This window comes from Formica exsecta, unplaced genomic scaffold (assembly GCF_003651465.1).
Source record: "Formica exsecta isolate Colony F162 unplaced genomic scaffold, ASM365146v1 scaffold115, whole genome shotgun sequence".
In the NCBI taxonomy this organism is placed as follows: domain Eukaryota; kingdom Metazoa; phylum Arthropoda; class Insecta; order Hymenoptera; family Formicidae; genus Formica; species Formica exsecta.
In genome coordinates, this window is record NW_021848490.1 from 2,961,650 (window position 1) to 3,017,943 (window position 56,294).

The following is a 56,294-nucleotide window of genomic DNA, read 5'->3' on the forward strand; positions in this document are numbered from 1 at the left end:
CTCTTGGAATCTATACGAATTTCCTCTATTGCATAACACAACCAATCATTCGTGGATAATAAAAGCAGTCTCCCAGCTGGAGAAGCCGCGATACGTGATCTTTGCGCTGCAGACTGGCAGAAAAAATGCTGTGTTTAAAAGATATTACCATATTCGACGACTGCAAATTGACCAAAACTCGTTAAACTCGATCTAAACTCGGAATTTTATCCCTACGATGATTTGAATTTTGATTTCGATAAAAATAGGTTCGCCTTCTGTTCGATATGTAATCTCGTTTTCGCAAATCTTATTACGGATGCGATACAGATGATGTGCTATTAATTACCACAAAATTTCTACATTGCAGTCGTCTCGTGGTTATTGATTGCTCGCGACAGAACGAGTCTGTAAAAAATTCCACCGTGAGAATAGAGTTTGACTGCAAGCAAAATATACCGGCATATACTACCGCCTATTGTCTCTACTTTTGCACGATTGCGTTGTTGAATATTGCCCGTTGACCAACGTAGTCCGTAAAATTATATAGATCAGCAAATATCCCCCCCAATGTCAAAAAAATATAAAGATTGAGATTCTTGATAATCGATAGCAGTCGTACATCATTCTTGCAATCGTATAGTTAATCGGAATATTTTCATCATGGTCGCGTTAATGTTTGTGAATCTGCAAGGATTCATTATCGGGAGAAACTTTATCGTGAAGGAAGTAGCGATGGATTGAGAAATGGATTTGTCCTCTCTCACTACATTTTCGCAAGTCCCGTACCATGGCCTGTGCTTACAAAATCTGAGAGATCTCAAGCTTCATGGCTAATTAAACATCATCACGGACTTCAATGGGAGGATGGAAACGTTTCATACAGCATAGCTGAGCGTTTGATTACAAGAGCTATGATGGATGCGACGGCAGAGGAAGATGGAGCATTTTCAACCGTGTACGTTCAAAGACACGAAAAACGAGAATGGTTGGCTGATATAGAGGAAAGTAGAGTAAAACCGGTTAAGCGGGTCAAACCGGATCATACCTCTGTTTCTTTGTGATAAGTGCGACTATCTTTGGCTAACTCGTGTTATTAGTTGTAGATTGACGCCATCATTATTTTGAGATGAACCGTGCACATGATATTTCTTTTTTTAAAGTAGTTCAAAATTTTCGGGCCAAAAAAGATTGATATTGGGGCAACAATCGAATCGTTATGGATTTTTTCTACATAGAGTATCTGCTTCGGTAAATGCAGCATTGCATTCTATATACAGGGTGAGTCTTTTTAATCTTAACGGACAAATATCTGAAAACTTGTAAGTTTTAGAAGGAAACTTTTTAGACAAAAGTTATTTGGTTCTGAGGGGGAAAGAAGATAGGAATATTAGTTAGACTTTGGGTGGTATTGTTAAGATCATATCAAGGTCAAATTGAATTTTTTAAATTGAAACCTATATTTTTTATTGTATATTCTTATAGCCCTTGTCGAGACCTTTTTAAAACTCTATAATAAAGTATTTTTTCATTAAGTACTTTTTGAGTTATTTTATATTTTAATCTGACATATTTTGATATAAAAAATAAAATATCTTCTAAAATATTTAGTTTTCGATAATCTTACCGTAATATTTTTATGTACAAAATAATGAGACGCTCTGCGCTCTGCGCATTACATGTATACGATTCACGCTTGTGTGTGTATCCCCTCCATTATGGAGTCGTGTTGCTCGCGTCTCAATTCTGACATCAGTGATCGGGACCATTTCCCGATCCCGAGTCCTGTCACGCACAACTCCTGATCCGAAACCGACTCTCGCGTTAAACCAGGCTATGGGCTTCCCGTAGTTAGGCCGGACTTCCCGGTTGCTGGGACGGCGCATCCTGCTACCCCGCGTTAAACCAGGTTACGGGCTTTCCGTGGTTATGCCGGGCTTCCCGGTTGCTGGGACGGCGCATCCTGCTACCCTGTGTTAAACCAGGTCACGGGGTTTTCGTGGTTATGCCGGGCTTCCCGGTTGCTGGGACGGCGCATCCTGCTATCCCGCGTTAAACCAGGTCACGGGCTTCCTGTGGTTGTGCCGGGCTTCCCGGTTGCTGGGACAGCGCATCCTGCTACTTCCGCTAAACCAGGCCGCGGGCTTCCCGTGGTTATGCCAGGTTTCCCGGTTGTTGGGACGGCGGCTAGACTGTAAGACCGTTCTGTGTATATCGCGTCCAGATAGACCGTAAGACCATTCCGTGTATCCTGCGTCCCGATAGACCGTAAGACCGTTCTGTATATACCGCGTCCAGATAGACCGTAAGGCAGTGATGTTATGCCGTGGAATTTTTCCCACACATGCGCGCTCTGAATCCTCATAGACGTATGCTCTTCGATCAAATATAAGATACCGTCAGACCCTAGCAAGAAAAAAGATGTGAAGGAAGTTGCAGGGAGAGAAGGAAGTTTTTATCAAAGAAATTGAATACATTTAATATTAATAATAATAAAAAATTTATTTTTTGTAACTTTTTACGTCTGCAGCCGAGTTATCATGTAAATACTAATATTTGTTGCGAGGGTAAAGGAAACTGCAGAAAACCTTACCAGTATTCGAATGAAAACATTATACAATAGAAGAAAATACATGTAAATATGTTTACTTATACTTAAATAATAATAAACTATATACTTATTAATACAATATATCTATACTTACTTATATATACATATAATTCTTTATCTTAACATATTAATTTTAATATAATAAAAATATTTTAATACATTTTACTTATTATATAATTAATAGATATTACTAATTAATAATGCATTTTGCAGCTTGATTAAATGGAGGCATTTTCAGAAAGTTGCTAGAAGAGAAGAAATTAAATTTGATTAACAACTGGTACAAGTTTGTCTCCATAAAAAAGGAAAATCTTAATGCAAAAATAATAGAAATAAAATGTGTAAAAAAAATATAAATACGTATTTTAAAAATACTTTACATTGCATTAACAAGATGCACTTGTGCATGTCCCGTGAGGGGAACTTGAAAACCCCATCAGACGCGTCCCCAGGTGGCGGATCGGGGAATGCTCGTCGGTGAAAACCGTAGGGTAAGAGAGAAACAAAATACCTCCCGTGGACCAACAAGTTAAACCATGCAATGAATAAAACAAACGGAAATATTACCCCAGGTGGTACACCAGCTAAAAAGCTGGACAATCCACCTTGTACCAAAGTTGGCCCTACGGATTCTGGGGAGGGCTAGTTATTGCGTGATTTGAATATTAATATTCAGAAGCATCCCGCTGTCAGCGGTGACCATGGCCATGGCATACAGCAGAACCAGCTGAGAACGGCTATTGAAGTAATCCTATTCAACCAATGGAAAGCAGCGGAACAGAGGATCGCTTGTCTTGAGGCCACGATTTCACTGCTGCAAAGTCGTCTAAATCAGGCTGGATACAAGGATGTTCCATCATACTCCACTGATGAAGCAGAGTTTGATGGTGATGTGCGAGATAAGAGTGACGTCAACAAGGAAACGGAATACATAGTAATTAAATCTAAGAGAGCATTAAAGAAAAGGAAAGCCTCCAACATTCCTGAAATATTTCCTCAAATTTTACCTGGTACAATAAGTCAAACTAATCAACAACGTCGAAATCGTGAGATGAGGGAACAAGCTCCCCAATTTATGTTATTGGGATCGAATATCATGATCTCGAACAAGCAATTGGACCCACTAATACGAAGGTTAAAATCACCAACCAACCGCATCCGGAGCAGTTCAAAATCAACTTTATCGACCATGTGGAATATAGGAGACTCGAACTTATTCAGTGAGAGGAAAATAGAATGGTACACGTTCTCAGACAAGCAAAATAGACCAATACGAGTCATGGCAAGAGCTATTCATGCTGAGACTGATCCGGAATCTATTAAAAATGACTTAAAAAGAATGAATCTTAAAATTCTCAATGTAGTAAACATACTTGGATACCGATACTCCACAGATGAAGATGGAAAACGTAAAAGAACCAGTAATGATAAAATGCCCCTAAGACTCTTTGAACTTGCCTTTGATAAGAACGAGGATGTTGGTAACATTTATGCGTTAAATGTACTATGTAACCAAAAAGTGAGTATAGAACCTGTACGAAGAAATGATCAGAAAATAGTGTAAAGCATGTCAAGGATATAATCATGTTAAAAGTAACTGCTACGAAACTGCACATTGCGTTAAATGTGCAGGTTATCACTACACAAAAGATTGTACAAAGGATCGCTCCACCGAGCCGAAATGTGTCAATTGTGGGCAAGGACACACTGCAAACTACAGAGGCTGTATGGTTGCTGTAGAACTACAAAGACTACGAGATAAGGCTAGAAAAAACAAACAGAGGGAGATAAACTCACAAAAAGGTCAATCAAGGAACTTCAAGCGGCACAACAATCCCGCCAAGCAGAAAAATCTACATCTAAAACAAAACCCACAACTGCAAATGTATCTTATGCAAACAAAGCTGCTAAAGGGACAATTCATGAGGATATGACTCAACTAGAATAGACAGCATACAATAACATGGCAACCTTTATGGCAAGATTTGACCAATTCATGGCTTCACAAGGAAAACTTAATGACATGATTATGACTACGTATCAACAAATCGCGAGCAACAGGACTGTACTAAAAAAGAAATAAAATGGCAGGCTCCATTCGAATAGCTGCATGGAACGCTAATGGCCTTGAACAGCGTAACCTGGAATTAGCGTTGTTTCTAGATAGTCAGAAAATAGACATCTGTTTAATAGCTGAAACACACTTCACCAAGGAGACGGTAATGCGTTTGAGAGGTTATAAAGTCTATCATACGCCACATCCATCCAACAAATGCAGAGGAGGCTCAGCAGTGATAGTCAAGGAAAATATTAAACGCCATGAAGAATTAAAGTTCTCCTCCGAAATAATACAAGCAACAACTATAAGGATCCACATTAAGAAGCTCCAGTGTAATATAACCGCAGTATATAGCCCTCCAAGACATAACATTATGGTGGAAGATTATATTGAATTTCTGCAATCTTTGGGCAATTGGTTTGTGGCTGGCGGTGATTACAATAGCAAGCACACGTGCTGGGGTTCGAGATTAACAACCACCAAAGGAAGAAGACTTCTAAAAGCGGTTCAAACATTATCATGTAACGTCCTAACAGAAGGAACTCCAGCATACTAGCCTACTGACCCAAGCAAATGCCCGGACGTTATTGATATGTTTATATTCAAAGGGTTGTCAACCAGTTTTACAAAGGTAGAGGGGTCATTAGATCTCAGTAGCGATCATACGCCTATAGTGCTTACCTTGAGCGAGACTGTAATAACTAAACCACCAGCATTGGCGCTCACCAACAGGATGACTGACTGAAATGGTTTTAGTAAATATTTAGAAAACTCAATTGTTCTTAACGTCCCGCTTAAAACTAAAGAGCAACTGGAAAACAATGTAAAGCTGTCCACAGAACAATTGCAGTAGGCTGCTAAAAAATGTACGCCAGAACTGAAACAGCGAGTCCCAGGGAAAAACTACTCCCTGGAAACAAAACAGATGATTTTGGACAAAAGAAGTGCACGGAGAAAATGGCAGCAGACAAGACATCCTGCCGACAAAACTGTCTTCAATAATCTCAGCCAACAGCTAAAAAGATTATTGAATGACATAAAAATGAAGGTATTACAAATTATCTTGAGAACCTTACTGATGATAAAGATACCAATTATTCGTTATGGAAAGCAACCAAACGCATTAGACGTCCTATCATCAATGCTCCACCAATCAAGAAAACCAATAATACTTGGGTAAGAAGCAATCAGGAAAAAGCTGACGTGCACGCGGATCATCTGGAAAAAGTGTTTCAGTCGCATCCGCGACAAACAGCGGAAGAAAATCTCACCCCTGAAGACTGCGGTGATGATATTCCCATAACCCCAGCTTCACCTAAGGATGTTTGGGAAACTATCAAGCTCTTAAACTAAAAAAAGCACCTGGCCTTGATCTGATCACAGCGCAGATGCTGAAAGAACTACCATTCTGCTGAATAATGAAACTGACTCACCTATTCAATGCTTCGTTCAGACTGCGATTTGTCCCGAAGAAGTGGAAAACCGCTGAAGTCATTACAATACCTAAGCCTGGAAAACCGCCTGAGGAAGCTGCGTCTTACAGACCAATCTCTCTGCTGCCGATCATCTCTAAAGTTTACGAAAAACTTCAACTGAAGCATTTCAAATCTATAATAAAAGAAAAACAGACTATCCCTGTTCATCAGTTCGGTTTTCGTGATAAACATTCCACAACTGACCAAGTGCACCGAATAACCTGGAACATTGAAAAAGCTTTAGAAGAGAAAAAGGTTTGTTCAGCCATCTTCTTGGATGTTGCTCAGGCCTTTGACAAAGTATGGCATAAAGGACTTGAGTTCAAGCTTCGTAAGTACCTTCCAAAAGCATATAGTTTATTGCTAAAATTTTATATCTCAGACCGATACTTTCGTGTTCGCTACGTGGATGCATGTTCTAGCTTTAGGAAAATTACAGCCGGTGTTCCACAAGGTGGTGTACTGGGTCCGACCCTGTATCTGCTCTACACCGCTGATATCCCAAAATATCAAGGTACAAAGATAGCCACTTTCGCTGATGAAACTTCAATATTAGCGATCGGAATTAACACACGATATGCTACTGATAAACTACAACGCGCCGTCGATAAGATCATGGACTGGGCTAAACGGTGGCGAATCAAGCTAAATGAAAGCAAATCACAGCACATTAATTTCACCAATAGACAGGAGCTTCCACTTCCAATTACCATCAACCAACAGCGCATTCCGTACGTTAACACAGCGAAATGTCTTGGCATAACACTCGATGCTAAGCTTCGCTGGAAGGAGCACATCCTGATCAAGGTAAAGCAACTGAAAATTATCAAAAGAAAGTTATACTGGATGATAGGGCGGCAATCCAAACTGTCTATTTACAACATACTCATGTTATATAAACAAATTATGAAACCTGTCTGGACCTATGGCATACAGCTCTGAAGCTGTAGCAAAGCGTCGAATATCAATAAGATTTAGATCTTCCAAAATAAAGTACTACGAGACATTGTCGATGCCCGCTGGTACATGTGAAACACACATATTAGAAAAGATACCAACATTACTACCGTTGAAGAAGAAATAACCAAGGCAGCCAGGAATCACGAACTACGCCTAGCAAGTCATCGAAATATTGAAGCTGCACGTCTACTAAATACTAGAGGACAGCTGAGAAGACTCAAGAGGACCAAGTCTACTGACTTGTTCCAGTAAAGAAACAATGAATATAGTCCAACCACGTTACATTAAGTGGAATTGAGTTAAGACTTTTGCTTGTTTATTGCTGAGATTACGAGTATACTAAATCTCTTAAACTTTCAAAGGAAAATCATAAAACGGCCAAGTATGACTGGATTGATTGTAGCATGCCTACCCAGGCAGATTTAAAAAAAAAAAAAACTTGTGCATGTAAAATCACAGAATAAAATCACAGATAGAATATTAAAAAAAAAACATAACACAATATTAATAAAACTAAAAAAACATAAGAAGAGTATAAACAAGAAAGAAAAATATTGCACAGCATTTATTGTACTATGTGGATATTGTTGAAAAAAACTAAAAAAATTGCAATAAACAATATTCCAAAAATAAAAATACAATAACAAAATTAAAAAATGAAAAATAATAAAAATATAATATAAATAATTAAATCAGACTAGAAATTATTAGTTAACATTTGAATAAAAAGAGAGTGCGGATGCTCAAAAATATTAAAAGCACAATAGTAAAATACGTTACGAAAGCAAAAGAAAAAATTTTCAAAGAAGTTGTAAATGTAGTACTTGTTAAAATGTTACAAAAATGTGAAACAAATGAAGTTAAATTATTAACATTATAAAAGAAAAGTTACAATAAAAAGTATGAGTAAAAGTCTATTTTTTCTATTCTTTATATTTGAAATAAGAAGGAAATAAATTTTTATGAATGTGCAATTCCAAGTGTGTTGAATCCACTTGGAAAGTGCGACAATCAATATTATTAGTTTGAAAACTAGAACGTACTTTACGAACCGCGTCTAAACAGGACACATCAATCCGATTTCTCTTTTTATTCTTCACATCTGTAACAATGGAAAATATTCTCTCTGCTTCGGCATTAGAATGTGAAAGTGACAAAATTTTATATACTAAATTTTCTAAATTTGGAGAAAACGGTTCATTATTAAAGTTTTTTTTTCAAAAATATTCTTCCACATGTCATCAATTTCTAAAGAAGTCAAGAAAGTTTTATCCGCGTCATCAATTATAATACAATAGGCAATTGTCGCCAAACGCGATTGTATAAAAAGATAAACATTTCGATTTAATTTCCATTACAAATTTTAAAGATTCTGATTCTAATAACGATTCGCGTTCTGGATCAACATATATAAAAGCTAAAGGCAAAAAATTTTGCTCGTTAATAATATCTGTACAAATATTTTTTAACGCGTTAGGTAGCAAGAAATTAGATCCCATCTGCTTTATTAAATTCTCACTACTCTTAGCTAATGTGTGAATTAAAATTTTTCTATTTTGAAATAAAGCGTTAAATTCATTAAAAGAACGCAAAGAATATTTTAAAAATAACATATAAGCTTTAATTTTATTATCATTTAAAGTCTCAAAAATTGTTTTCGCCGACTTATTATTATTTTCTAAAATTTCCAAATGGAAGTAATGTTTTAAGACTTCCCAGTTCTCCACAAGTCGTGTAACACATTTCTACAATACAAGCTATCTTGTATTTGATAATTTTAAAATTTTACGTAATTCTACTTTAAAATAGGTCTGGAATTCACACAGGTTAGCACATCTTTTTGCACTGCTAGAAAAATAAGTTACAACAGAATGTAAAAGATTTTCACAAGCATCCGGGAATTTTGAACAAGCTTTACAATAATAGCTGAGAAATGGCATATACATTTTAATACAATAAGGGTCGGTACCTCTTTCTTCAATCTACTTGCAAAAGAATCTCGAACTCCTGTTATCACAGAAGCATTATCACAAACCATTCCTACAATATTAGTTATTGATATACCTTTATTTTTCAAACAATTTTGAAAAGCAGAATATAATTTTTCTGCAGAACAATCTCTTGCATCTAAAAAAACTAATTCCGATAGTTGAGTAATACATTTTTTATTTTGTAATGAAACGTACTTTACTAAAATACAAAGCAACTTATCATTGCTGATAGTTGTGCTTTCATCTATTAAAATGGAAATGTTCTGATTTTTTAAATTTTGAATAAGTTTCTTATTTTCACGTTTTCCTAAGATGTTTTTTATAATTTGTGTACACTTATTTCTTGACAGTTTCAGATCTTTACCTATCTGTGGATCAGAACAAGTTTCTTTCAATAAAGGGATCATGTGATCTACAATTTGAAAAGCAATATTGTGTTCCGCGAAAAAAGCAGCTAATTTTATCTCAGCTTTTTTAACTTTATTAACATGATCCTTATCTTTAACATTGAGCGTAGGCAATGAAGCAGATGGTGTCACAGTATTACGGTTATTATTACTAACATTCTTAATATGCGACTTTGTTTTAGAATATCTTATTAAATCTGATTTGCCACATAAAAGAACTTTGTTACATGCCGTGCAGAGAGCTTTTTCATTATCTTCATGTAACATTAACCAATCTTTGAAAATATCAATATTTAAAGAAGACTGAAATACTTTCCTATTTGATTTCCCCTTTTTTTCTTGAATGCTACTTGTGGAGGGTTATGGATCATCCATCTTCATCGTTTTCTTGTGTAAGGCACTAGTATAAAGCACTTTTAAGTCACATAACACTACGCGTTATTATTAACATTATGAAAAAAACGCAATAAAACTACAGGGCTCTTTATGTGTCTAATATCACAGTGTGCAATTGCAACGTGTCCAATTGTACTGTACGCAAGTGAAGGCTTCTCAGGATAAGCCGCCGAGAGCACTGGCGCCCAGTCTTTCTCAGGATAAGACGTACAGGCAGTGCCAGGAAGTTGGAACCACCAAACGGTCACGCGACACCCCGTAGTAATTAAGACCTGTCGCTTCTTTGTACACACCGCGACCGCGTTTACTTGTGTAACCTAGACATCGTCTGCATGAGCGTCGCTCGCTTCTCAGGCCTTGCATGCGCCTGCTTACATCACGCCGCTCCTGCGAGCCTTAACGCGCACCGCTCTTGCACGTCCGCCTTGTAAATAGCTTTAATTGTTCAATCGGAATAAACGATTTTATTATACCAAGGAAGAGTGAGTTCGAGTTTCTCCCTTTTCCCGAATCCTGGCACCGGCGAGCCTGATCCGCGGCATCGGGAAAGGTGAACCGTTACAATATGTTGTCAAGGATATGACTCTGAGTAACTTTTCCTTGTAACTTAATCGGCGGTCATTGTCTATTAAAAAGTTATAAACAAAAAAGTTTGGGAAATTTGCCATTTTAGAGATTTTTTAATAGCAAAAGGCGCTTGTGCGCGTGCACTTGGCGCTTTTTTTCACTTTTTTTAAAAAAAGGTAATTTTTTAGCAGTTATATCATTTTTGTTATGTTATATATTATCTTATTTCTGCTTACGAACAGTCAGAGAAAATGAATATATCTATTATATTTCTGAATTATAAAAAGCAACCCTTTTATTTTTTGTTTGATACAATATCTATTAGTATATTATTTTGTTTAAGAAAATACTATAATTAAAATTAAAATATATTATTATACGCTAGTGCTATGCTATAAATGGTCTGACTAATCCATCTTGTACCTTAATTATATATTAAAAACGAAAGATGTAAAAAGGAATCCAGTATATTCAAATGCATTTGTTAAAGGATTGTCATCATATAGTTATTTGTGATGCATCATATGCAGTTACAGGTATAAATAATATTGGTGAAACACAGTCTGTAAGATTAATGTGTATAAGTCTTTTAAATTTCTATTTCTATTCTATTTCTATTTCTATCTATTTTTTTAATAATTCATAAATTTTTATAATAAATTTATAATTACGGTAAATATGCATAAAAGGTCACACCTCATCGATTTAATCGCCGCTTAGATATGTTGTAGGGGGGGAGTGTTCTGAGTAATTCACCACAAGAATCAAGTGGCGGTCGACATTGATTTAGGAGATATAACAAATTAAAGTTTGACAATTTTAATGCTTTTCCTGAGGTATTATAAACTGATATTAGAAACAGTGTTTATGTACGTTGTAGTAGTCTGTTTATGACCTTCTAAGATATTTTGTCAACAATGGTGGATGAAACAAAGTCTATCATTGTATTGTACCACATGGGTTTGCAACTTTCTAGGCGAAGCGAGTTTCACCCCATATCACTCCTGCTTTCAATACGAAACAAGGTCTATTATTGTACTGTTCCACATAGGTTTGCAAATTTCTAGGCGAAGGTCTATGACATTTACGCGTGGGCGCGAGAAGGGTGAAGCCTCTCCCCTTGCACTCCCTCCCCAATAAAATTCTAACTTAACCCAAACCTATCTTCTGTTTTAAAAGTAAAGTTGGGTTGGGTTAGAATAGAATTTTTTCGGGGTGGGGATGCAGGGGGAGCCTGTCCCTCACCCACTCATTCAATATTTTTCAAAACATGACTCAGAAATTCATGTAATCGCATGTAAAGCTGTTAACGAACTGCGAGAAAGGTGAAACCAATTATTGACAAAATATCTGACCATGTACCTATCCCGTAAATGTAAACAAATACTTTTTCCATGTCTATCCTACAACAAATACAATGTACACAAACTTAACTTTTCCTAATATTACTTTGTAATACCTGATTAAAATTGTCAAACTTTAATTTGTTATATCTCCTAAACCAATGGCGACCGTCACTTGATTCTTGCGGGGAATTACTCAGAACATTCCCCCCTACACCATATCTAAATAGCGATATTATCGGTAAGGTTTGATCTTTTATGCATATTTACCATAAATACATTTATTTTTCAATGGAACTGGAAAAATTTTTCAAGCTGTTAAGATTTAAGACAAAGCCTGCGGCAACATGTTTATTGCAAATCAACATATTGTAAACAATACTTGTCTCGATGCTAAAAAGAACAAAATAATCAATAATATAATAGTTTTAATAATAAATTTCATCTGTCAAATATACATATATACCAAATAGCATTTCGACAGATAAAAAAGTAGGAAAAATACAATGTAACAGATCTATTATATTCATTAACGATACTGAAACATACTCCATCTATTTCAAGCAATGTATTAGCGTCGAAACAAGAATTGACTACAATATGTTGATTTGCAATAAACATGATGCCACAGGTTTTGTAAAAATCTTATCAACAGCTTGAAAAATTCTTCTAATTCCATTGAAAAATAAACGTATATTTATAAATTGTTCATAAGACATGCATTAACCTTACAGACTGCGTTTCACCAATGTTATTTATATTTATCTGTAGCTATATATGATGCATGACGAATAACTATATGATGACACTCTGACAAATGCACTCAAATATACTAGATTCTTGTGTGTGTACGCCTATATTACTGCTCGCAGTTATCCATACTGGTTACCATACCATTATATATTAATAACATTATATAGCGTAGCACTCTTTCTTTAAATTTTAAATTTATGAAAAAGTAAAGCTGCAGAATTCTTCGTAATACTTCTGGATAGTTGAATCAGGTAAAGAATACATACACACACACATATCTTATAATAAGTATGTTATAGAATACACACGTCACTTCTTTATAAACATATGTATTGCGATGTTTTGTTTTGTTTTTACACGTAGCATAAATTACTTTTGTAATGTTTTATTTTTATCTGATCCAATTATCCACAAGTATTACGAAGAATTTTGCAGCTTCACTTTTTTATATATGAAAGCGTGCGAACACTGCATTCTGGCATTCTGCAAACTTAACCTATACCTGTCAAAAGCAAGTATGGATGCGAGCAGTAACATCACGAAACGCCGTTAGCGCAATCTTTCGTCAAAAACGCCAAACGTATAAAAATACACTGCCATTGTTACATGTGTGTTGTGTACGTGTATATATACGTGTAGCACAAGCCCACTATATTCTATTGTATGTATTGTGTACATATATAACGGTAAAGGGGACGACAACGGTGATGATGACGGTGACGTTTCTTAAATGAAAATTTCCACATTTCAACATTGCTTCGTAATATCTCTGCTTTATAGAACATGCAGAGCAAAAATAAAGACACTTTCCTTATATAAATTAAACCCAAGCTATTGATCAAGCCTATCAAGAATTCGATCGGTTCAGCCGTTATTCAGATCTGATAATCTAAGGTACTTTCAACTATCCGATTCCCATATAGATACCCGGGGTACCTCGCTGTTGCTATGCGCGATCTTTGCTTCGCGTGACTTGGCACGAGACACTACCGTGTCTCTTTAAAAGGAAAGAAAGAAATAATGGAAAGAAGAAGAGGAGAAAAAGAAGGGAATTGCTGCGTGTTGTATCACTAATCTTTTTGGCTTTTGATATACTATTTGTTGACGCCACAAATGCGAACGCAGGTGAACAGCAGAGGCTGGCTACGCGGCGGATGCTGGTTTGTAAATATGCCATGGAGAATTCGTAGGCAGATAACGGCCGAAAAATTTGAGTAAATATACTTACAGTGGACAATCAAGCTTTGGAACATCTTCATTAAGGCGCAAATCAATTTCTGATCGATAGCGTGATTGCATGGCGCGAATAAGAATCCTTGAAGCTATATATGTTAAATCAGAACATACATGGAAAAAGAGTGGGATAAATATACCGGTACAATTACGGATAAAATCGTGCGTACTGTAGTACAATAAAACACTGCTCACTTACTCTTCACTTATTTTACTTTCTTGATGAAAGTATCTGCTTATATACTCGGTTTTGTTTATGCCCTCCGTTAGATCGTAAGAATATTTAACAAATAGAAATTTTTGTTAGGTCTTCTCACGACTTTCTTACACCCACTGTTGAATGATTAAAAAAAAATGTAATAAATCAGAATGTTGTTGGATTTGTCTACAAATAGAAGAGCGTTTTCCAAAATAAGAAATTCTAGGGTTCTCGGAATCGGCGGTGGCATTCGTTATAAAAGGGGTTAACTTTTACTGTCTATCTGAGTTTATGATAATGTATGTGTGTGTTGTGTTTGCTAGCCTAATCCTAGTGCACGTGCGGTTTCGTGTGATTACATGCGTTTTTTTTTGGTAGCTGCCTTTCGTTTCATTGCTTTTTTACGATTTATAAAGCTGCTTGCAGTAAGAAAGTATCAGTTTTTCCTAGACTCTGCTATCACTTGGTTGGCATTAAAATATAAAATTTAAGTGCAACCGGATGCTGCAGTCTCCGACATTATACTATTTTAAGATATCCAGGTGTTTTAGGCTTATATTTTCTTGAGTGGTTGTACTCGCCATTGCTTAATGCATTTTTGATGTTTATAGTTTTTTCAAAAATCGTGAGCTTGAATCTTAAACAAGAAAAGAATCGTGGAGTCCACTAGACAACAGCTATTACAAATCGATCAAGTAATAGACAAATAGATATAAAGTTTCTAAGCTCCATCGATCATTATAATCAGAACATTTCTCTCTAATTGACGAAAAGTATAAAATAATTGCATTCTACGCAGTTTACAGAAATAATTACGTGGAAAATATAGCTAAGTATTTATTGGAACATTTGAGAAGTTTAATGACTGTTTATACTAATGTTAAAAGCACTCGCAATTTTTTTAAGCAATGTGGTTATAAGAAGATGAAAGGCATAGAATATAAGAAACAAAAGTACGGGTTTGCTTTTGATTGTATGAGACGGTAAGATAATTGATGCGATAAGAAAAATTATGGTTAATAACAGTCTAATAGCAGACGAGCTATTAGACGAGGTTGTTATGTTAAATATCAAGCAGACACACACACACACACACACACACACGCACGCACGCACGCATGCACACACGCACACACACATGTATGTATATATATATCGAATCTAAAAAATAACAGATTGATAAAATAAGCATTACACAAATGCATGTCTAATCTCCAGATTTACATCTTAACCATTACGCATTGATAATCGTGACATATAAGTCTAACGGTGGATCGTAACAAAACGACTCGTTGTTACGGACTATCAGTTGATGAATAACTACTATTCGATTTGCCATGAAAGTAAGAAGTTAATGTTTTACTACAAAGATATTTTACGATGTATTACTAGAGTAAAAAAACAATCTTTATTTATATACAGGGTGTTTCATTTTAATCGCCCTAGGCAAATATCTCGAAAAATATGAAAGATATGGAAAAACGTTTCAGACAAAAGTTGTTTGGTCCGAAGGGGGACATAAGATGGTGTCATTGGTTTGACCTTGAGTGAACATGCCAAGGCCATATAGAGATCAACTTTATTTTCTTAAATGGAATACCCTACTTTTTATTGCATATTCTTGTAGCTTACCTAAAAAAAAACCAAATAATTGTTTAAAAAAATACATTGTAAATAATTACATACTTTTCTTAAAAACAATTATTTTTTTATACTAATTGATTTGTCTCATTATTCTGTACATAAAAGTATTACGGTAAGATTATCGAAAACTAAATATTTTACGAGATATTTTATTTTTTATATCAAAATATGTCAGATTAAAATATAAAATAACTCAAAAAGTACTTAATGAAAAAATACTTTATTATAGCGTTTTGAAAAGCTCTCGAGATAAGCTATAAGAATATGCAATAAAAATGGGAAGTTTTATTTAAGAAAACATCGATCACATTGACCTGGCCTTGAAAAGGTCACTAAAGGTCACTAAAGGTCACTCAAGGTCAAGTCCATATTTTCATCATGTGGCCCCTCGAAACCATGCAACTTTTGTCTGAAACATTTTTGTCTATCGGGCTCAGTTTTCGAAATATTCGCGTGGATTGATTAAAATGGTCTACCCTGTATAATGTGTGTGTGTGTGTGTGTATAAATATAATATCTAATTTCAAAACAAATGATCAAATTTATATAATAAATAATATGTGAGTGATCCGATAATAAAGGTACAGGTATTGTGGTTATACGTGATCTCTACACGCAATTTCGAAGTTATGAGTATGTATTGTTGCATGAGAGAGAGAGGAATAGTAGCCGTGCCGTTGTCTCCTATTCACTTTGGTCGGAGTTTGGCAAGCGAACGAAATGGCCGGTATGATTGAAAATTTTTCCAAGTTTGAAGTGTGGCAGTTACCAGATTTGTCAAGCAAAAAGTGTAAATCTGAGTATGAGATTCATCATTAGATTAGTGAATTTTTATGAATGTTAGTGAATGTTTTAAGCCGAAAAGAAGTGTATGTGGTGTAACAAATTCAAAGAAGTACCGTTCGGCTTAAGGTAGATGTCTCGCAAATCGAAATTAATAAGAAAAATTTGAAAATTTAACTATATGTTAATAAATATAGTATCTACACGTTTGTACAACTTAAAAGCAATTGACTGTCCCGAACGTGAGATAATTGCTATCAAAAATTGTACTTTTTATACGTGTCGCATATGCAAAACGTACGAAAATCTCGTATTTTGAATTTTAATAATTAGAAAAAATAACAAGAAAACAATGAAGAACTAATACAAAGTAGAAGGATACTTTAGGAATTCTATTTTAAAAAAAGCGAGATTATTGACCATTTAGTTCTAGAAATACAATAATAAAAAGACCTCGCGATATCTTTTCATCCTTGTTGTTCACCGAAAGTTAAACAAAGACAGATGATGCTCGCGAACGTTGCGGGCATTGATTTGGCAATAGACAGAAATAGTACAGAATATCCAAAAGTTTTCAATCGATAACTGTAGGTAGTCGAATGTTTTAACGTTGACTCAGAGTATAAAATTTTGGATTGTACTGTCGCGAGACAACTACCTTAAAACATTCTGGCCATAAACATTCACTAATCGAACGATGAATTTCACTTTCATTCACGCCTTCTGCTTGCAAAATTCTGATAATTGCGCGCACCTCGAATTTGGAATAATTTTCAATCCTATCGGCCATTTTATTTGCTTGTTAAACTCTGATCAATGGATAGAAGATAACAAGGCTTGTATGGCTATTAATCTTTTCCCTTTTGTAACAATACATGCCTGTGACTTCGAAGTTGCGCGCACAGACCACGCATAATCAACTAACCTTTATTATCGGACCGCCTACGTACAAACAAATTGCTCATACAAAAGTGGTTTTGTTTGGAAGATGACGTTATGTATAATGTTTATTCTGATTAGCCTGATTACTTATTTGTGCGTCAAACATGTTAAGGTTTGAATATGAAATTAATTTTTATATATTGCTGTGTGTGTGTGTGTCTATGCTGAAAATGGACCAAAAAACAGCCCAAAACGAACATATTTAATGCATATTTGTCAATGAAATTAAACAACCAAAAGTTTGCGCACTAACGACCGCGTTTCGGCTCTTATTTGACAGTTTCCTACCTAGTATCGTTGCATAACTGTTCTAATATATATTTTTTAAAGCGTGATCTCTAACTATTGTATTATTTCCAACAATTTCTGTTATAAAAATTGTATTACAGACCAAAATCGGCGATATTGAAGATTTGTTTATCCATTTAGAACGTATTTTCTCCATCGGAGGAATATGGCCGTTCAAACGGACATATATCCGTTTTGTAATTTATATATCATATTATATGCTATATCTCGTTATGGCATATACCGATTTTTATGATGTTTTTGGTAATCTGGAGCTAATGGTGATGAATCTCGTGGAAACAGTAGCATATACTATGACATTTACAGTAATGTGGCTGATTCGCTGTAGTAATTTGTTGAAGCATCTAATCAATGCGGTTAAAAAGGATATGATGGAACGCAAATTTGAAAATTCTGAAGAAGAAAGGATTTACTATAATTACAATTATACGTCCAAGATATTCACATATGGCTCGATTGTCGGCATGTTCATTACGGTTATGTTGTTGTATTTTAGACCGCTTTTGCGTTTCTCAACTAGCGATCAAGGTATACAAAATTTATTAAATTAATTATTATAAGAAAGAGAGTGTAAATGTATTGTATCTACGATATTTAAATATTTTGAATAATATTATTAAAGATATATAAATTATTTTGGTTTACTAAATTCATATCGTAATTAAAGACTCTGTCATTGTAAAATAATAGATAAAAATGGTAATTATTAATCATTAGTCATTATGTACTGTTCAACTGTATACTACAAATTTACTTTTTATACAATATGAAATATTTTTATTCTCTTAATGTTTTTTTCAGTGTTACGTAATGATACAGAATCTTTTATGTTACCCTACAGAGTCCATACATTTGTCGATACTACTAATAGTTATACATATATATTAATGTATTTGTACTTATTCCCGATGTTTTACGCCTCTATTTGTCACATGGCGGCGATTTGTTTATTAGTTATTTTAGTGTTCCACATTTGTGGCGAATTATCCATTTTATCGTACCGTATCAGAAGTGTCAGAACATACTCACAAGATATAGTGGTAAATAGAATTCGTAATTTTGTTCGAATGCATCTCAAAATAATGTGGTAAGAATGCTTACAGTTATATTTTTATATAATAATGCACTTATGCAATTATTTGCTTTTTTTCTCTAATTCACTTTTTTATTCGCATGATTTTATCGGGATACTATGGCGGTTAAAGGATGGCGAAATCTGTTAATAATACTTTCAATTTAATTCTTTTGGATGAACTTCTTGGCAATAGTGTTGTATTGGCTATTTCGATGTACTATGTCATAACAGTATGTATCACTATTATCAAATCTTTTATTATTATTATGAAAAATCAAATTTATTAAGATTTTAGTTAAGCATTATTACAAAACGTATAACAATATATACTTACTTGTCGGACACCCTGTATATATGTATATATATGGGGAAAAGTAGGGTAAAACCAGGTACTTTTTTGGATTTGTCTTCCTATAAAAAATTAGAAGGCAAAAGAATTCTACTGACCGTTAGGAGTTTCTAGTAGACCTTCAACTATGAGAAAATAAGGCTAGTTGCTGAAAAAATATATTTGGTTACTAACTAACTTATCTTTTACCAAATAACAGGATTTTTTGAAAAAGTCGAAATACCCGGTTTTATCCTATCGGTAGGGTAAGATCGGGTACCCATTTGAAAACATATAAAGCACCGTGCAATCTTGATTTATTTTAATCAAAATACAATACAAAAATCTATTCTATAAACAAAAATCACAAATAAAGATATCCTCTTACTCTATATTGCTGCAGGACCTTCTTATTTAATTTTTTAACTTTAGGAGTCTCAAAAAGTTTTTTTTTTAGTAGTTCCTTTTTCTAAGTAGCAGTCTCCATTTCCAACTGCTTTTTATAGGGAGACAAAGTTAGGATGGCAATTTTCTTATCATTATATGAGATGTGTAGGTACCCGGTTTTGCCCCAACACGAGGAGAATAACAAACACGGCGGCTATACATTCCGACATACAAAATGATGATCAAAATAAGTGCGATATACTCTCTAATACATACAGAATGCAATGCTGCATTTACCAAAATAGACGTTCTGAGTAGAAAAAATTCAAGACGACTCGATTGTTGCCCCGATATCGATCTTTTTTGGCCCGAAAACTTTGGATTTCTCCCAAAAAGGAAATATCGTATGCACGTGGACACGGTTCATCTCAAAATAATGATGGCGTCAATTTACAACTAATAACACGAATTAACCAAAGATAGTAGCACTTATCACGAAGAAACAGAGGTATCCGGTTTGACCTGCCTATTCGGTTTTACCCTACTTTTTCCTATATACAAGGTGATTTAAAACAACCTGATGTCTTTAAAATATCATATTCTTGAGCGAATTCTGAGACCATTTTTCCTTTTGCAAAATTTTGGCCAAAGCTTAGTTTTTGAGTTATAATTGAAAATAGTTAGCTATTTACGAATTCGGTACAACAGGCAGGCAGGGACGGCGCAACGCGTCACGAGACTCACTTCACAATTTCACAATAAATATCATTAGAAACATTACTGTTTTTACTGCAGTACTTTATTATCATTCGCAAATATCAGTTTTCATACAAATTAAGGCATAAAACCCTACAAGGAATAAATACGACCGATTTACTATTATTATTTATGAAAGATACACGTTACGACCGGAATTCTCTCTCTCTCTCTCTCTCTCTTTCTCTCTCTTAATTGTTTTGCGTTTAAAAACGTTCAACGAGAAAAGATTTGATCGCCCTGATAAGGACGGATTTGTCTTCGCATTGTTTTTATAGAAAATGCTCAAAGTGGCCTCCGTCCATCGTAACGCAAGCTCTCAAGCGTCTTAACATATTCATTTGGACATTCTCCAGCATATTTTCTTCAATGATCTAAATTGCTTCGTGAAGTTTGGCATCCAGATCATCAATCGTTTCAGGAAGTTTCCTGTAAACGATCTCTTTACAGTAATCCCATAAGAAGAAATCTAATGGATTGAGGTCCGGAGATCTTGCAGGCCAATGTATTGGACCATATCGGCCTATCCATCGGCCAGAAACTACCAATTCAAATAATTGGTCACAACTCTAGCGTTGTGTGGTCCAGTACTATCTTGTTGAAAAATAATATTATTCCTCTCGAACAGAGGAATTTCTTTCAAAAATTCTGACATTGTATTTTGTAGAAATTCTACATAATTTGCGCTATTTAAGTTGTCTGAGAGATAAATTGGACTCAATATTTGTTTCCCTATGATTCCTGCCTAGACGTTCTTGTTCCAACGAGTCTGAAAGCTCCTGAGTCGGGTAAGTTGAAGATTCTCATCGCTTCAATAATTTAATTCAATTATTGTGCGAATTAAAGATTCCTTCTCGTGTGAATAGCGATTCATCACTAAATATCACACGAGAAAGAAATTTCGGATCCCGATTCACCTTTCTCAGAAAATCTTCGCAAAAACTTTTTCTTCGAGAATAGTCTTCTGGCCACAAGTGTTGCACGCGAGTAATGGAATGCGTGCAATTTTTCTTCTGCAAGAATTCTCTGCACGAATCCTCTGCACGGTGGAATCAGTGATGGCAGAAATGGTATCCTGCGCGCGCATGTATGATGAAAATTATATCATCACAGTAGTGTTCTAGCAGAAAATAAAGTATATTATGGACCCTTAATTGTATAATATATGAAATATAAAATTTAAAAAAGACAGCAATTATAAAATAAAATAAAATATTATTTAGCATAATAATAAAATGTATATAAATAATTAATAATCAGTAATACATAATTAAAGTTGATAAGTATAAATTAAGTCTGAAAACTAAAGGAAATATTTATTTATTTTTATATAAAATTCTTGATTTTTTAGAAGATTATTTTTTAGAATAAAAGCTCTGAAAAAGGGATAAAGGAAAGATAAGAAAAAAATACACAACTTTTATATAATTAAAAATAAATAAAATTTATTATTCTTGATTTTTTAGAAGATTATTTTTTAGAATAAAAGCTCTGAAAAAGGGATAAAGGAAAGATAAGAAAAAAATACACAACTTTTATATAATTAAAAATAAATAAAATTTATTATGGCAGAAATTATTGAAAGAATACCAATATTTGTTGCAAGGGTAAGGAAAACTGCCAAAAACCTCACCAGTATTCATACATAACAAAAATACAAAATAAAAAATTTATGACAGATGAAATTAAAAAATGTAATATACACATAAAATAATCATCAATTGAGGATCACATCTAATTTTTAAGAAATAAAAAGAAATTATAGCTATATTAATTACATATTATGTATGTTTATCAATAAAATAAAATAAAATAAAATATATACGGGAAAGTAGGGTAAAACTGGGTACCTTTTTGGATTTGTCTCCCTACAAAAAATCTGAGAGTAAAAAAAATTTTGCCGACCGTTAATAGTATTTAGTGAACCTTAAACTATGAGAAAATAAAGCTAGTTGTGGAAAAAAAATTTTTGTTTACCAAGAATAACAAGATTTTGTGGAGAAGTCAAAGTACCCGGTTTTGTCCTACCGGTAGGGTAAAACCGGGTACCCATTTGAAAATATGCAAAACACCGTGTAATTACAAAATCTAGATTTATTTTAATCAAAATACAATATAAAGATGTGTTCTATTGACAAAAATCACAAATAAAGATATCCTCTTGTTCGACATTGCTGCAGAACTCCCTTATATAACTTTTTAACTTTAGAAGTCTTAAAACGATTTTTTTTAGTGGTTTCTTTTTCTGAATGTTAGTTTTCGTTTCTAACTGCTTTTTGTAAGGAGAAAAAGTCAGGATAACAGTTATTTCTCTTTTCATTACATGAGATGTGTAAGTACCCGGTTTTGCCCCAACACAAGAAAAGTAACAAATATGGCGGTTGTATATTCCGGCGTACAAAGTGCCGATCAAAACTATACCCGGTTTGACCCGCCTACTCGGTTTTACCCAACTTTCCCCTATATGTAACACAAATAACATTATTAAATTTATTACATATTTAACGGAACTAAGACAACACAAGATAATAACATTATAATATATATATAATAAATAAATGAAATCTGTAAAACAAAACAATTGTTATACAATATATAATACGATAATATTATTATGACTAGCAAGTAGGAAAATCGGCTAGATGTATGGAATTTAATATTGTTATTATATATAAAAAAGGCAAATATATTATGCGTAAAAATAAAAAGAATAAATTTAATCACTATCATATTTTTTTCAGAATATAAATTTTGGCTATTGTGTAATTCCAAATGTCTAGGATCGACTTGAAAAGACACACAATTAATATTTTCGGCTTGAAAGGTTGATCGGATTGTACAAATAGCGGAAATAGTTTCATTTGATAACCGGTTTCGTTTTTTAGTTTTTATATCTGTAATCATTGAAAATATATGCGCTCAACTTCGGCATTAGAATGCGGCAAGGAAAATATTATTTCAATTAAAAATTCTAAAGTTGGAAATAATTTCTCCCCGTTAAAATCTTTAGAGTCTAATATTTGTTTCCACATTTGATCTATTTCTAAAGAAGCTAATTGAATCTTTTCTCCGTTAATAAATCGACATGGTAAAATTCTCCATTCAGAATCGAGAAAGATTAATATTTTCAAAACGCGCTGCAATATGTGAAAGATCTTTAATTTTAATTTTACTTTCGTTATAAAGTTTAATATTTTGTTCTAAAATGATAAATGTTCCAAAAAAGAATTTTTATGTGGTAAGCGTTTAAGCGTTTCTTTAAGTGCGGTTTTGTAAAATTGCAAACATTTAATACGAATTTCTTGCGTGAAATCTAAACATTCTGTTTCTAAAATCTTTTCACACTCGGATCCTAGATATACATTTTGGATGTTTGTAATGTCGTCTAAATTTAATAAAGAGATATTATCCAAAGCCTCAGGTGTAATAAAATTGACAGCTATCTGAAAAATTAATGTTTGACTATTAACAAATAATTTATGAATTAAAAGTTTACGCAATTGGAAAAGAGCATTAAAGGTATTAAAGAAATTTAAGGAATATTTTAAAACTAATAAATAAGCTTTTATTACGTTATCATTTAAATATGTTAAAATAGTTTCTGCAGGTTCCAATTTATCTTCAAGTACGGGTACAATAAAATAATGTTTTAACACTTCCCAATTATCGAGAAGTCTTACGACGCATTTATGCAATACTAACCATCTTGTGGTAAATAATCTAAGAATTTTTTGCCTTTTGACAATAAAAAAATCTTGAAACTTGCCCAAAATTGCGCATCTCTTTGCACTACTAGAAATGTATGTAGCAATACCTCCAATCAAATGTTCACACGATTATGGCAATTCTTCACAAATTTTACTAGCTATGATTGCAGATGAATGGCAAATACAATTCATTAATACTAAACCGGGTATTTCAGATTTTAAACGAGAAAGAAACGAATTATTAGATCCTATCATCACAGAAGCATTATCACTAGTCATACTAACAATGTTTTGTAAAGGAATTTGTTTTTTTTCCAAATACTGTTTTAAAAGTTTCAAAAAGTTTATTTGCCGTACAATCCCTAGCATCTAATGATATTAATTCTAATAATTTTGTTTTAATTTTTTTATCTGTAGGCCAAAGATATAGAACTAATAAACAAAGCAGTTTTGTATCTGTGATATTAGTACTTTCATCAATTAGAATTGAAAATTTACTGTAAATTTTTAATAAGTTCTTCTATTTCGCGTTTTGCTATTATGTTTTTAACAATATGCTGACATTTCGTACGGTTTAGAGAAAGATTGTACAACTTCGGGCTCTAAATTAATATCTTTTAATAAAGGAACTAAATGATCCACGAGTTGAAAACCGATATTATGTTCAGCAACAAAAGTTAATAATTTTATTTCGGCGCGTTTTACTTTCTCCTTATGGGAAATCAATGAATTAAAATTATTATTGTTATTACTGAGGTTTTGAATATTTATTTTTTCCATATGTCTAACCAATTGAGTTGAATGTTTAATTAAACATGCCTTGTGACATGTGATAGTTATTTGGCATGCAGTACAAAAAGCTTTATTATTTTCAGAATGGGGAGCCAACCATCCTTTAAAAATTCTTTCATCTAGCCATGAAAAATTAAATTTCCTATTATTTTGTTTTTTAACAGCTCCTTTGGAAGCATTCAATTTCATATTTTATAAAAATATTTTATTGATAATAATAATAAATATTGCACTATCTGCTTACCTTCACTACTGCTGCACTATTGCATTATCTGCTTACCTTCTTTTTGCATCCTATGCGATAGTCATTATCCTATTCTCTATGTAGCACATAAATGGGAACTCAAAATCATTTTAAACTACGTATACAGAAACCGCGAGACCGCCTGTGATACCAGTTATCTAACCTGACCCATTTGCCGCCAAAACTGGGTGCTCTGCGCCCGTAACATAGCAACGTATGTACATGGTTGGTCTCAAGCATGCGCGCGCACGATACCATTTCTGGCATCACTACGATAAATCGATATGATAAATCATGATCTCGAGCAATGACTCTGATACTGGTTTCAGATTCATGTTCGACAGCACGAATAACCGTTTCCATATTTCGTAAATTCTTTCCCTCACGTATTCTTCCTGCATCAATCTTGTTTGTTAAGACGCTACCGGTTTCATACAACCTCTGAGCTGCTGCGAGTATCACGTTTGGCAGTAGATCTCGTACTCGGTTTGGATACAATTCAGCTCTTCTTGTAGCCACATGGTACCAGTGATGCCAGAATTGAGACGCGAGCAACACGACTCCGTAATGGTGGGGATACATACACAAGCCGTGTGCATGTAATGCGCAGAGCGCTCTGCGCTTCGTGTTGCTCGCGTCTCAATTCTGGCATCACTGCATGGTACTGTCCTTGGCCCTCACCGAGTGCCATTAGCGCATATCATAATACTGTGTTGTATACAATGCCATTTTTTTTTGCGTATCTTAATTGACGGAGGATGATTGTCGCAGATATCAATTCCGTCGCATTATTTATATGGTATAATTGTTGCTTAACAACCGCAACATAACACTCGCGGTTCTTCTTTTTTACGTCTATTGCGTTGCGATGGACGGAAACCACTCTGACCATTTTTTGCAAAAACAATGCGAAGACAAATCCGCCCTCATCAGGGCGACCAAATCTTTTCTCATTGAACATTTGTAAACGCAAAACAATTGAGAGAGAGAGGGGGAGAGAGGGCGGGGAAGAGAGAGGGAGGGGAAGAGAGAGGGAGGAGAGAGAGAGAGAGAGAGAGAGAGAGGGAGGGGGAGAGAGAGAGGGAGAGGGATTGATTGATTGATCTTTATTAGCTATTTGTAATACAAATCTAGTTTACATTAGTTACAATATACTCCTTTAACATTCGCTTAAACAGCACAATTCTTTCATTCCGCTTTATTTTTTTATTTTTATTTTTATTTTTTATAAGCGTGCAGCGAGAAGAGACAACCTAAAAGTAGGCGCGCGACAAAGGGAGGAGCGCTCACACAAATGACAACAGTTACGTACGAGCGGCAGTGATGCCAGAATTGAGACACGAGCAACACGACTCCGTAATGGTAGGAGCGCTCTGCGCATTACATGTACACGGTTTACGCTTGTGTGTGTATCCCTACCATTACGGAGTCGTGTTGCTCGCGTCTCAATTCTGGCATCACTGACGAGCGGTACATAATGATGGGGTCTCGCGTCCTAGCAACCACATATCAATGCCGCCCATATCAGGCCATTCTTTTTCACCGCGCGGTAATACTCGCGCGAATTGGTCGATCTTTTTTAATTAATTTCTCAATAATTATCACGAAAATCGCAAAATGGTACAGGACTTTTCTTTTCAGTTTGACCAAATCTACTTTCACGCTTCGGGTGTGTCAAAAATTATCGGACACCCTGTATATATATACAGAGTATCTGGTAAAGATTGTGCCAACGCTCGTGAGCGGGTAGAACACAGTAAATTAAACAGAAAAGTCCTTTACCATTTTGCGATTTTTGTAATAATTATTGAAAAATTAATTTTAAAAAATCGACCAATTCGTGAGTATAAGCGCGCAGTAAAAAGGGACAACCCATTGATGTGTGGTTGCTAGGACGCGAGAATCCATCGTTATGCATCGCTCTCGTACGTAACCGTTGTCATTTGTAGAGCGCTCCTCCCAAAACTTCCTCGCGCGCCTAACGACCGCAAACTTTTGGGATGTCTCTGGACCGTTCTTTCTCGCCGCGCGCTTATAGTCACGCGAATTGATCGATCTCTTTCAATTAATTTCTTAATAATTATTACGAAAGTCGCAAAATAGTAAAAGACTTTTCTGTTCAGTTTACTGTGGTCTACCCGCTCACGAGCGTTGGCACGATCTTTACCAGACATCCTGCATATAGGGAAAAGTAGGATAAAATCGGGTAGGCGGGTCAAACCGGGTACCTCTGTTTGTTCGTGATAAGTGCTATTATTTTTGGCTAACTTGTGTTATTAGTTGCAGATTGATGCCAACATTATTTTGAGATGAACCATGATCATGTGTACACGATATTTCTTTTTTGAGAGAAGTTCAAAATTTTCGGGTCAAAAAAGATCTATATCGGGACAACAATCGAATCGTTATGGACTTTTTCTACACAGAGCATCTGCTTCGGAAAATGCAGCATTGTACACACATTCTGTATATATTAGAGAGTATATCTACACTAGTTTTGATCGTCACTTTGTACGTCGAAATATACAACTGCCGTATTTGTTACTTTCTTTGTGTTGGGGCAAAACCGGGTACCTACACACCTCATGTAATAAAAAGAGGAAAAACTATTATCCTGACTTTATCTCCCTACAAACAGCAGTTGGAAACGAAAACTAACACTCAGAAAAAGAAATCACTAAAAAAAAAGCTTTTTGAGATCCTTAAAGTTAAAAAGTTAAATAAGAAAGTCCTGCAGCAATGTCGAAGAGGATATTTTTATTTGTGATTTTTGTCACTAGAATACATATTTATGTTATATTTTGATTAAATTAAATCTAGATTACCCTACCGGTAGGGCAAAACCGGATATTTTGACTTCTCCAAAAAATCTTATTATCTTTGGTAACCAAATATTTTCTTTTCAACGACTAGCCTCATTTTCTCATAGTTTAAGTTCCACTAAATATTACTAATAATCAACAAAATTTTTTTTACTCTCCGATTTTTTGTATGAAGTCAAATCCAAAAAAATACCCGGTTTTACCCTACTTTCTCCTATATATATTTTGGGATATTGTATATATTGTATATGTTATTTAATTTAATCATTAACTAATTATGGGATTTTTTTCTACTATATTATATTTTCTATAATCATTGCCAAATTTAGAGAGGATTTATCTTTAATAAGAATATAAGCGCTTTCATGTCCTTCATATATTTAATGATTAAAAATAATGGTTTATAGTAAACTTTTCTTCGAGAGAAATATTGATTTCAAATTGCTCACAGAAAAAAAATCTCGATTGCGATTTAGGAAACATTCTAATATATTTATAAATGACATTTTATATTTGTTAGAACTTGCAGGTTTCAGAACTGGCGACTTGTTGCACTTTTATATTTTTCGCCATTATTGCGCTTGTTATGCTTTTTGGATACTGTTTAATTGGTGACCAACTGACTCAACAGGTATTGTTGGATAGAAATGATAAACAATGATGCCAAACGGTAGAACAAATTCTTCGCATGTGCGGTGCAGTATGGAGAAAATTTAGATTATTTATATATATGATATATAAAAAAATGTATAAACATATACATACATAGAGTGTCCGGTAATAACCGTATCATCTCTCGTGTGCAGGTTGAGCAAGTTAAACCGAACAGGAAAGTCCTTTATCATTTTGTAACTTTTGCAATAATTATTGAGAAATTAATTAAAAAAGATCGGCCAATTGCGAGAGTATAAACGCGCGGCGAGAAGAAACCGCTCACTAGTTGGCTAGGTGCGCGACGAAGGGAGGAGCACTGTACAAATGACAACAATTACATACGAGCGGTACATAACGCTGGATTCTCGCGTCATAGCGATTGCATATCAATGGACTGTCTCTTCTCACTGTGAGTTTATATTCGGGCGAAGTGCATAATTTTTTTTATTTAATTTCTCAGTAATTATCGTAAAAATCGCAAAATGATAAAGGATTTTTCTCTTCGGTTTAACCCGCTTTACCTGCACACGAGAGATGATATGGTTATTATATACCGGACATTCCGTATACAGGGTGTTTCTTTTAATCGCCCCAGGCAAATATCTCGAAAAATATGAAAGATATGGAAAAACGTTTCAGACAAAAGTTGTTTGGTTTGAAGGGGGACATAAGATGGTGTCATTGGTTTGATCTCGAGTGAATGTATCAAGGTCATATGGAGTTTAACTTTATTTTTTTAAATGGAATCCCCTATTTTTTATTGCATGGTCTTGTAGATTATCTCGAGAGCTTTTCAAAACACTATAATTAAGTATTTTTTCGTGAAGTACTTTTCGAGTTACAAGGCTTGAAAGTTACAATTCCGCAGGCATTAGCATTACCCAAGGTGTGCCGGCCAGTGAAGGCAAGACCCAAGATTGATCCGGCCAGTGAAGGCAAGACCCAAGATTGATCCGGCCAGTGAAGGCAAGACCCAAGATTGGTCCGGCCAGTGAAGGCAAGACTGATTGACTCTGTAGGGTCACATCGAAGTCACATTGAATGTGTATTTTTGGTCTACAGCAAATGCTCAAATGTATCACCATTCTGTTGGATACATAATTGTAACCGTTTTTTGAATGCATCGACTGTTTTTCTGAAAACGTTGGCTGGTATACTTCTACACGCCCGTCTGATGCGATTCTTTAGGTCTTCAGCTGTGGTAGGTGCGGTCTGATAAACAGTATTTTTTAAATAGCCCCATAAGAAAAAATCTGGTGATGTTAGATCTGGTGATCTGGATGGCCATGCTACATGACCACCTCGTCCAATCCAACGGCGCGGATAAGTTAAATTTAAAAAGTTCTTTACAGGGCGTGCGTAGTGTGATGGTGCACCGTCCTGTTGCAACTACATACGTTGTATTTTCATCGGCAAACTCTAACATCCTTGGCAACACATCTCGTAGCATACGTAAATATGATGCCCCTCTAACATTGCCATCAAAAAAGTAAGGTCCAACAATGTGACTATCTAAAATACTACACCAAACTACCACCTTCCACCGATGCTGATTGTCTACATGACGAACCCAGTGCGGATTAATATCAAAATAATAATGGCTATTATGCCGATTCAGTATGCCATTGCTCTCAAATGCAGTCTCTTCACTAAACATAACACGAGAAAAAAATGTGGGATCGAGCTAAATTTGAGCTACAGCCCATCTACAGAATGTGACATGAAGAACTTTATTATTATTAGAAATTATTGATTGATAAAGATGATAAATGACTGATTAAGTGAAATGTGATAAGGATGAATGTGATTGCCACGTAAAATTCTATTTACAGTCGCAGGAGACACATTTAAATCACGACTAATTTGATCTTGACTAATGTGCGGATTATTACCATTCCTAATATAGTTATGATAATAGCATTGTCGTTATTTAATGGTTTTTTAGAACGTTTGCGTTTCATCTATCCCGTACGCGCTCTAGCTATTAAACGCAAAATTGCTTTGTGATCGGGATGTCGTCTATCCGGATACTTATCTCGATATTGACGAGCTGCTTCTCTAGCATTATTATCAGCGGCATAATAAATACCAATCATATCAACAATTTCTGAGAGCGGATAATCTGCCATGTTGATAATGACACAATTAACGAAAGGGAATAAAAGAAATTTACTCTAATAACCAAACGTATCGAACAAATCGTTGCAATAAGAGCCAACTCGAGTCGATTTTAAATAAAAACAATCAACTGAATGGGAGCCTAATGAAAGTATTTTGTGGTAATAGTCTATACTGAAAAAGGGCGCTGTGATTGCTTCATTATTCCATAAAAGTCAAGCTTCGGCGATCCTTCGAATACTTCAAACGCGTTTTAGGCACTCCCCCAAAATGAAAGAGCAGCGCGCTTTAGTGCTCGTAAAAATCGCATTTTTTAGCTCAAATATCTCGGAAACTACTGATTTTATAAAAAATTATTAAAGTACCAAAAACATTTATTTTGATTAGATAAATCCGAAAGTACAATAAAAAATAGTTTTTATTTTTAAAAGATAGAGAGAGTTGATTTTGATCTGACCTAAAATTACGATTCTTTATTCTTTGAACCCAATCTCAAAAACTATTAGTTTTCCAAAAAAAATATCAAGATACAAAAAGTTTGGTAATTATTTAGTATAGCGGACCCAGCTCCAATGACGTTGAGCTTGACATAAGTTGTCAAGGACATAATCCTGAGTAACTTATGTATGTCATTTATTCAGTCTCCTTGGGGTTTTGAAGGCGTTTTTCAGGAATGTACTCAAACCTTTACAATCTCTACAAATTTTCCTGTTCTTCACCCGACCTGGTCCTTTGTGACCTTACAAACCTTGCTCCCCTCCCTTCCTCGATCCCCCATCTTCCCCCTGCCTTCCTCCTCTCCCCATCAATCTCTTCTTTTTTTCTTTCCCGTCTCTCCATTTACCTCTCCTGCAGCTCATCTATCTTTCTTCTCTCTTCTCTGTCCGGCTCCTCCGTCTCCTCTCTCTCTTTCTTCTTTTCCTCTTCGCTTACCTCCTCCGATGTCGCTTTCTCCCTTTCGCCCTCTTTTCTTTCTTTTCTACTAGGACTTATTGCCTCTTCTCCTCCTTCCTCCCGAACCTCTGCGCTCTCCTCTCCTGACGACGTTACTGATCCTACTCCTCCTTCTTCTCTTCCTCTCCCAATCTCTCTTTTCCATTGTCTTACCTTTTTCCTTAACCATCTCACTTCCTCCATCACACTCTCTCTTCTCCATCGTCTTATCTCCCTCCTTATCCCTCTCATCCCTCTTATCCCTCACATCCTCCACTAGCTCCTTTATCCACTTCTCCATCTCTCCGCACTTCTCACCTTCCGACCGTTTCCTTTCCCACCTCTTCTCCTCACCCTCCTCTTTACTCACTCCACTTCCGTCGGCTCTCCTCTCTTGTCGCTCTCCCCTTTTCTTCTTTCTCCTTTCTCTGCTGTCCTTTTGCCTCCAATAGCCACTCCCTCTTCTCCTTTCTTACTTCTGGCCGCTCTTTTACCTTTCCTTACTTTTCCCTAACTGCGTACTCCACCCCTACTACTCGTTTCGGTCTCGATTTTCCATTGATTCCCCATGTGCACGATCCTAGCTTTTTCATACTTCCGGCGCCACATTTCGGATCTTCCCACTCAACTCTTATCCTTCGCCATTACTGTGCCCTACCTTATCTGACTCTCCCTCTCTCTTATCGACCTCTCCTGTCTATCTGCAATCTTTCATCACCTCTCTTAAGCCCTCTCACTCTATCCCTCTTTTCTCTCTCTCTTTCTTTCTCCTCACCTCCAAACTGCCAACATCTTTGTATCCTTCCGTCTTCCACGTTCTTCCTTCCACCTTGCTCCCTTTACCACGCCACTTCCACCTCTTCTGCTCTCATTATCCGCCTCTAATTCGCCTGACCTTTCTTTCGCCGTTCCTCTCTTTCCCCTTTGACTCCCGTTTCCATGTTCAACCGCCATCTCTAATCCTGAATAACTTTTCCTTATAATTTAATCGGCGGTCTCTTATAATTTTTGAGATATTTAAAGTTAAAGTTAGATTCGAAACGAAAATTTGGTTTGAGTTATATAACATAACTCGCGAACCAAATTTTAGTTTTAAATCAGAAATAAAAAAAATAATTGTTTTTAAGAAAAAGTATGTAATTATTTACAATGTATTTTTTAAAACAATTATGTTTGGGTTATATATCTTCCGGAAGTGGAGCTTCCCCGTAGGGGGGCGGAACCCACTGTATCCACGCATATACACTTTCCTATCCACACAACAATTGTGGGGTGGACATCGCTTTGCGTTGTAAAATATATGCATGGACACGGTGGGTTCCGCCCCTCTCCCCCCAAGGGGGAGCTCTACTTCCGGAAGATATAACCTAACGCAAACCAAATTTTAGTTTTAAATCAGAAATAAAAAAAATAATTGTTTTTTAAAATGAAAACCGGTTTTTTTTTTCAAGAGAATGTTGTAACCCCTTATTATGCGATAAAGCACTTATATAAAAATAAATGCCTTTTATTATAATGTATGTTACAACATATCCAAAGCTCATTATAATTGAAGAATAATAGTTGGGTATCTCTTCTCTCTATACTCTCTTTTCTCTTTCTCTCTTACATATAATGTCAATGTTTTTGACTCTTGATCTCTGATAGTGTGCGGTCGTGGCGCAGAGAGTTGTGCATCTGCCCTCTGTGCCGAAGGACTCGGGTTTAAATCCAGCCAGAAACATTAAATATATTCGATCGCCATCTTTCGGAAGGCAAACTACCGAGAGTATCTTGTCTAGTAAATCCTCTCAAATCTAGACCATTCGGAACCGGCGTTAAACTGTATGACCCATATGTTTGAGGAATACTATAAAAAGGCGCACCCCGTAGATATATGTAGAGGTGTCGCGAACGCTCAAATCGGATACCGCACAAGAAGAAGAAGATCTCTATACATAACTGGATATGAGATATACTCGATCTGCGACTCAGAGACTGTGACCAATAGGACACTGGAAGCTATTAAAATTGTGACCTATGTCTATACTCATTTTCGCATCGAAGCGTTTAATGGATTAATCAGAGCAAAGAATTTTACATTTTGAAGCGAAAATAACGTCAAGTGGAGCGCATTTACGCAAGCGCTAAGGCGCCATATTGTAGACGGAGGCCACAATTTCGAGCTTCAATTGGTCACAGTTTTTCACCCTGTCACATATCCAGTTACTTATAGAGATCAGTGTTTTGACTATGATATTATAATGATTTCAAACAATCAGCGAATTACTGACAAAGATAGCGATCCATCCACAGAGCTTATACAGGGTGTCCCAAAGCACCCTTGACAACATTCGTGAGCAGGTAGAGCACAGTAAACTGAACAGAAAAGTCCTGTACCATTTTGCAATTTTCGCAATAATTATTGAAATATTAATTGGCGAATGAGCGAGCGTTTCGCGCGGCTAGACCGTAGAACGTACGCTCTAAGCGTGCCAGCGGCGAGCTTCGCAGTGTCGCACGGCAACGAAAAGTTTGGTGGCCCCACGACGAGAGTCGGGGTACGCGCGAGCAACGAGCGGCCATTAATAATCCTGATGATTTTTAAAGGTCTCAAGGCTTTTTTCCAATTGCTAAAAGGCTGTTTCACCAACTACTTTAGATCTTGGTTGCCTTTTCCAACAGATTCAGGCCAAAAATAACACAATATTTGCAAAATGCTGCATCTTTTGCCTTAGAGTAGGAAAGCCAATTAAATTTATGAAGCCGTGCATATTGAAATCTTAAATTACGCTGTGGATTTTTCGGAAAAAATAAAATCTTGACTAGGCGCATAAATATTGCTCAAAGCATCCACCTTTTGGAATATATTTAGCTTTTTGTCAAGAAACACAACTATATTGTTCTCTTCAAAAGATGTCGGAACAGGAACAGAGGCTGGACTTGATGGAGAGGGGGAAGACAAACAGAAAGCTGAAGTTGACGAAAAGGGGGAAGGCAAACAGGAAACTGAAGTTGACGGAGAGAAGGAAGGCAAATAGGAAGCTGAAATTAACTGAGAGGAGGAAGGAAAATTAAAAGCTGAAAAGGAAGATGAAGGTGGAAGTGGAGGAAACTCCGAAGCTGAATCTTCATTTCGTTATGATTTTTTTTTTTCAAGAAATCGATGATTGTATTTCGTTTCATTTTTTTTACACGATTTTACTAGTCGACTCTCTAAAATGCGAATGAGGATGAGCGAATGTTATATGCTCTTTTAAAAGGCTTTAATGTCGTAAAAGAAGATGCCGGAAAATAAATTTCAGAACGCAAAGAAATCTTTCTATCTGACTGAATGCGAATAATGGATCTTCCTTTAACGTAGGCCTGTTGAATCATAACTTGTGCCTCTCTGCTTTTCTTTCAACAGATACGCTCCCCTTCAATTACCGCGCTTCTCTTTTCTCTGATGTGCTCTCTTTCCTACTGTTATGATCCCTTTCCCAATACCGCGATCTTCTTTTCGTTGACGCGGCCGTACTAGAGTACTAAACTGTATGGTAGGGATGGGAGGTATGTACAGGCTCGGAAGAAGTGAGCGTGCAGAGTGAGGAAACGAGGTCCCAGAGAGTTTGATCTACGTCGACAGGCCTGCTTTAAACGTATAACCCTCTTGTCAATACCCGGATTTCCCCCTTTCGTTCAATACCCGGGGTACCCGGATACGCATTATGCAAAACCGATAGTTACGGCAGTGTAAGGCTACCTGCGTCCTTCCCCCCGGGTACCTGACAGCTGTAAGTTGGTAAATGAACACGGATTTCCCCCTTTAACGTTTCCTGGAATTCCCCTCGGGTTTTTACCTGAAAGAATCGGTGTCCCAACGGACAAATTCTTTAGCGTGGTTTCATTCTCGAATGAGATCTCGACAAGTATAGACGAAATTAGAGAGTATAGATGAAATTTCTATTATTTCCTACACTCACGAAGTGCTTCGATGACGTGAATAGCAAAAGCGGAAAGAAAATTCGTGTGGAATGCTCGTGTATAAGCCCGGGGTACCCGCGTATTGAACAAGTGTGTTGTCAACTTTGACCCCCGATAACAAGAATAATTTAAAAAAAGAATTATGGCTCAAAGCGTAAATCGATGTAAAATGATCCAAATAACGAGGATCTGGCCGTGCTAAGGCATATCTTGCCGGGAAATTGAAAAATTTTTAATGAGAACACGAAAATAGATTACCCGGGTACCCGGGTATTGACAAGAGGGTTAATGCATTTTTTCCTAGATTTTTGAAACAGATTTAGTAAAACTGATTTTTTCTTAATTTATAAGGAGATATTTTAACCCCAAAACTCCCCCCTCAGAATCCACCAGTGGTATAGTCTCATTCTTCCTTTATTGAAAAAAGAGCGTTGACGTCATTCTAATGTTAAAAAATTGTTGACGATGTTTGGATATACATAATATCATGTGATCATTGTCAAAATCTTTTTGTTTTGACTAAATGAAATTTGCGTTTCAACTCGTGGCTCTCAATGTCTCATGAGTCGTCTTTTTTTACAAGCCCGGTTATATTTTTTTCTCTAATATTTAACGCTATTCTCCCGTTTACGTGTTAATCTGTCCATTGTTCAATATTGTACAATACTTCCAAAGAATCACTGTGTATTTCCTTCCTCAACAGTTGGAATTGGAAAGGGCAAATTGCACTTGTGCGTCGTAGAAGTTACTGATAATGAGTCATATAAGAACATTTACATTTTTTATTTTAATTTTAAATATATATTTATATATGCAAATTTTCAATTATCATATATAATTCACATATTATTCACGTTTTACGTATTATTTAACAGTTGCTGATGATGGTCCAATTAAGAGATCGAAATATATGAATATGAACAATTAATAAATCACATGTTGAAAAGAAAAGAAATTGCGCTCCGATTACCGTTCTCAATTAGCCCGTTCCTCTTATTTGTAGAAAATATTACAATAATATTCAATATTAGAGAGGGTCTATTCAATTTTGTTTAGATTGGTTTAATATAACAAGCATCTTATACAATAAATTGTTAAAACTGACATACATATAACCAAGAGATGCAGATTTACTCGTACTAAAATGCCGATAGGATTTATACCTTCCCTTTTATATTATTAATAATAAGAATGTTTGTATTTAAATAAAATCTTTTTCTTTCAATTGTTTCATTTAGTGTATAAATGTTCAAGATGCGTATTACGAGTGCGATTGGTATGAAATGCCGCTTAGTTGCAAGAAGTGTTTACTCATATGTATGATTCATGGCCAAGTTATGCTATATTTAACAGCTGGCAAATTTTATATATTCTCCTTGAACAGTTTTACGGACGTAAGTATCTCAGACAACAATTTTACGTATAAAATAAGTTATATAAGGTATAAGATTTTATAATAAGTTTATAAAAAAAATTTATCAAATCGATAATATAATTATAGTTATAGTTATAATTAAAAAAGAAGATAAGAGGCTCTAAGATAAAATAAAGATAGAAGAAGCAAAACAAAAAACGCACGCACGCACGCACGCCATACGCACGAACGCACGTACACACGCGCACACAAATAAAAGCCGAAGCGCGGGAAGTAGGCGCAAAAGAAAAGATATATTAATCTTCGTATATTACCGACAACACATTGGAGTTGAATCATGATTTTAACTAAAATGATGTTGAGGTTTTGGGTGTTGAACATTATTTTGGTCAGAGACTCTTATTGGAGATATTCATCAAACTTTAAAGAAAACCGGTTTCAGCTTGCAAAGTGAATATCAAAGATTTATTGTTATGCAATAATAGAGCGATAATAGAAAACTTATCTCTCTCTGCCATTTGAATTTATTGCTGGTTTGTTTTTATGCTTCTTCTTGCTTATATTATTAGATTTGCACCTGCCAAGGATTTTAAAAACCTTTGTTTTCCGTCTCACTTTTTCAACTAATGATTTTTAAGACTTATAATGAATATATGGCTGCTCCGAGCAATTTTTGTTGCATTATGCAGTTATTCGGTGAGTTACCTCCTTGCGTTTTTGATTTTATTAGTCATTTTGTCAAGTTTTGTATTTCAGCACTTCATTTCTTAAGGAATTTATTACATTTTATCGAGGAAACAAATGTTTTCCGCTCTGTTCGATAATTTACGCTTCGTAACGACAGGAATCGATTTTTATCTGGACGATCACTTCGGATTATATTTTTTACATTTTGATTCGCATCACGTATTTTACTTATCATTAAGTATTGATTGGCTAAACTTTAAGTTACGTAATCTTGCGTGTTTTTTTATATATTTTTTATTTTTTAATCTTATTTTGCTGAAGATGGTTCGAAAATGGACGGAAAACCGAAAGTTATCCTTAATATGTATATAACTTTATACTTGATATATTAAATTCTTTTCGTCTACTTCCTACACTATGATTGTTATTTGCCTTAATAACAGCCTTTTGTGTGCTTTTTATATATTTTTATTTTATAGTTATAATTATTTTTAACATCATAATTCAGATGGATTTATATTTAAATTGTTTTAATTTTTTTTAGAAATAGAATTTATGTTATTTTGTATTCATAGCAATACATGATAAAACTGCATAAAAGGTTACACTTCACCGATTTTATCGCCACTTAAATATGTTGTAGGGGAGATTCTTCTGAGTAATTGCATAAAAGATTACACTTCACCGATTTTATCGTCACTTGAATATGTTGTATGGGAAATTCTTCTGAGTAATTCTCCGCAAGAAAGAAGTGGCGCACGGCATTAGTTTAGATTTATAAGATATAACAAATTGAAGTTTGATATTAAAGTTTGTATATACTGTTATAATTTGTTATTTCTAACTGAAAAAGGCTGTTTATGACAATTACGCGTGTGCGGGGAGGTCCCCCCTCCCCCGCTCGCCACCAACCAAATTTTATTTTTAAAACTGAAAATAGGTTTGGGTTAGGTTAGAATTTTTTCGAGAGGGGATGTAGGGGCTTCGCCTCTTCCCCGCCCGTACATTCAATAAATAATATTTTTCACTTTAGATATATTTATTCACCAGAATAAGAAGAAATGAGGAAAAATAATAAGCTGCGAGAAATAGATAAAACCGGTTATTGACAAAATATCCATTACCATGTAGCTATTCTGTAAATGTATACAAAAACTTTTTCTACGTCTACTCTGCAAGAAATACAATGTACACAAATTTCACTGTTTCTAATATTAATTTGTAATATCTAAAAGCAAAATTGTAAAATTTTAATTTGTTATATTTCTTAAACACTAATGCCGTCCTCGACTTGTTTTTTGCGAAGAATTACTCAGAAGAATCACCTCTACAACATATTTAAATGGCGATAAAATCGGTGAGATGTAACCTTTTGTGCAGTTGTACCCAGAACACAATTTATATCGCTTTAAAAAAATATCTATTTTCTAAATTCTTTTTAGATTTTAGACAATTTAGAAGTAAGCCTTTTTAAACTTATAGATTTTTTAATTAAGAAACAATTTTTTTAACCGAAGTAATATTATGTAATATTAAATATATATTAATGCAGGTTATCAAAACTTCTTTGGCGTATTTGTCGATGCTGCGTACTCTGTTATGAAGAATTATAAAAAAGTTTATGTATGCGTAAAAACAAATATGTGTACTGCAAATAGAAATACACTTAGAAATTACCAATACTTTGTGTGTTATAACGTATATACAATATTGATTCTCATAATTTATCATATATATTATTCCAAAAGATATAGTAAAAAAAATAAAAAATAATTTGTCACTAATATAAATATAAATAAAAAATGCGGAAGAATTTTGTTTTATATGATACATTGTGCTAGAAAAAAATAATTTCAAAAATTGGAAGATTAATAACATCATCTTTCTTCCTTGAACTTACAAAGATGACTCCCAATATTGTGTGTGCTATGGAAGTTCACAGATTTAAACTCATAAATATGAACTCGTTTCAACAACAACTTTTAAAATATGAACAAAAAATATAAATTTTGCTTAAAAAAGAGATAGTGGCTGCTTTTTTCGCATAACTTATAAGTAAATATATCCTCTTCGCTCCCGATTTTAATAAACTTTCGATATAGCGTAGTAAAATAAGAGACATATCAATAAATCAAAGAGGAAAAGGCCAATAGAAGCCCGAACGCGGTATTTATTGCGCAAAAATTATGTGCTGTTTATTTAACAAAAAGTATTGATGGACACGATATAAATTCGCAAATAAACATTATGAAATGACAAAAACCAAACGTTTCGGCCCACTTCGGGTCCTTATCAATGGTAATGATCTAATATTAATGTAAAGAAAGACCTCGTGAGGCGGAGTAATGCATCCGGAACGCAACTAAACTTATACTAACATTATAAAGTGCTTATAAGATTATCCAATGGATCGCAGATGACTATAAGATTCCGCGTGGGTTAAACTCATCACACGGCCGCTTAATTTTGTTCTTAGGCAAAATGGTGGAGGCGGGCGCGAGCAATCGAATGACACCATAATAAGAAAAAACAGATGGTAAAGCTCTTAATGTCGGAAAAGAATGTGTGTCTAGTCTAAGCGTATGGAGCTGAGGAAAAAGAGGTGGCAAAATTAGTAAAAGATGCAAGATGCAAAAGCTGCGATAAGTATGAAAATCGAAAGAATATAAAAGATGAGGATGAAAATGAAAGAAATAAAATTACTTACAAAAACAAATTTGATGTCCAAGTTAACTAAAAGCGATGCGACACTCGTTGAAAATTTTTTTGTTTAAAAATCCCGTTGAAAATTTTATTTGAAAAACCGTATGATTGGAAACAGAAAGCGGACTGGTCTAATGAGCTGCTCGATATCTAATGAGGAAACCGTCACAAGGAAAGGAGACAAACAGAATGAAAACATAAGCACAAATTTTATAAAACAAAATCAGGAACGAAAACAAGGTTAAAAACAAAAACAGAAAAGAACAAGGGAAAGGAAAAACAGAAGAAACATTAGGAGCATTTATTTATGATAGGAAGGTACGAATGGTCCAGAAGAATCGTGTCATCTTGAAGGTTTATGCTATTCTTTTGTTGCTTAATGTATAGCATTTCTGATGAATCTCTTGATATAAGAAGGCTCTTCGTCTAATATTCGGACGTTATCCCAATTAAATTCGTGCCCTGTGAGTCGATGTTCTGTAATTAGTGACAAGAAAACGGTTTATGTTGAGGCGATGTTCTTTTATCCTTGTTGTTAATTGTCGACTCGTTTGGCCCATATAAGACACATCATAGTCTCGGCAACAGATCTTATATATCACATTGTTACGATTTAAAGCCGGAAGAGAATCCTTACATGTTTTAATGATGTTAAGTTTGTTGACACACACGCATGCCATAGATTTCTTGGTATTTTTGATTACTGGCATTAATCTTTCTGTGACACCTCTTACGTAAGGGACTGTAAAAAAGGAAGGAGACAAGGAGGGGAACTGGAAAGGGACAGGAACTGGGGGAAAATCGAAGCTAGCTTTTATTAATTAAGGATTTTATCCTGTTACGGATGGTCATAAAAATAAAATCCATAGGGTAGTCATTTTTCATAAGAATGTCATAATTAGATTAAAGTTTTTTTCATGGAATTGTGGATGCGATAAGCGGAAGATTCGATCTACTAAGCCGATAATGACGTTTTACAACGACTTTTTATGACATGTTGTGAATAAAAATTTAAGAATCTTCCCGAGAATGTCTGCTTTCTGTACCAATTTAATAAGAATGTACCTTTTATTAAAATAATCTTGACGTCTAAAAAATTAATGCAGTTGTCGTTTCTCGCCTCAATTGTGAACTGCAGCCTCCTATGAAAGGAATTGGAAACAGAAAGGACAGATGAAAAAAAGGAAGGAGGGGCTGCGAGAATAATATCGTCTACATATCGCAAAAAGATGGGCAATGATATCGAAAGTCTAGAAATGGCCCTCTCCTCCAAATCTTGAAGGACAATGTCGGCCAAAACGGGAGACAGAAGGGATTCGATAGGAGTGCCAAAAGTTTGTCTGTAGATCTTACCATTTCTTATTCATTTTTACCGAACGAGTGATAGTTTTCGACAAAAATGATGGACTCTAAATCTTATATCTGTCTTCCCATCTAAGCATATACTTTGCAGTACATATACGATTCCACATGGGTTTGTAACTTTCCACGCAAAGCGAGGTTCCACGCAAACCTATTTGTCTAGTTTTTTGGTAGGTTATGGGTTTCTCATGGTTTTCACCATGAAAATCAAATAGTCGCCAATTTTCACTATGATATTCGTAATCAGCGCATCAAAATACGTAAGAATACTGAGTTTCAAAAAAATCAGGAGTGAGTACTTTTCGGAACTTTATCCTTATGTTCTCTTATATATTTGACATCCTTATTTCTTGCTTTTTAAGCCTTTTCAGACAAAAATCCAATAGACAAGATGACTGTAAAAACGATGGCAGCACTGTGCACAAGTAATTTATGCACGGATGCTGGCATAGGATATCAGTTATAGAATTGAACATACAGTTTGGCTGTTTCATGATAAATACTGAATTTTTCCTCACTTATGGAAAACCCGCAAGAGATGGTCTTCAAAATGATGTTGAATTTTCTAATTATCTTTTCATCAATGTCAGTGATTATATTAACTACTCCAAGATTTTCAAAAAATCGGCGAGCGGTATTCCTGTCATTTGTTATTCCGCTTCTTTGCTTTGGGATATCTACAATTAATCCCATTTGTGTCCTGAATTTCGATTGACTAACGGTTTTACTAATAACTTGCCACTTTTTTATATCTATCCTATACGAAATATGCAACAGACGCTTGAAACATCTAATCCAACAATGAAGTGGAGATATACCTAATGTCAAAGTAATCTTATCAAGAGATCGATTATAGACAAGATCTAACTTGTTCATATGTTTTGGGATGGCTTTACAAATGTAACAAATCTGACTTAAATTATCTGTAAGAGCGCTCCATACTTTTTCATCAGTTATAATAAACGTAAGGCGATATTTTATTGTGGTTTTAACAGGATTTGTTATCGTTAACGGAGTCAGTTGAGATATTTGTGTCTCAATATTTTCCCTTTCAATTTTGATTGTTTCTTTCGTTTCCTTTAGAAATTGAAAGCGTATAGATCTACAAAACCTTACAGATTATGGTCGAGGATTTCTCCACAATATTATTGGATGTCCTTCTTGAGACGCAATTTGTAATTGCAAAGGCGCTAACCATGTAATGAAAAGACCACTATCATTAAATTCAGCTCTTATATTGAGATTGCTCAGAAATATCGTCAAATACCCATTTCGTAATCAACTCTACACCTTCTGACAATGATTCATCTGTAACCGTTAAGATGGATTGTAATATTTCGAGAATACGAGTAGGTGGTCCAGCAATGATTGAAGAGGAACTTCCGCAGATTTGTTTTTTATGATCATATTTTCGGAATAATAATGTTTTTTTGCTTCAGATTTGATGGTAATTTAAATACAAATCAGCGCCTGTTTCTTTAGATTGCATTCGCATCATTTTATATTGGAATTTGGAGAATTTTCCTTCTACAAAAAGGATAAAGCTTCGTCATCCGTATACATATGAATTATGGGTGATACCAGTTTCGGTATATGTCCACTTGCAACGATTTATAGAATATGTTTCGCTAGTTTTCTTTTCCCTTCACTACAAACACCAGAGTTGGGCAAAAATGTAATCTAATTAACAATTACAAATTACAACTACAATGTAATTCTTAATGCAATAAATAATTACATTTTATAATCGTTAATTATTGCAAACAATTACAGGTAATTGCGAAAAGTAATTGTGTAAAAATTACAATTACGTAATTGTTAATTGATAATTGATTAAATGTAATTGTAATTGTAATTGTAATTAAAATAAGAGCGATTAAGAGTACGCGTCGTCTAAAAGTACGTAATACCTTGATTAGGGATGGGATCAAGTTCAATACATATTTATGAATCTCAGTTTAATTCAATAACTAGATTTTATTTTATTAAAATAAGAAATATTTATAGAAAAACATGTATTTAATGTAATTATAAAAAACTATACAATTATGAATGAAACAAATTACGAATAATGGTAAATATGCATAATAGGTTACACCTCACCGATGACTTTGACCTTGACATATGTTGTCAAGGACATGACCCTGAGTAACTTTTCTTTATAACTTAACCGGCGGTCTCTTATAGTTTCTGAGATATTTAAAGTTATGATTTCACAATTTTACAAACACCCGTACATGAAACTACTTCTGTAAGAGAATGAGATGATAGGAGTTATGCAACTTTTCTTCTTTTCAGATTACTTGATTTAAACCCACTCGATTATTTCCTATGGAGTCATTTACAACATTTTATTTACCGAAATTTTATGGAAACACTAGAAGCTTTGGAAGAACAGCTTCATTGTGCAATAGCAACCATCATATCGGAAATGGTCCAACATGCACAAGAAAATCTTATTTGCAGAGCAAATATGTGTATACAAATGAAAGATCTGCATTTCGAGCATATGCTTTAAAACATTTAATCGGCCCTTTTCAGGGCCACAAATATTTTTAGAATGTTGGAACAATAATTTTGGATCAAAATTATTCACGTTGTTATCTAATCTACTTATTTTACTTTCAATCGTTGCTTCGATGATATCAATTAGAAGATGTTATTAAGTAAGTCGTATTCAAAATAGCAATATTTAGATATCATGCATAGTTCTTATAAAATCTTTAGCGAAATAGTAAAATAGCGTACATGCTCACGCGCCACGCATGCTATGCGCATGCCGTATCAAGGATGATTCATGCGTAACCTAGAACTCATTCGTTAGCTTAAAATTGCTCTCATTTAAAAAGTATTTAGACTCAATTTTACCAGAGAAAAAAGTTGTTCCTTTTGGCGCGGACAATCACACTGTGCATTCCGTATCTACAAATTCTGGGACACCCTATATATATATATACAAACTACGGGGGACGGCTATTGTAGTTTCAAGATGTATCAAAGTCGATTGGGTTCTGGATTTTAACGGTGCTCGGCAACATGCAGCAGCAGCTTAGGGTAGAGCAGGAAACCGTTTCTGTGCCCTGGAGTCGACGTTGGATGTTCTTGTCAAACGGGTTCGATGACAGTATCCTGTATATTCCTGGAGGGTGTGTGATTGGGGCCGATAAATAATGGCGCTCGGTAACCTGTAGCAGCAGCTCAGGGTAGAGCAGGAAGTCATTAAGGCACCCTGGAGTCAACGCCTTGGAAGAAGAGGACAACAATCAATCTATTTAATTTGGAAGATACCCTCATTGATTGTCGGGACGACAATTTTAAAGAGGGGGAGTAGTGTTGCGTCCCTGCGGGTCGTCTAAGGCCAACCATTTTTTGATCTGAGTTTTCTTTTCATTGTTATATGATGTTAAAGTTAACTAATCAGCGCCTGTCTACAACGGAAAACAGAGATGGTACGACGGGGGTCGGAGTAGCGAGACGGCTTTCTGGTGTATAGACAGGCGCTGATTAGCTAACTTTAACATCACATAACAACGAAAAGAAAGCTCATATCAAAAAATGGTTCAGGACTTTTCGATTTGAATTGTTGTTCTGTATCTGATAGTGTTGTCCATATGCGTTTGTTTAGTTACACCCTGTATATATGATATATTTATAAATAATTAAGAACAAAATAGGCATTAGGAACTAATGCAGTATCTAAAGCACAAATAAATTTATTAAGGAATAAATGATACTATAGACGCGAACGTTTTGGTCCTTTTTTTGACCATCCTCAGCGCAACAAATATTAAAACATAAGTAACATTTATGAGAAAACGGAAATCGATGTAAAAAATAGAAATCGATAATCAATTAGCAAATAAACACAAAAAATATAAAGATAGTGATAATGAAACTGTCAACTATCACTATCACTATCTTTATATTTTTTGTGTTTGTTTGCTAATTGATTATCGATTTCTATTTTTTACATCGATTTCCGTTTTCTCATAAATGTTACTTATGTTTTAATATTTTTTGCGCTGAGGATGGTCAAAAATAGGACCAAAACGTTCGCGTCTATTGTATCATTTATTGGACTTGGATGATCCAAGTCCAATAGTATAGCGTTAAAAACCATGTCAATATTTAAAAAGGGAAATTATCAGAGCAACACATTCCTAACAGATGCGATCCATCGATAAAAAACGCAAGACTTACTAGAAGATCACAATCAATGTAACACTTGAATGTTGAACACGTTCACTAAATAATATCCGTTGTAACACAGTCAGATAGTGAAATAAAATAAATTAAAATATAAATAGTAGAAATATAAATAACATAAATAAAATAAAATAAATACAATAAAATCTTTGACTGACAAAATAAAGCGCTGGACTAAATGGTAATAAAAGTCGAAATAAAAGATCAGACGGAAATCGAACGTATTAAAGATGTTTCGAAATATATGAGGTGTTTCTCGATAGACGAGAGCGAAATAATACAATATAGATAGTAAGTGAAGCGTGTTATATATAAAGCGCGGAAATCTAATTATCGAGAATTTATCTATGTAAACATGTGTCATGCAAACATTCAGTATCCGTCTGCAAATTCAACGGGCGGAGCTCCTCCCTCGCCCACGCGCTTTCACTTTATAATAAAAAGTGAAATTATAAAATACTTCTTTTCTTTTAATTTAATGCAGAAGCACGCAGAACTCTATGTTCTATTAAATAATCGACAAGTTTATCATAATTATCACAAACTCTTAAAAACTCGTATAGCTTCATTTCAACTAAGTATTAACTCACTGAAGGATTGCCACACTCTAAGCAAAAGTACAAGACTACACTGCGAATAACTTACAAAAAATGTATACAAATACAGCATATTGAACGCAGTATTATGATTACTATGTATCGAGAGAGAACTCATATTCCACCAAGGTTACGTTCCAAAACTGTTGTTAGGGGAAACGGAAGATAAATAAGGGTAAAACGTCGAAAGCGTATGAGGAAACGAGAGTAAGCCACGTTTCGGAACGCAACTAGAGGGAAAGAATGGCGCAACGAAGTCTCTTTGGTTTGATGTTATTCCTTCTTCGCGGCACATATATTAATATTATAGAAGAAGATATAGATGATGATGAGCAGATAATGATGCTGTTGCTCAAAAAAGGTTAAGTCTGTGGATTTCGAGTCGCTCCGCCTAGATTAGAAGGCTTCCTCAATCAAATTGTGCCCCAATACACATTATGTCAGTTCAGGTCACATTTTAGAATTGTTCCTGCAACTGCGAATGAGCTTGAAAATAGATTAGCTCTATTATTAGTCAAAGCTGGAGTAGAAGGAAGATTACCTATAAAACCTAAAACCTCGAACACAAATTTTAGTATGCTTATGGATATTAGCAAATCCAGACTCATTTAGGTAATATAAAGCTACTCAATATATAAATCTATTTTATTACATATTTTCTGATGTCAAATGCAATTGTATGAAATAGGTCGATGGAAGTACAATTTGGAATGGGCAAATCATCGCTACATCATTGCTTCGTGCGTGTGATCCATTCTTTATGTGACATAGCCTCTGAAGTAATTTGTTGGCCAGAAGGTCACAATATAAATAGGATAAAGGAAGTGTTCAAAGTAAAAGCCGGCATGCCTGATGTCATTAGTGCAATTGATGGCAGTCACATAAAAATTGAAGCTCCAAAGGTATGAAAAATATAAAAAGTATATATAAATATGCAAAAGTATATGTTACGTCCAGACTCGGGGAAGGATGAGTCGACGAAAGGGCGCAACAACTATCTTTTATTATCCCGAAGTTAAACGTCTCGTAGCGTTTGGAATCGGATCGAACGAACTGACAGGTCTGAAAAGCAGGTAAACGACTGAGTCGCTATTACGCTGGTTATTCAGACGTTTGTTCGGTGGTCCCTTTTCGGTAAGAGAATTTAATCTCTTTTACGCGGGATGGGACCAAGTGCGATCTTTCAACTAGGAATGAGTGGGGGGTTTAATAATGAGTAATTCTTTTATTTAAATTATATATATAACAAAGTATGAATTTATTCATATTTTAAAATAAATGATAGATGTACATGATTATATAAAAATAAAAATAAAATATTGTTGATTATAATTTCTCGGTGAGTGCACGTGTGTATGTGTGTGTTCTAGTTCGCGGGTGTTACATTAATACGGAGGACATCAGTCAGAATGCAAGGGAAAGATTCTGTCGTTGACATTTAGGTTCTAACTGGTTAATACAATATAAAAATATATATCAGAAGTATAAAATTGGTCGCTTGCATATGTATTAGATTAAGATCAGGATTTAAAATTTTCTAAGACTTATTACCGGAACGGGTTGATGATTTAAAAGAATGAAACATTCTTCGGAAAGTTTTGATTTAAATAAGAAACAAGACAAAAAGGAGGAAAAGAAAAATTATTCAATTAAACTTACTTTTTTAAATAGTAATTCAGAGGTGGAGGGGTGGCGGTGTTTTTTTTGTACGGTGTTTCGCTTTGCGTCTCATGTCGGCAGCTCGATATTCGATTCGTGGTTGTTCTGGAGATGATGCCAAGTGGGGACACTGGTGGCACAAGTGCCTAACTCGCGAATTACGGTGCAAAAGCATAGAGTAAGACTGCGTGAAGCTGAAGACCGGAGAATAAGTGTGTCAATGTCTCTTTGAGTCCCCTTTTTATAATTCTCTTTTCGGAGTGTATTTTAATTCTAAGAGTGAATCTTCCAAAACTTCAACGAATTGAAATTGCGCAGAAGTGGGGATTCTTCACCTTAACGAATTAAAAATTGTGTTAGTGTCCTCATTAGGCGGGGTGTTTCTCCTACTTTTCGAATTTTCACCTGTGGTGATCGTCGATTGGTGATCTCGATATCAGTTCAGAGTCCCTTGAGCATTAGATTTCCCTTGCACACGTGATCTGATTAGAAAAAGTCTTACTTCCTTATGATTATTTTTATCAATATTAGTGCAGCTGTATTTACTGAATATTTCGTTACAGAAGTTTCATCATTATTGATTTAGTTGTACTTGTCAGATATTTCGTTAGAAGGAATTTTATTATCTTTTCGGTATCAATTTATTTTTCCGCTAGAAAATTCTATTGCGAGGGTATCTACTGATTTTTATTTATTTTTAGGCGACCGGCGCGGTTTCGTCATCGGTCTTACGCGTCTTTCTCACGGTTACTCATAGATATAGATATTGACAAATGACTAAATGTTTAAGAAATGTGTGGCGCAAGATGCTCTATTTACCGAACGATTCATTTTTATCACCGATCGACTATCGTTGCCGCAACGTCGCGGAAGGAAGGAATCGTGGAGTCGCCAGGACGTAACATATATATATATATATATAAAGTCAAACAGATTAGATAATAAAAACCTTGTTTAAATAATGTAAATACATTGATACTTAGGTGGATTCTGGATCATATCGTACTAGCAAAAAAATATATGCTATTCAATTGCAAGCAGTTTGTGACGCATCCTTAGTTTTCACAGACTGCTTTGCCGGTTATCCGGGAGCAGTCCATGATGCTCGTGTATTAAGTAATCCTCCATTACATAAAGATGCAATAACAAATGAACGTGCTTTGTTCCCCAATGGAGAGTATCTCATTGGGGACAAAGGCTATCAACCAGTGAGAACATGGCTTATTACGCCTTATACAGATACTGGTGCTTTAACTCAGGTATGCAATTAGCCTCTTTATTGTTTTTAGGGATAGTCAATAGCATTTTATCTAGATGCCATCATTAATAAATTTTTATTGCCTTTTAGGCTCACAAAAATTTCAATAGTATTCTTTCAAGAACTAGACAGGTTATAGAGCGGGCATTTGCTCTTCTTAAGGGACGCTTTAGGAGATTAAAACATCTGCATATGGATTTAATCCATGAAATTCCTTATACAATTTTAGCTTGCTATGTATTACACAATTTATGTTTACAAGGATTTCATGAGGATGAAAGAGAACTTGAAGAGTATATTAGAGATGGAGAAGAAGATAACAATGCTCTTTATGAAGAAGAACAAGACTTATATGAAGAATTATTAAATGATATTGATAACAATGCTACATCTGGCCAAAGAAAACGTAATTATTTGAGAGATAGATTGATTTAATAGATTGAATAAACGGCCTTTTTATAAGTCTTCCGTTTTGTATTATTTCCGTTCTATAGTATTTCTCTTGAATAATTTTTATATATTGATGAATCTTATGTTAACATTATTGCAATGATAGGTACTCATATATACGTGTGTATGTATGTATCATATGTATATATGCATGATGTAAATATGTATGTGTATATGTATGTATTTATGTATGATATATTATATATTATATTGTATACAGATAAAGTGAAGAAAATTAATTTCAAGAAAAAATCGTTATACAGGGTGTCCTAGACCATCCGTACACCCCTTTTCTTTCAAAAACTAAGCATTTTAGAGAAAAACGTTTTGAACAAAAATTGTATGGTTTTGAGGGGAACATAAGATGATGTCATTGGTTTGACCTTGGATGTTAAGGTCAAGTTAAGGACACCTTTAATTTCTTAAATAGAATCCCCTATTTTTTATTGCATATTCTTATAGCTTATGTCGAGAGCTTTCCAAAACACTATACTTAATGAAAAAATACTTTATTATAGTGTTTTGAAAAGCTCTCGAGATAAGCTACAAGAATGTGCAATAAAAAATAGGAGATGCCATTTAAGAAATTAAAGGTGTCCTTGACTTGGCCTTATCGATGCCATCCAAAGTCAAACCAATGACACCATCTTATGTTCCCCTCAAAACCATACAATTTTTGTTCAAAACATTTTTTTCTAAAATCAAGAATCAAAGTAAAATGGCAAAAGATCCACGCGCAGTTTTTAGGGCGCAAAGATATATATTTTAAACCAGAAAATTAAAAAATTTAATTACATGATTCGCGAAAAGCGGACGTTTCGGCCCTTTTTTGGCCATCATCAGCGCAAATAATAATAAAATTAACAATATAAACGGCATACAAAATGAGTCTTAAACAATTAAAGCGCAAAGTTACATGATAATCGATGATAGAAGGCGTAATCTCTCATGTCGCTCCAAAAGCAAAAACCATTGTCCACGTAGTCCATGTTATTTCGAGGCAGAAACCTCGATTCTTTAAGAGTAAACCCACGAACATGGTGATACGTTAATAATTGTGTCTGTAATATGAGCGGAGTGGTTTGTGTCAAAAAACGAAAAGAGAGAGAAGGTCCGTGTCGGAAATTACAGTAGTAAGACTTACATAAAAGAGACGCAACGCACAAGTCGACAGTACAAATCCTTTGGCAACGCAAAATCTTAACCATACTCACTAACTATCAACGGAGTGAAGAGAAGCATCCATCTCTTCCGTGGCAGCGGCACTGTCGTGTCTGTGTAGGGCGTTTACACACTTCCTCAGCCCGACAAATAATTGTTGGAAAACAACATTTGCGGGTCTGAAAAAATATGCGAGGTACAAGTGGCTGAATCGGGAATCGAAACCGTCACTAAAATTGAGAAATCTATAAGTTGAAGGCGATATGAAATCTGCATCTTTCCATCTCTTAAGCAAATCCCGTAGATGTGAAGTAAGCCTATTAGTAGGATCTGACAAACAGACACCGAATGTCTTCCAGAGGCATATTTAGCAGTTTTAGACAAACTCTCAAAAATTTAATTTTCTGTCGTTCTCTTTTTCGCACTCTGCATTTTATTCGCATTTATCGTGTTTTACCATACTTGACAGCGGTTAAAGTCATTGTTTTTAATTATCTTATATTTCATGGTAATTTTTATGTTTAATTTATAATTATTTTACTGTGTGTACTTGACAAGTACAGTAAATGTTATTTTAAATGTTATTTATTTATTTATCTATTTAATATAACTCATTAGACAACCATCTTTTTTACAACGACAACTATTTGTTTTTATTTTTTGGACATTCTGTCCGGACTGTTTTATATATATTTATTTATTTATTACTTTAATTTATTATACTACAGACAATGCTGATATATTGTTTTTCATTTTCACTGTTTGACAACCTTTAATTTGTTTTGTATCGTTGTTTACCGCTATTGGTAACATTTGTTTTTTATCATATCACCTTTTTCGCCGAACGATACTTCTCATTACTCCGTTGATAGTTAGTGAGTTTGGTTAAGATTTTGCGTTGCCAAAGGATTTGTACTGTCGACTTGTGCGTTGCGTCTCTTTTATGTAAGTCTTACTACTGTAATTTCCGACACGGACCTTCTCTCTCTTTTCATTTTTTGACACAAACCACTCCGCTCATATTACAGACACAATTATTAACGTATCACCATGTTCGTGGGTTTACGCTTAAAGAATCGAGGTTTCTGTCTCGAAATAACATGGACTACGTGGACAATGGTTTTTGCCTTTGGAGCGACATGAGAGATTACGCCTTCTATCATCGGTTATCATGTAACTTTGCGATATGTAATGAGAAGAAATTCTGAAAATAAACAAAAAGTCAGCATAAGATATTATTAATTTATGATTATTTAAATATAAATATAAACTATTATGAAGTGTGTCATTATTTTTAAATTAAAATATTAACAACCTAAAAATATTTTTACCTACATATTTGATCATAGCTTCTCCAATATTTTGGCTAATAGAGCATTTTGAGTTTGCATTTGTTTTTTTTGCAAAGCCAATAATTTTTCGTGTCACTTTTGCCGTGCCATTGCGAGATGTCTGTCCATAAATCGAGCTGCTTTGAATTTCGATTTTTCTTTTTCTTTGCTATAAATTCCTGTTCATCAGAGTCCGATACAGATACAGTAGAAATTTCAGAAGTAGGAGAATTAGTCAATGCTCGATTGGACGCAAGTGCAGGAGGATTGACAGAATGTGATTGGCCATAAATTTCATAAAATTCGTTGAAATAGGGGCATGTATTCTCAGGAGTTCCCGACTGCTTATTTTTATCTATTGTATCTACATATAATTTTTTATATTTCCATTTATCCTTGCATTGCAAATGAGAAAAGTTATATCCCTGCTTAACCAACGCATCTGATATTTCTTGCCATACTTCCTCATGACGTTTTAAATTGCCATTCATAATATGTATATTTTCTTTATAATGATAAATAAGGCGTAAAATTGCAGGATGCTTCCATGAAGCTGCATGTAACATGTAGTGACAGAATAGAATTGAAAATTATTACAAATGGCAAAGACTTCTTTTACTAAATTGAAAATGAACAAACATAATAAAAATAATAGCTTCTATACCTCGGGGGGCGTCTCCATTTATTTTCCGGCGTTTTGTCTTTGAAGGGGGTGTTACTTTCACTGTGGATTCTGTATTAAAATTGTCGTTATTTTCGAACGAAAATATTGTTTTAGGTTGCAATACCCGATTCATGTTCAAAGCAGCGGGTTCTATCAAATTGTTAACAATTGAAGATTGAGGATACTCTTTGTCCATCAAAGAAGAAGATTGCGTATTGTCTATTGCACTTGATGAATATTGTTACATCTGACTCATCTGAGTCAAAGATGGTGATTGTGTCTGATATGTCGCAATAGATAATGATTTCGGTAACTGCTTGTTAATCAAAACAGAAGGTTCTTCCGGATTTGTCACAGACGATAGACATTGCTGCAGTTGATTGGTGTCCAAAGTAGGAGATTGTACCTGATTTTTAGTATTTGATTGAGATTGCTGTAGATTGTACGCTTTGCGAACATCTATTGAATCTACAACTCTGAAAACTTTTCCTGCTGTAAAAGGAGGAAACATGATTTATAAATAAATGATACTGAATCGCACTTATCCAGCTGCAAAAGTTTTAAAATTAGATATTGAAATGCAATATACTTACAATTCTTGTCAACAACTAACAAATGTTTGGCACCGAATTTTACTGGAAATCGGTTTTCATCGCAAAGAATGACATGATAAACGGGATGAACAGTTTGTACTATGGGTATAGCAGAGACCGAAGTGTTAAGATTAGAGTTGAGGTTATATGCCGTACGAATTTCAGCTACATCGGGTACCCTGACGAATTTACATATTATAAACACAATTCAACAAAGTAACATTAAATAAAATTAAACATAATATTAAATTATGAACGAAAAGTTACACATAAATACAGATACTTACGTATCTTATCAAACAGAAAGATATGTTCTTTATTTGTTTTTATAGGATTATTATTTGTTGCATTTATTACGGGTATATAATCCTCTATGTTAAATTCAAATATAAGTGGAATGCTATCCATTCTGTTATCACTATGAAACAACTTAGATCACAAACATAATTCAACCTTTAATTTTCCTTTTCCCGCCATTCAATTCCTTCCAGTTCACTCGCACAAAATGCAGGTGAGAATTTTATATGAATGGAGGAAATATGAACGTTTTCTCTCAGTTTTGGAACGTACCCCACAAATATATAATATATTCCTTCTTAAACATATATGGAGTCACAAAAATTACGTTTTATCCATTAAACTTATTTTGTTTATAACTTTTTAATAAAGTGCGAATGACGGCGAAAACCTTTTGAAAGTTATTCAGGGCTATATCCTTGATAATAAGAATGAATATATATGTAGGTCATTGAAATCTGTGAAGTCGGCCCTAATGTAAATAATTACTCATTTTTTAATACTTTTTACTGATGATGTTCAATCAGAAAGACGAATATCGTATTTGTTACAAGACAGTGTTTCAATCCTTAAAATGAAATTGAGCACTTATAAAAAAATATGTCTCTTATACAACAATGAAAAATTTAAAAACACAAGGCTCAAATGATGAATATCAATAAATCAAAGAGGGAAAGGCCAATAGGAGCCCGGACGTGGTATTTATTGCTTAAAAATTGTGTGCTGTTTATTTAACAAAAGGTGTTGATGGACACGACATAAATTCGCAAATAAACATTATGAAATGACAAAAACCAAACGTTTCGGCCCACTTCGGGTCCTTATCAATGGTAATGATCTAATATTAATGTAAAGAAAGACCTCGTGAGGCAGAGTAATGCATCCAGAACGCAACTAAACTTATACTAACATTATAAAGAGTTTATAAGATTATCCAATGGATTGCAGATGACTGTAAGATTCCGCGTGGGTTAAGCTCATTACACGGCCGCTTAATTTTGTTCTTAGGCAAAATGGTGGAGGCAGGCGCGAGCAATCGAGTGACACCATAGTAAGAAAAAACAGATGGTGAACCTCTTAATGTTGGAAAAAAATGTGTGTCCAGTCTAAGCGTATGGAGCTGAGGGATAAAGTTCCGAAAAGTACTCACCCCCGATTTTTTTAAAACTCAATATTCTTACGTATTTTGATGCGCTGATTACGAATATCATAGTGAAAATTGGCGGCTATTTGATTTTCATGGTGAAAACCATGAAAAACCCATAAAAATTATAGTTTTTTACGCTTATCTCACGTGGAAAGTTGCAAACCCATGTGGAACCTCGCTTCGCGTGGAAAAGTGTATGCGTGGAAACAGTAGGCTCTACTACCAGAGAACTAGACAAATAGGTTTGCGTGGAAAGTTGCAAACCCATGTGGAATTGTATATGTACTGCAAAGTACATGCTTAGATGGGAGGACAGATATAAGATTTAGAGTCCATTGTTTTTGTCGAAAACTATCACTCGTACGGTAAAAATGAATAGGACATAAAATGTTTATCTCTGTGAGATCTAAAACTTTCGTCTAAAACATTTATCATGATTTTTCGTATTTACTGAGATAAGCGTAAAAAACTATAATTTTTATGGGTTATTAATGGTTTTCACCATGAAAATCAAATAGTCGCCAATTTTCACTATGATATTCGTAATCAGCGCATCAAAATACGTAAGAATACTGAGTTTCAAAAAAATCGGGAGTGAGTATTTTTCGGAACTACACCCAAAAATAAAATATATCTATAAATAAAATTATTAAAAAAATGTAAAACCTAAAAAAAAAACCTTTTTTAAATTTAAAAAATGTGAAAAAGGATGGAAAAAAAAGAACATGAGACTACATCTTCCTATGTCCTCGTCGTTTGTCCTGAATCACGCTAAAGGTAAGAAAATATATGTTATAAGCAACCGAAACAAATATTCCTCTACTATTCACTTACTGATGCTTGTCTTCTCGTAAAGAGATTAGTACTGTTTGGAGAACAATGATTTGAATATAAATATCGTATAAGATGAATTTATGAATGAGAGTAAAACAAAATCCAATTCAAAAACTGTAATTTCTTAATTCCTCACATTCAGGATCATATCAAATAAAAATAAAAGAAAATCAATAACATAGATTTGAATTGTGGGTCCAAAAAATTTATATTGATAACAAATCAAGTTTTTTAATAATCTTCACATTTTGGCCGCCTAGATCTGGATCCGGTCCACTGTGCGCCGCTTTTGAAGCTCGTCCAAGCCTTTTTTTTATGACGGAGAGGAAATGCCTTTACGCATACCCCGCCTCGATGGGGTTCGAGGCGAAATTATGTGGGGCTCACTCCCGGCTAAACAAACGGCCGGGGGACTACCCATCAAAATCGCTCCGGGTGATCTAGGCCCGGGCGTTAGAGAAGACCTCTCCGGAAACTGGCTGTTGTACTATTTCGGAGAGGCTTTCCGCCTGCGAGCCTGTCACGTGGGGGGGGGGGGGGTATTGATCTCCCCCTCAGA

General features: G+C 34.7%; 2 protein-coding genes across 2 annotated transcripts; both read left to right on the forward strand.

Moving 5' to 3' along the window:
• Positions 1–18,809: 18,809 nt before the first annotated feature.
• On the forward strand, positions 18,810–39,174 carry LOC115237795 (odorant receptor coreceptor-like). Its single transcript, XM_029811073.1, has 4 exons — positions 18,810–18,956; positions 28,283–28,393; positions 36,651–36,806; positions 39,027–39,174. The coding sequence occupies exons 1-4, from the start codon at positions 18,858–18,860 to the stop codon at positions 39,075–39,077; spliced, it is 417 nt and encodes a 138-aa protein (XP_029666933.1). The 5' UTR covers positions 18,810–18,857; the 3' UTR covers positions 39,078–39,174.
• Positions 39,175–47,033: 7,859 nt separating this feature from the next.
• LOC115237655 (putative nuclease HARBI1) lies at positions 47,034–52,491 on the forward strand. The gene is made up of 4 exons (XM_029810847.1): positions 47,034–47,243; positions 48,984–49,259; positions 49,349–49,664; positions 52,391–52,491. The coding sequence occupies exons 1-4, from the start codon at positions 47,034–47,036 to the stop codon at positions 52,489–52,491; spliced, it is 903 nt and encodes a 300-aa protein (XP_029666707.1).
• Positions 52,492–56,294: the final 3,803 nt, after the last annotated feature.

Bases quoted from the DNA above. Each gene is read 5' to 3' on its own strand.
- LOC115237655 (XM_029810847.1), top strand. From the start codon at position 47,034: ATGGAAGTACAATTTGGAATGGGCAAATCATCGCTACATCATTGCTTC. The intron at 47,244-48,983 runs GTATGAAAAATA...ATTGATACTTAG, and splicing joins TAAAAATTGAAGCTCCAAAG to GTGGATTCTGGATCATATCG. The intron at 49,260-49,348 runs GTATGCAATTAG...ATTGCCTTTTAG, and splicing joins ATACTGGTGCTTTAACTCAG to GCTCACAAAAATTTCAATAG.
- LOC115237795 (XM_029811073.1), top strand. From the start codon at position 18,858: ATGGCGAAATCTGTTAATAATACTTTCAATTTAATTCTTTTGGATGAA. The intron at 18,957-28,282 runs GTATGTATCACT...TATATTTGTTAG, and splicing joins CGATGTACTATGTCATAACA to AACTTGCAGGTTTCAGAACT. The intron at 28,394-36,650 runs GTATTGTTGGAT...TGTTTCATTTAG, and splicing joins GTGACCAACTGACTCAACAG to TGTATAAATGTTCAAGATGC.